This window comes from Falco biarmicus, chromosome 14 (genome assembly GCF_023638135.1).
Source record: "Falco biarmicus isolate bFalBia1 chromosome 14, bFalBia1.pri, whole genome shotgun sequence".
NCBI classification, from domain to species: domain Eukaryota; kingdom Metazoa; phylum Chordata; class Aves; order Falconiformes; family Falconidae; genus Falco; species Falco biarmicus.
In genome coordinates, this window is record NC_079301.1 from 10,044,963 (window position 1) to 10,117,051 (window position 72,089).

Here is a 72,089-nt window from a genome sequence, read left to right on the forward strand (position 1 = left end):
CTAGTTAACTGCGGAGCCAGTCTACAACCAGACAGTGCTCCTTGGCTGGGCTGCGTTTGTGAAATGCATGTTGGAACAGGCAGGCCCCTCGGCTGGTCAGGCCATCTGGCAACCCACAGCTGAGCTTTCTGGACCTATAGTGCCAGGTTCAGTCTGCAAAAGCTCCCTGACTTTGTGCTGCCTCACTTCTGGTCAATACGCGGTCCTTGGCAAGAAAGCAGTTTGCCAGCCAGATTTGTGGGATTACGGAAATTTTTTCCCTGTAAGAAGGTCTTGTGCCTTCCCAGCCACAGGTGAGCAAGAACAAAAACATTCTTCCCTGGCCTGGTATATAGGTATGTAAAATTATCACCTCCAGAGGTGGACTGTTTGTGTCTCTGTATATGTTCTTAGCAAAAGTCACACTATTGCTTGGAAACCACACACCCACTTGAGGATGATCATCTTCAGCGGAGCTGTCTATCCTCCAGCACTAGATACATAGGGGGAAAAAAACCTCTTTAGAGGGGAACAGAGTGGCAATATTCATCCCAGTGTGAAAGGGACAGGTAGGATCCCCACAGAAGCTATTTGAGTGCCTTTTTGTGTTTGACCTTGCAGGAGGTATCTACAGTTAAATACCTCCCCTGAGGTGAGCGCTCTGCTGCAGGAAGGGAGCTGGCTCCAGGTCTGGGGGCTGCTTCAAACTGCGTGGCAGAGCCCAACCCTTCCGTGCTGCACCCACCCTGGCAGCCCGGGGCACGGGACGTGGCACTGCCCTGCCGACACAGTGCCGGGGAGGGGGGTCTGGCCCCTCTCTGCTGCCATTTCCCATCCCTTGTGATGCTCCGGCCGTGGGTCACGGGCACTGCCTTTGCTCTCTATTACAGCTCAGAGGGATCTCTGCTTTCCAGGGCAGAAAATCTGCCGCCTTGGTTTTCCATTTCACAGCACGCTTCTTTGTGTGAGAGTTTAAAAAATGCGCAGCTCAGCCAATGTACTCACTCAGGCAGCACGTAAGTGTTACATACAGTAAGTCGATGTACCGCTGCCTTCAGGGTCCCATGGCCCTTGAGGTGCATTTTATTGACTCTGTATACATTTCAGTATCACTCAATAGGGTGAAAGCTTATCATCATTAATTATGAAGGTTTATGTTGGCAACCGCTTAGTTCCTATGGTTACATCTCTAAGAAATTGTGAAATAGACACTTCAAGGCTCTGGGCAGAGAAACAAATTGACTGTTACAGAATTCATGAATGATAATAACTCATTTACTTATAATGCTAATAAATAATTGGTGTAAAATCATCTAGTGCAGCCTTAGAATGCATAGAGTATTTAAAGGTCAGCGTTGCTCTTAACTCTCCATTAAAACCCTCATATTGCAGTAATGCATCCCAGGCAGCAATTACAGCGTTTCAGAGAATTCACTTAAGTGAATCTATAATCTGGTCCGTTCCATAGGCCTGCCCCGCATGCGTTCCCCTTGGCAGCGCAGCATGCTTGCTAGCCCGAGCTAGAGCAGTGTTAACCCCCACCCTGTTTCTGGGCACGCTAAAGCTGTGCAGTGGGAATGATATACGCTGCCTTATCGTCTCACGCGGCCCTTTGTCCAGGCTGTAGCAGGATCCTGAAAGAAATGGTGCTCTGCAGCAGATAAATACCCCACAATTTGTCTATAAGGACACCCCTGTTACCCTTACTCCTCAGGGGACCTGAATCCTTCTGGTCTTTGAGTTATTTTCTGGGCTGCTCTCATTGTCCCTGTCTTTCAATGTCACTGGGCCCTGGAGTATCTACTTTGCGTTGCTACTTTTCCAACTCCCTTCTCCCCATATTTGCTTCTGGCTTGCATGCTTTTCCTTGTTACCTGTCCTCTGCTTGTCTTGTGTGCAAGCAGGCATGCACCAGGCTTTGCACTATTTTAGGACGATCTACCGTGTCCTGTCCTATTTGTCTCATCAGTCTGTGTAACAGCTCAATTTTCGTCACTCTTTCCCTGTGCAGATCTTGCTTTGCCTACAATAAATTTTTTACTCTTTTTCTCTAACTTGCTTCTTTTTCTACCTTAGAGCTGCCTTTTCACAGTGAACCCTAGGTGAAGGAACATCATCCCTTTCTATAACTATGCTTTCATCTTTGCAGCACTGCTACCCCACAGCTGAGATATCCTCACGTTTTGCTTCTGTCCATCAGCAATATGTACAAAGCACAGGCTTTCCCCAGCTGCCCATAGCGATGCCCAGTGACTGCAGTTAGTTTAGAGCTTACCAATATGTTGAGTCGACTTTAAATTATTCCTTCGTGATTCCGGGCGTGGAATGAATCATGATGAATCACACTGTGATGGAGGTAATTCCTCCCATCAGCTGAACAATGAATCAGTTGCTATTTTTCTCATAGTGAAGATGCTATTTTGTATGTGGTGCTAAATAATGTTCTCTGCTAAAATCATGAGGCTGAATAAAGTGGTCAGTTTGTTACCAGCTTACAGATTAATAACAGAATGAATTTCAGCAATACAGCCCTCAGTGCAAGCAAATGGTGTTTAATAATTTGGAGGAGGAAGTCTGGCTCTGGATCAAGACATGTCTGAAAACACCATCATCTAGAAATGTATGAACAAGCTGTTGCTTTAGATGGGAAAACAGGCCCATCACAACCCAAATTTCCTGAAGTTTCTGTTCCTGAAAGCAAACCCAAAACTCAGTTCTGCAGTATGTGTCTGACAGTAGGTGTTGCTATGGGTTGATGAGGCAGTATATTAAAAAAAAAAAAAAAAAAAGAAAAAAAGAAGCAGAGAATGACATTTCTCCAGAAATATTCATAGAAATATGGTGATGCTACCTGTAGTCATCTTAGCTGTATTTGAAGTTTGTATGTTATATTCAATGCATTAGCTGTGATTCAACATTAGTGTTGAGGAAAAAAGTTACTTCTTATTGTACCTGGGCCAAAACCAAGACGTGGACTCTCTTGAGATAAAGATGTAAAGCCTGGAGATGCTCTGGGAAGGTGGTGGCTTATTTTCTGTCACTTCAGATTAGGAGGCTGGGACATGGAGGAAGGGGAGATACCGAAGTGATGGGAAGTTGTGCTGTTGGAAGTGTGGGGTAGGAGGAGGATAATCTTGGAGTAAAGCCAGGGAACAAAGCAGCAGAGCAGAGCTGGGAGCACTGAGCCCAGTAGCCCTGGGTCTCCTATAACCACTCCTAAATTTTATACGTTGCTGCTTTGCCACCTGTGAAACAGCAGCAGGCTGGCTGCACAGGCTTCCTGAGAGCTCTCCTGGCTGGGGGGCACTTGCCCCGTAATGCCAGTGGGCTTCAGCTGCTCCTTGCTTAGATGGAGGAGGAAAACAGAGGAGGAGAAGATGGGATAAGTCTCGAGGCTGTTTGGCTAATTGTCTGACCAGTTCCATCTCTATTATACAACCTTCCTCCTCTGGTTAAAAACAGTCACGCTAACTTATGACTTGACCTATTTGAAGGAAATACCTTCACCCTTTTCTAGGTTTGAGGCTGACACAAACAGGAGCTTGTGCCCTTTATTCATTATGTCATTTCCAGTGTTAGCTAAATAAAGAAAATCCTGGCTTCACTTAAATTTAAAATGACACCAAATCATGATTCAAACCTGCAGTGACATTTATCCAGTTAGCTGATGTTTGCTATAGGTTGAAGGGACTCATAAATCCAGTTGTCTTCATGTCTCAGGCACATTTCTTGGTGTCCCTTGACAGTTATTAAGTGCATTAATTCTTCTGATGCTAATTTCTGTGTAGTACTGATGAAAAATGCATTTTTCCCAGGGAGTCAGCACTTGGCAAATATCTTGATGGCAATAAATTAAAGTACAAACTAAGTTTCTGTTGCCATGGTTTTCTTCTCCACTGATACAAGCAGTTACTGTATCTTCATTCCAGCAAGGGTAGAGATGCAAAACCACAGCCCACATCACCTCGATGCACGAAATACTCTCCTGGCTCCCTTTTGCAGTGTGCCCTGCTGGGTCTCTCGTCCTTGCAAGTTACTGTACAAACAAAATATGCTTATGCAGTTGCCACACGCCCAGACTCAGGAGGGGTCCGGGCCCCTGAGAAGTGAGAAGAAGAAGAAAATGTATGTTGCTGAGGAGCGTGCCCATGCACTGGAGTGCCTCCCTATGCCTTTTGTGTGCCTCTCCCTGCTGTCACCCACTGCAAGGCAAACCTTGCCAACACCGCTTCTCTCTTCTTCGCCACACTGGGTTACGAGGCTAAAGACAAAGTGATTGAACTCAAAAAATAAAGGGACTAGGTTTGGTGTTCGGTGCCCTCACATTATTTAAGTTTCCTGAGGCTTCCCAGAGGCTTTTGAGGGGGTGCACAGAAAATTCAACGGCCCAGCTGAGCTGTGCCCTGCAGCAGAGGTTTAGCTGATGGGCCCCATTCTGCAGCAATACTGATCTGTTTCCCGAGGGGAGACAACGCAGGGTTGTAAACCAGTGCTGCTGTTTCCAAAAGAGCAAGGGCAAGCCATGGAGATAGCAGTGGTCCAAATACGTCCCGAGACTCTGGGTGAAAGTAAAATATTGGTTTGACAGGACCTTCTGCTGTGCCTGCAGTGCTTCGGCTGTAGCATCATGCCGGTCCCATATGCCGGGAGAGCTCTTCTCCAGCCGGTACGTGATGAGTAGCTCTGGCTGGAGGAGATGTAAGTCCTCAGGACTGCTGCTGAGGTCTTCCATCAAGCACTGACGCTGCTATTGGCTAAATTCAGACAGGATCGTGGGCAGCATATGGAAGTAAAACTTGCCAGCATCCTAACCGAATCTTGATATTTAAAGCAATGATGGAAGCTATCTTCATCCAAACTAAGCAAGACCCTTAAGATTGCCTACTGGCTTACAGAGCTGTGCAGGTTCCTCTCATCTATATTTTCTCTCTCATCTCATCGCTGTCTTCTACTGACCAGTGCAGGTGACCATCACGTATGTGCCACCGTTTTCCCTATTGATCTCTTGCATCTGAAGGGAAAGAAACCCCACAGTTACAGGCACAGAGGACGCTCTGGGAAATCGGCATGTACATCAGTTTTATGATAATCTCGTTACTAATGCAAAATCATTCACTGAGGAAAAAGTGGAACAAATACAGCTTCACAGAAGCTTGTTGCTTTCAGAAAAAAATAATAATGGAAATTGATTGCATGGCTGACCAGGTCTGTGCCGTGTTTCTCTCTTTGATGGACTGGTAATAGCTCTTTGCTCTACAGCTGGAGACAAAAAACTTTTTCTCCCTTAAAAGAAAAACTGCAAATAAGTTGGGTATTTTCTTTCTTTCAAATTCTGAATGTACTTTTGCTACTGCATAGAACCACAGTTCTGCCTGTTTTTCCATCAAAGTTGTCTTATTTTGTTGGGTTTACTAAGGAAGAGTTTTAAGCTATTTTTGTTTAAAATTATAAATCTAGACAAGAACTTCTAGCACCATTTTATCCCATTTGAACACAGTTGAATGTTTCTTTTAGAAAGGTACCAATACTGTTTTCTGAATCAAATAGAAGTCTCTTCTTTGCACTCGTTCAGAGATACGTCCTCTATCTGAAGCAAATAGATGGAGTTGCAAAGTTTCTACTCTTAAAATCTATAAAAATTTATAAAATAAAAATATAAATTTGTATACTTTCAGCAGCAAAAAATACTTCCGAGAGACAAAGCAGAGCTCAAGTAAGTCATAAATTTTTCCAAGTGGTATTTTTGGGTGACCGTGCTGGGCTCCGTGGCACTGGGTGAGCTCGGCGTAGCTGGAGCACAGTCTGTGCCTTGTCCTGCCACATGCCAGCTTGAGTGGGTGGCAATGCTGCTGCAGAGGGTGCTTCACCCATGTTCATGAGATGTTCATATTGACAACATTTGGTTTATGTCTTTACATTTTCAGAAAAGAGGTAAAAGGCTCTGCAGGAAACCTGGTCTCTGCGGCAAGTATTTGAGGTGCTGCTGACAACTCTCTCTCAGGGGTTCAATTCCGCCTGTAAATCCCCATCAATCCGGTGTCCTTCCAGACTTGGGCATTGTATTTGTTATTGTGTCTACAGCAAGTGCTGCGCTGGGAGAGCAGTGATTTCTGCTCTCTGACAGCCTGGGCTTGTGCTGCTGCAGCCTCCCACTCTGCTTAGAGAGATTTAGGGACGTGACAAACAATTCTTCCCTGAGATGCTCCTTTTATCCCTGGTTTAGTGCAGCCAGACCGCGTTCTGCACCGGGTACCCCATCGTCTCGCTGAGTGAAGAATTTGCAAGAGCAAGCCCTTGTAGGAAGGCTGATCATGTGTTCTCCCTGTGATACAGGGATACCTTCCCTGAAAAATAGCATGTAAAAATATCACCAGGAGAGATTAAAGAGGGCTAATCTACATTAGTTGAAGCAAACTGGAGTCTTGCTCTAGCCAGTGTTGAGCATGCTGGGTGCCAGGGTGCAATTGCTACCAGGCTACAATGCTTCTGATGGCAGCATCCTCAGAGTCCTGTCAGGATTACAGCACCAAGCTGCTATGTGATTTTATATTTATTAATACACATAGGACTTGATTTAAGCACAGCAGCTCAGCAGCAAAACTACCACTGATTTATGGTGCGGGCAAGAGGTCACAGTAAGATACACTCCATGACACATGGGTTTGCAGCCTAAACAGAAAGGAGAGGCAAGGGGAAATGATCTGTGTGGTTGCAGGTAACTGGCAGTTAATATATGATGTGATATCCAGTTATCTTATTCTGTTTAATGCATCTTTAAAAGTTTGATGATAGAGATCTGATCATAATTTTTTCAAAGTATGTTTGTTAATAGAGAGCACAAAGGCCTTTTACTTCCTTGCACATATTTGTCAGTGTAAAAATAAAAAAGTAGCATTCTAGCTCTTTTCTTTAAACAATGGCACATCTATCCTTCATACATTATTGACTGCATCTATTTTTTCCCAGTAAGCTTTTTTTAAAAAAAAATTCTAATGTCACTTGATCTTTGTGCAGTTAATTCCCTTGTCACCAAGCCATATAAGTAGTGACCTCAGAATTTCAGAATAGCTTTGGCATAAAAAAAAAATAATACGGTAACTTAATTTGTATCACCATTGCTGAGGGCTCTGCATATTTCCATTATAAAAACCAGTTTCAGCAGGCTGGACAATATGGATTAGTGCGGCTGCGTTCAGCTTTCAGGAAGGAATTTATTCTTAGAAATTGGGTCAAAGAATTTGGTTTGGCAGGACCGCCTGAGAGTGGCTCTGGTTCAAAAGAGGAAATCTGCAGGGCAGCTCATTAATTTAAACAATTAGGTTAAAACATTCTTTATTTTAAAAGTGAGGATAAACTTTCAACAGCTAAGTTACCTAAAGGTGAGCTGAGATGTACAGGTGGAATAAACAAGCAGGCACAGTCTACTAAGCCAGAAAGCAAAGCAAACTGATGTACAGATTTTTTAATATTCTTTTCCCATCTTGCTTCCTTAATCCTTCATAGTGTCAGTAAAATTGGGTCTTTCTCAATATTGTATGTCCTTTGTGCAGTTAGCTTTGACACTGAAGAAAAGGAGTTATAAATTACACGTCTGGCTGGTAGAGATGGGCTCCGAGCCTCTGTGGGCACAGACCTTCTCGGAAGAGCCGGTCAGAAGAACAGGGTCTAAAAATAAACACGCACGTTGAAATCCTGCTCTTCTTTGCTTCCTTTCATCCTGATCACAGAGATGTTCTGGGGAGCTGCGGGGAACATGGCAGTGTAGCGGCAGTGCCAGGGTGGCTTGTTCCCACATCATGATGAGGGCAATGTGATAGCAGGAGTCCCTGTTTGCTTGTTTGCCTTCCCCGTGCCTCCTTTAACATGCCAGAGGCTCTTAATGATCCCAAATCTGCTTGGTTGAGAGTATATTAATTGAGCAATTCCCCTGAGACTCTCAAGTACACAACATTTATGAACACTTGTCAATTAACTTTTTCCTTTCAAGGACTAATGACTCCAAACAACAGCTTGAGCGCTGCACCGCATGGTTGCCACCCCGGGGCGGGGGACCTCACGCTCATTGCAGCTCTCGATCTGGAAATGTACCTGCTAAGAAGATTAAGTCTGCAGTGCTGAGCATTAAACCCATCAATATTTATACAGTGGGCAAAATTCGTATCAAAGCTGTCAGGCAGAATCTGTTGCCGTGGTGTTTCTAAAAGGTTACCAGCTTTGAGATACCTGTTTTTCACTTATAAACAGGTTCTAAGATGAATCGTTTTGCAATTTGAGTCTTACTCTGCTGGTAAACTGCTGGATTCAGTATTGAATTGATACCTTTGCTTGGGTCCATCCGCAGGTGCTACTCTCCTGCACGTGATGAATAAGAATCCGAAGGATCAAGAGGATAAGCTAGAAATGTTTTCACTTCAGAGAAAATGTCTGATTTGTTCGACTGCCCTTTATCAGAGTTTCCATACAAAAGGCAAACTCTCACCGGGCAGTACTGGCCTCAGCAATGTGGTATCTCTTCTGTGCAGCCTGCCCTTGACAGCAGCTAATGCAGGGAGCCTGGAGAAGAGCACAGGTCCCTTTTTTAATGTACTGAAAATCTTAGTTGAGTATTACTTCGACAATTACTAAATTGCACCTCTGCCCCCAGAACTGGGCTAAGAAGCTGTTAGAGCCTTTGGGGGGTGGGGAGGTGGGGGTGGGAAGCAAGCAAGGAACAAGCCTTTACTCCTACCAAGTAGAAAGAGACGATTCATGGTGAAATGAGTGGCATGACAGAGCAAGACCTGGTATGCAGAGGGGTGTTGAATGCAACTCTTCTCTAAAGCATTAGTGTGCGATGGACACAAATCCAAGGAGGAGGTTACTGAAAGTTTATAGACAACTATGTGATCTGGATAGTGTCCTTTTAATTTCTTCCACCCCTGACAAGCACTTTCAGCTGACAGCTCAGCATCCCTGCCCCTGCAGGTACACCTGTCCTTTTTCTCTCACCCCAGGACATGCAAACCAGGAAAAGGAAACTTTTCGGATGTATCCATGATATTGTGAGCAGAGGAAAATCAGCATGTAAGGAACCCATCCAGGTAATGTATTTTGGGGAGCAAAGTCCCTCAGCCAGCCCATGCCCTCCCCCACGCTGCTGCAGCTCAGTGCTGCAGTGCAGGCAGTGTGCTGATGAGCAGGTGGTATGTGAGGGATGCAGGCGATGCTGATGCTGGCCATTTTCTGTTTTCTTTCCTTTGTCAGGCCGCAAGTCTGTACTTTTGCCTCAGCTTCTGTTTGTAACAAATGTTATTAACCAACTGTGTTACCAGAGCATTATCTTATTAGTGTGGCACTAGAGTTTCCAGCCTGATGACAATAATCTGCTGTAAAGGCGGAATCCTACCAAGCCACTGCATGATGAATACCCTCAGGTGGCTGAAAGTAATTGATACAAGCTGCAGCTGTGGCTGAGGGGAGTTCCTACAGGGGACTGTCAAGCTTCTCTGTATCTCCTACAGGATGTGGCTCCGAAACAACTGGTTTGGAAACCACGGGTAAGTGAGCTCCTAAGGTCCTAGAGCTGTTTTCTGCTCCAGAAGCTGGGTGAGGAGGGGGCCAGTGCCCAGTGGGCTCTGTGATGCCCAGGTACCATGTTTTCTCTGACAGTTGTAGCTAGGAGGGACATGTACGTGGGTCATGGTCCTGCTGCTGGTGCAAACACCAGGGTTGCTCTTTCCTCACTGTAAAATTTCTGTGTGAGTGGAAAATGAAGAAAATATTGAAAAACCAAACATGGTATTAGCACTTGATAGATCACCTAAGCGCTGCCTCTCCTTCGTAATCTATCTGCTCTGTTACATAAAATTTGTTCTGCTTTTTCCCCATGGCTTACAAAAAAACCTGTGCTTTTCTTTCTAATGGGAAATTAGTTGTACAGTAAAAATATTTACTGAGGCATGGAGACCTTGATCCATTTCCTGTCTGAATCAATAGAAAGGTTGCTATTGATTTTGGTGGGGTTTTTTTGAGACAAGGTCTATGTTTTATCCATTTTTCAGTAGATTAATTCCCCACCGACGTGTGCTTTGTCAAGGCTAGCCCTCATCATGTTTGTATGTCTTTTGGGAAGGAATAGGAGAATAACAGAGAGTAAAACTGGTCATTTTTACTATTTTTACATTTGTACATTTTTTACATATTTTTACTATTTTTACATTGTAATTTACATTTTTACATTCAAGCTAGAAATGAGCCATTAGAGTAAGAAAATGTGTGTTGCAGGGGGTGGTTAGCATTGCTTTATCCTGAAGGCCTACAGGTATGACGGTTAAACTTGATATTTTTCATCCCTGGTGTAAAAGCTGCCAAATCCTTTAAAATCTGACGCAACATGACATTTGTGTCACATTTTATCTGCTTACATGAGTTTACGTTATGTCAGCTGATGTGATGTAACCAGATAGAGCCTAATAGCTAGTGATGTGCAAAACAGGCACTTTTTTTTCTTCTTCCTATGTTTAGGGCTAGTGTAAGATATTACAAAAGGCAAAATAATCTTTGACTTGGTGAATGTGACATTGTCAGAGGGCAGCTGCCGTGGGGTTATACACTATGCTTGACCCCATAATGTTACCCATCTAAATAGACAACTCGGCTTCATCTTCAGAAATTATGATGAAGGATGTGAAATCCCCTTTAATATGCATTGGTGATGCCCTGTTTCCAGGTGTCAACTGCAGTTTTTACCAAGGTGTTGGTGCCTGGTAGTTTAGTTCAATGAATACGTGTTAGAGGGCTCTTTCAGGCTAGCACGTGTGGGAGGAGGGGAAGCATGCAAAGGGACCACATGGCAGCCCTGTGTTTGGGAAATCCTGGATGACGGAGTTGTAGCAAAATCTACAGGGAGATGAAGCCAGAATGTTCTGCTGGCCCTAGCCCATGTCATGCATCCTGAGGATCCTTCAAGCACAGTGCAACCTGGAGATGTTGTGTTTAAGTTTCAGTGAGAAAGGTATTGTTGAAAACTGAGCCAAGGTAGCATGATTGTTCTGAAACACTTGAATTTCTATGGGACTGCTTGTCCTGTAAGTCATGGGTTCCGATTAGCTGGCCACCACACCTTACCTCAAAGACCACATATTTTGGCAATGTTGCACTTTTTGCAAGATGAAATACTGCTGGTGGAAAGATCTCTAAGCAGGCTCTACATGTACAATACCAAGTGATGTGTTTACAGCTGTGCAATAAAAAAAGCTAGAAAAGGTGTTTGTCAGGGAAGCAGTGGGCTAGGTAATTTATAGTTGGTATGAAAGGCCACTTAGGAACATTTAAAGAAAATCAGCACGATACCTGCTTTTCTACAGTAAGCCAGTCCTTGTAGTTATACAAACTGACATCCAGCCCAACGCAGAGGCAAGAGTAAACTGTCTCAGGGCTGCCAAAAAAAGATGACTCTGCTCACTGAGCGGTGCACAGCAGGAGCCTGCTTGCACATACGCCAAAGCACCACCTGCTCCTCGCTGTCGGTGCACAGTGAGGGAGGTGGGCCCGCTGTCTGGGCTGGATAACCCTCAGCCTGGTGACAGGCTAAATTCATAGCTAAACGTGGCGGAGAGAAGGAGGATTAAAGGTGTCAGGAGGTGCAGTATTCAAACCTGAGCTGGGAGATTGGCACATCTGCTCCTTTGCTCAGCACCGTTATCATAAATGGATTGCACCTCAGTGCATCTGCAGTGCTGTCACCAGTGTTATCCTGGACAGCTTCATCTGCTGCACATCTGGCTTTCCTTCATAAATTAGAACAGTATTTCATTAGACTAGCAAAAGATACTTGCTAAAACCAGGAAAATAAAATAAAATAAAAACATCAGCTCTGCTGGGAATTTCACGCACAGGCAGTTTAAACCAGTGTGCATGGCTGGAGGGTGCCCAAGCAGGACTGGTCCAGCTCAGGGATGGTGGGGAAGGTGGGATCTGTCACACAGCCACTCCACTCCACCAAGGCCACGCTGAGGTTAGAGGTCTTCTGCACAAGTGCAGCTGGGCAGGGCCCTACAGCAGCTTCCTTCTGCATAGGCAGAGCTCAGCAAGGGTGGCTGAAACGGGGCTCAGCAGGGTGCTCACCCCATCCACCCCACCTCTGTGGATCTTGGTCAGGACTGGGACATCGATTTCCTAAAAATTGGTGTCATCCCTCTCCTGAAACATGTAAAGAGCAAAGTGGGGGCAACTCTTTCTGCCTCGAGCTGCACACACATTTGCAAGCTCAAACTCAGCTAGAGGGAAATAAGTTTTATTAGCGGTGCTGATCTGATTAGGCTGACAGCAGAACAGGGACAAGCAGAAACCCTTTCCACTAGTCATTACTACATCAAACACACCTCTGTGACATTGTAAAGGTCCTTTGTATTTTGGCCAGCTGCTTTCCCTGTACAAGCCAATGATTAATTTTGGTGTACTGGTCATTATTTTTTCAATTTAGAAACTTACAGGAATTGTTGTGATAACATTTAAACGGCAAGAGGTGGCTGAACTGTACCAGCACTGGTCTGAGAGCCCCCGCTCAGCCTGCTGACATTTCAGAAGGACTCTCATTATCCATGCTGCTTGGCTGTTTCCAACAAGATCACTTCTGTAATTTTTCCTAGGGACATATTTTCTTTGCTGACGCTATCTTGTGCTTCCTGTAACTCAAGCGACTCTGATGGGTAGATGCAATTTGATCGCAGCAAAGCTAGTAGCGCACTGGTGAATGAATTGGCATGTTCTGATTTCTCCTTACCCAGAAAATCCTGGCTGCTTCGAGGTGGCTGCTAAGCAGAGTGTGCAGGGTATAACCAGGATGGTGTTTTGAACTTATAAACAGTGATCAGACAGGTATGCTTGGTAACCAGTTTTTAACAACATTTTGCTAATCACAGCAAAAAGTTCTGACAAATGTGGCTTTCAGCTTTTTTTGGCCATTTACAGACTTACATACATCTCCCTCCATGATTTCTTCTTGTGATACTTGTAGCTGCTAATGCAGATAATGATGGTACAAATTTGCATGATTGCTTTGTTTGATATGTATGACTATTTTCCTATGGGGACAAAGTTCACTCCTCCAGAGAACAGTACAAAGCACCTTGGCTGGAGATACTGTCTCCCAGCGAGATAAGATATTGAAAGGCAGAAAAAGGCTTTGGAAATCTCCCCAAAAGGAGCAGGGGATTCAGACAGGGCTCCCCCACATCAATATTCACTGCTCCTCTATATTACATAAACATTTGTAAGGGCTGGTTCTCCGAATCCATGCGTTATGTGCACTAGGGAGAAGATCTAAACAACATCTGCAATGCCAAGAGAGCTTGCCAGTCTGTGACTAAGCTTGAAATATTGTATTAACCATGAAGAATCAATAGTGCATAGCAGTTGCCTCTTCCACTCACTGTTGGGAATAGTGCCTTTTCTGTGCTCCGAGCTCTACCAAAATGTTGCAAGAAAAAGAAATACGCTCTGCAGTCATCCATTTTCTCGTCTCCGAAAGCCTTGGTACAATAATGTAGTTATTCCTGATAATTTTGGTCTGCAGGTCCCTTGCACACAGTGCAACAGCAGTGGGGCAGTTATGCACCGGACACTGCACTTAACGTGGGGAAGAGGACTGCAGTAAAAACCCTGCAGTAAAAAAATCTGAGGACACACACACATGGGCAGACGGACCCCACTGCCAGGCATCACTGACCATAAGGATTTCTGGGTTCAGTGACCTTCTTATTCCAAGCCTCTTCAATTTGAACCTTGGATCCATCCATTCAGTTGTGGGACTAATCCAGCAGCTGAATCTGTCAATGCGTTCCTGTTGCAGATGGGGCTGAGGGCTCCCAAGACTCTGAGCAATTAAAACTCTTCTGATTTCACTTCAAATTTAATAATGTATTTTTATATTCAGTGAGGTGTCGAGAGTAATATATGAGAACTGAATATTTGGAGGGAGGGGAAAAGGTAGGAGCAGTTGGAAAAAGTCTTTAATAATGTTTGAGCCAGAATTCGTTAAAGGAAGGCATGTTCTACATGAAATGAGTAGGGTCAAAGCCGCTGGGACACTGTTTAAAGAAAAAACCTAGGGTCCTTGATATCTCTTGTGCTGCCCCAGAAGAACTGAGTGAGCTCAGGCTGGTCTCACTGTCCCCCCTTCTACACAGGCTGCATCTTGCACGTGTGTCCCCGGAGGGAGTTCCAGCAGGATAGATGCTCTCACTGCGCATGTTAACTCTCACTGAGCCAATGTTAACACGCAATTCTGAGGCTGTGGTTTCCAAATCCCGTTTTATTCTGAATACCTGGAGATCTATAGAAACCAGGCTCAGATTTCAGACTCCCAAGTCTGTAAATCCTTCCATTGTCAATGTTTGTTTAGAGATCCAAGTCTAACCGTCTGGGTAATGGAAGAGATGTATCTCTGTATCTGTAAGTCCCTTATGTTGTGTTGAAATCTCACTTGTGTGCTATATGCTCCTCCAAAATGCTCTTATTCTATCTGCTCATCGTAAGAGTTTTGTAAAAAAATTCTCTACCATTTTGTTTTGTGCTGAATCTGGTGATATCAGCTATTTCACTCTACAGCCCTGGTTAGAAAACAGGGCATATCTTTTCTTCTGTGATTTTCTCCACTGTGCTTTTCATCTCATCACTGAAATGGAAATATTTTACTAGTTAAATGGAGAAAAAAGCAGTTAAGGCAGATGCTTTTCCATCATCTGGCTATCGCAGAGCTCCTCAGCATTCAGAATGGTGGTTTACTGCAACAAATTAAGTGCACAAATTTTTCATGTGGAAGAAATGATTTCTGAATTCCCCCTGAAACCTCATTTCTTCTGTAGCAAAATGACTTAATGAAGAAATTTATGACTTAGTGTCTGTTAGCACTACAGAGAAGCTTATGCTGGGTCTCAAAAGTAGTTTTGTATTATTTTCCATTATTTTAAACTCCTTCAGCTGTGATTTGGAAACAGCAGCTGTGATCCTTCCTGCAGCTGAAACTTTTAGTTACCTACCTCTCTTTGCTCAAGCCGAACGATGTACTAAACTGACCACTGGGTCTTTTACCAGAGGCATGTCGTTTTAGGACTGGTCAAAAGCACCTACAAAAGAAAGAAGAAAAAAGCTGTGTAAAACCAGCACTTTTTTGGTGTCTGTCTGATGGCTCATCCCAGTTGCTTTGGTCCTGTCCCTCCTTGTTGTACTGATACAACAGATGAAGTCTGTTCCCAGCAGGGAAGAGATCCTCTCCATGTGCAGGCTGGTCTCAGCACAGGAGCGAGGTGAAAACATGACCCTCGACCTGCTGAGCCCATGCTGCACTGCTTTCAACATCTTATCTTGCTGGGAGACAGTATCTCCAGCCAAGGTGCTTTGTACTGTTCTCTGGAGGAGTGAACTTTGTCCCCATAGGAAAATAGTCATACGTATCAAACAAAGATGAATGCCTGTGTGGCATGAATTTGGGGTCTTCAAGTGTGGGGCAAGTCATCCACATCCATCTGTTTCAGTGCAGCACAGAGTCCAGCTTTTTCAGCTCCTTGGCAAGCCACTGCTGCTGGATTTTGATCTGGGAGAAGGAGCTGGTGCCGTTCTCCGTACAGACGTGGATGTATTTTTCTGGGTCTGTAATGCCTGTAGGAAATGATGCCACTGAGTCTGGCCTCTCCTGAAAGGCAGCAAGTACATCCTAGTGCTGAGCTTTTGCGCTTTCAGAAAGAGATGCACCCAGAGATTTTATTGAAAGCAAAAAGGCAGATGACATAGGGGGGAAAAGTTTTGATTCCACTTAAAAATAGAAATTTAATTTTATTTCTAGATTAATGCTTTGGAAGTTTTCTTTGTCTTGTTGATAGCGTTCTGTACTCCACTTCTGCAATGTCCTTTCTAATTGGGAAATAATTAGATTGCTAAACTGAATAGTTCAAAGATTATTCTGAACTGCAGTTTGACTTCCTCTGGCACAGATAATACATTACAGGCCTGTCTTGGGCACCACTAGCACCAGTAATCTTGTTATATTGGTGCAGCGCTGTGCCAAGAGGTACCAGGGTTGGCCTTTTCCCTTCCCCAGTGCTTGCAGGGCTCAGAAAAAAATCTCCAGATCTGGTGCAGATCTGGGAAGGAGAGCGGTTGCTCTTTGAAGCATAGATACAGCAGGTTTCCAAAGGCTAAAGAGAAACACTAAGTAAATTAACAAGGAGTAAAAAGGAGTAGAAAACAGAAACAGAAGGATGAAGTTAGAAGACATTAACCAGTTAGATGTACTAAACAGGAAAGCGCAGAGCTGTCTGTTTGCAGGGCAAAGGTGGTGTGCCATTTGAAAAGGGGTGCAAGAAACCTCAGAAATAAATTGAATCTCTTCTTTAGGCTTCAGAAGCAGATGCATTTGAGAGTGTATTTTCCAAAATGTAAAGTCATGAATTCCAGTTTGTGGTAAAACCAATTATTTAAAGCATACAACTGAATTGGAAAAGAAGAGCAACATTCAGGAAGAACTTTAAAAGATTTTAGAAATGCAGAACATGATGAGATTATGAAATTAACTCTATTAACAAATAGAAAAACACCACTCCCATAAAATACTAGACTCGGAGGAGACACCAGCTTGTACTTTGGCAGTGAGAAATAATAGATGCAGTCTAAAGCACCCAAATGTGTAGTCTTTAAATCAGCAGTGGCTCAGCACCCAAGGGCCCTGCTGTGCAGCAGGATGCTCTCCTGTCAAGCTGCAGTCTCTGCTTGCTCCCTGCATCGGGCTGGCTGCACGCAAGCTGGCAAACAGCGAGATGAGGTGCTCATTTCTTACTGTGTTTTTTATAGGAACTTTACTGATGATGTCAGATTATTATTTTTTTTAACCTACTCCTTTATTTACAAGCCTGATCTTGAGGCCTGAATTAATCTGAGAGTGTCCCTCTTCAACAGCAAGAGCATTTAGACAATCAGCCCAGTGCTGAGGGAGATCGAGGGATCATCATTATTGGCTCTAATAACAATCCTGTATTAAGCATGCTTTAGGAATAAGAAATCAATGAGGCAGCAGTTTAAAATGACCCAAGGACTTTCCAACCCAGTGATTTAATAACACAGTGAATAAAAAAATAAATCCTAGTAAATACTAGTGGCCTAGAACAGAATCTGCCCAAAGGAATTTTCTGATATTACTTTTATTTGCTTGTCATAAACATTTCATCTACATTTTCCCTTTTCTGTTCCATATATTATATTAAAGATGAAAAAAAGTTTTAGATTCAGCTTGAGTTTTTCATGAGCCTTTTTCCTCTCTAGTTAACTAGAAAGGCATTAAAATACAAATATTTAATTAACTGACAGAACAATTTAAGCCAAGTTTGAAAGCAGTTCTTCGAATCGTAGATGTATGCCTGGAGAAGCAACAAGGAGAAAATCCCTTACTTTGAGATGCGTTTAAGTTTTTCTTTCTTCTTCTGCACAGAGATGAACCTTTTTGATCTCACTTTTTTGTAAAGTAACTCTTCGTCAGATTAAATATGAAGATCCCTATCAGAAAGCACTTGGCTTTGACAAGCCTGACAGAGTGCTGTGTAGCCGGCAACATGGTAATGGCTGGCACTGAAATGAAAAGGATTTGGATAATGAATAAAGAATATTTTAGTAGCATGACTCATAAGTAATACAAAGGCAGCTCTAGCAACATCTGAACTAATTACAGACTAGTTGCTATGTTGTAACAATCATGGGTATTAAGTGTGTGGGATGCTGAAGTGTGTGGGCATCCTGCTAAGTTTGATCTCAGTTCTTGCAACTAAAATCCTGTCTGTCCCAGCTGGAAAGTGGGCCATGCATGTAGGTGCCTAAATATGGACTGAGGGTGACTAAATCTGTGCATGTACTTTTTTTTTTTGTTTTTTTTTGTTGTTGTTGTTGTTTGGCCCTCCTGCCCCCAAACTTTTGGAGCTGTCAGGAATCATGCAGACAATTACACGCTGCACGATTTAACTGCCAACTGTCCTGTTGCAGCCTGGTGCTTTGGGTCTGTTCCTCATCACCCAGTGCTGTCACAGTGCAGCATTTCCAGACCATCTCAGTGGGATCAAAGAGTGAGAACAACAGTGTTTCCAACCTCTGGTAGCTCGGTGCAGGCAGATGATGCTTGGTTTACCTTCAGGATTTCAGGGCATGAGGTAACATGGGCTGCTGTGGCTTTGAAAAGCAGAGTTGGGTTCAAAAGGTTGGTTGTAAATCCTGGATGGGCGGCTTAGAGCTGTTTGACAGGAATATCTGCAATGGGACAGCACTGCTGAGTGACTGCCTCTCTGGGGGACGGGCTTCCTAGTCTGGTTAGAGAGGGATGGGCTTAGGCAGTAAGATGTCAATGTGACCCAAACCTGCAATTAAATGAAGCCAGGTCCAGATGTGGAATTTGCTCCATTTCAGCAGTTAATGAATTGGAAAATTATCCAAGCTCAATTTTCTGTTTCCTTCAAGGTTCTTGCTTCCTCAGTTTGGGTGATGATTTCCCTGGGCATCATTTGCCCTTGCCCACTCCTTGTGTTTCTATCTTCCAGACTTACAGGAATTTTTAGAGGATTTTTTTCTTCCTTTTCTGAAAGGGCGAGACCCTTTGCTCATTTTTCAGATGCTTTAGGGATGTGAAGCAAGGTGCATGACTGCACAGAACAGAGCTCAAAAGCGGCTCTGTATTGACAGTACCATGGGACCGTCTTACAGCTGAAGATTTCTGTATTTAGGTGGTGCACAGTGAGGAAGACAGTCCCTGTGCTGGGAAACCTATGCACAGAAAACACATCCATGGGTATTAACTATCCATGGATGCCATCTGATGATGTTTTAGAAACCATCCAAAGCACGCCAGCAAGCTGAAGGCTTGCAGACTGCAGCAGGGAAGGAGAATGAAAGATGTGAGCAAGGTTTTGGGAAGGAGAGGTGCGTTTGGTTTTGGATTAATGTTTCCAGTAATGGAGAATGGAGAGAGGACAGCAAATTCCCTTTGCGCTGTGACCACGTTCACTAATCACACTAATGTGACTGTAATGAAAATAACACTTAACCTGTCATTATTCCCCGTGTGATGCTCCTCTAGATTCCCTGCCTTGTTGCCAGCATTCCGGTGAACAAAACCAGGGATATTTTTCAAACATCTCAGTTATAATAAAGAGAACAAGCTGCCAGTGGACTGTGCTAATGCATTTGCTTTGGCACCAGCTTTCCCTTGCTGTATGGCTCAGGGTGCCAGCAAAGGCTGAGCTGGAGCAGAGCCAGAGCTCTGTGGTGCCCAGCTTTGCTGCTGCCCAGGGACTGGTGAGCAATGAGGGGAGACCACAAAAGGCTCAGCACACCTCGCTTGGTCTCTGCTGAAGCTTTTCATCCCTTGGTGGCTCTTTATGCCAGCAAAACAGCACAGAGGATTTTCAGATCGTGCTGTGAATAAATCACGCTGAAGCCAAGGAGGTTTTGCCTGTTCTAATGTCTGATCTCCATTTGGGTAAAGGAGTCTCCTTCTTGTTTGGCAGTTTCACTATATCACTGCTTGCAATGAGCGTATGTTTTTTTTAAGTTAAACAGAACATACTGTCTTGCAAACTCTGCTGTTGAACACCAACATCTTGTTAGATCCTGCAGGTTCAGACTGGCCTGCATTTCCTCCACTATTTCCCCTTAAAAAGGAGGCAAGCTGAGACCAACCACCAGAACATTTTCCAGCTATTTCTACAAGCATATTTCAACTATGTAACCACATAATCCCCACAACTTTTGTTCTTATGTTTGGAAGAATGTAATTTCCTATATACATTGAAATGTATATTTGCAGCTACAGCAATGATGCAGGTTATTATTTAGCCCCCAAACCCACATATGAAGTATCCTAGAGAATGTCTGCTTTTGTCTGACACCTTGATCAGGAGGTGGATGTAAGAAAAGCCTAAGTTCATGTGAGTGAATATTCACAGGTTTGCACAACTTAAATGTTTATATCACTAATAACCTTGGGAGCGCTTTACTGTGTTTCTTTCATTCCGAAGACATAATGGGAGAGTCCCCAGATATAAATAGTGATAAAAAAGATATAAATTGTGAACAATACACAGGATTTTATTTAGAAGATGTTCTGAATCAACAGTGATGTTACAGCTGGAGCCTGTGGTAACCCAAGTGGCACACAAGGATGTCCCCATTCTCGGTGTGGCAGTCACCTGCAGGGGTCCTGGCTGCATCCCAGCCTGGCCCAAGGGCAGTGGCCGGGTGACTTTGCCTGCAGCTGAGGCTGCTGTGGTGGTGTTGCCCTGGCACTGCCAGAGGTATTGAAAACTCTCTAAATCTTCCAGCAGGCTGTGTAATTTGTGTAACAGGCAAAGCTACTTGCAGTGGTGTTTCCAGGGGATTCTAAGCAGGGAGAGATTTTCAAATGCAAGGAACACTCTCCAAGCAAGAATGATTGCAACAATTGAACCGAGGAAGCATGAGGAGATGGAGAGAGGCAGTTCCCTCAGTCACAAATGGCCCGGTGACACCCCAGTTTCCACTTGCAGAGAGTGAAAAGCAAGCCAGGCAGAAGGAGCATGGCTCCCACCTGACTTTGAGGTATAGTAAGAAAACACAGGTGGGAGGAAACTCATGCTTACGGTATTTTGCTTAAATGTTGTGATGTCTCTGGAATGCCTAAAACTGGAAGGACTTTGGAAAGCTGGTAGAACCTGCTCTGTTTCGCTGGCATGCGTCCTGGTGAAGGTGAGCTGTAAACTCAGGCCAGTGCCAAGGTGATGCTGGAGGACCAAGTGGATGCGAGGTGCAGAGGGGAGTTGGAGGGCATCCGGCATCCTTCTTGCTGCTCTTAGCAACACCCCGGGCAATCCTGTTCCCACTCAGCTCTGGCAGAGTCCCCATGGTCAAGGAGGGAGCAGAGCCACGGCTCAGCCCAGGGGACCTCGCAGTCCCATGGGAGGATTCAGGTAGAGCAGGTGGAGGGAGGGGGCATGTGGCAGGACAGTGTCCTGTGTGACAGCCTCACTGCCTCAAGCCTGTCCTTCTTTTGCAAGCTGAATTATTTCCAATGCCACACTCGGGGTGTGCGGAGGCAAGATGGAGATTGTTTTTGCATGGGTGGTGCTCTGCTAAAAAGCTGCAGAGGCAGGTGCTATTAATAACCCTGGTGCTCCTGCCCCTCCTGCATCATGTGCATCTCCCAGTAGCTCCGCAGCACAAATGCTGCAGGCACTGGGGACAGATTACTGTATTTTTGACAGCCCAATTGTAGGCCAGGAATATGTCCAAGGGATCACAATAAGAAGAACACACAACCACAGCTGTGCAGAATTTGCTTTATGTATATATTGGTTGAGAAGGTTTAACAGTGGCATACATGGCCCTGCAGGCAGCGAGGTGTCGCTTCACTAAACAAACAAATAACCTGGTGTTCCCATTCAGGAGTGGTTTGAAATGTCTTTCACTACCAACTCTGTCACGCAAGGTCAGCACGCTCGTGGAGGAATGAGCTCTGCTGTCACTGCTGGCTCGCACGGTTAGCTGTGCTGGCACGCCAGCAGCAGAGCTGCCCTCCTGGGGAAGCCCCCAGGGCTGAGGCAGGGCACGTGCTCATGCCCTGGGATGGTGAATCTCCCCCCATGGGCTGAGCCAGCCAGGTGCCCTTCACATTTGATGGCACCACCGCCACTCAACTCCTGCCCCATCAAACGTTCCTGTACTTAAATAAGGAAGAGCTCCGATAATCTGCATTCACTTCCCAGGCAAAGTTTCAAAGGCTTATTGGTGAGAGTTATACAGTCTGCACCCCAAAGCAGCCTCGCAAGTATTGCCCCTTTACAACTAAAGCGGTGCTGTACCCGGTCATTGCCAGCATTCATCACGTGTCAGCGCGCTCTGTGTTGAATTGCAAATACCCATCGTGTGCTGTAGTGTGCTTGTGTTTGATTCTGAACGAGAGATGAGAGCAGACATTACCTTAAATATTCACGAAGGAATGTCAGCACAGATGAGGGGGAAGGATGGCAGTGGGCTCAGCATAAATCATTGATGGCCATGAGGCATGAATAGCTATTCTGGCCACATCATTCTCAGTAATATCGGTTTAATAATGTGGTGCAAATGTACTCTTTAATGGTAACCTGTAAATAAAACAAGCACTTCTTATTGGAAACATATTGGCTTGGGAAACCTGGCTGGCAGCTTGCAGTTTTAAGAATTGTCATGGGATTTGCATTAAATAACCCTGTGAGGAGAGTCCTCCTCATTGCAAGCCAATACAAAACTTGTGTTCAGAGAGTAACCACCTTCACTGCTGGTAAGGGCAAGAGTCTGGCTGTCTGGGCATCTCATAATTTCAGATACACTTGAAAAAGAAAACTTGGCACCCAGAAGCACTGAACAGCCTTGAATAGGTGATACTTACCCAGCCAAAGGTGAACTTTGTATTCCTTTCATGCGCAGTGCAGCTATGCCGGTGGTGGTATTCAAGGACTTCAGGGCGACAGTTTTATTAGGTTAAGTTAAAACAACAAATCTTTTTAAAATGGTTTCTGAGGCCCTTGGTCTCTCTGTAAACTTAAGTTTGCCTTTGCTTTCTTCAGCCACCTTCAATTCTGAACTGCTGGCTCAGCTTTGCTTTACAACCGGTTTTGGCATAGAACAGATGCGACACAGCTTACATGGAACTTACTAACTCCCAGGTAAGTTACTCAGGCTCCTGCAGGTAACCTCCCTGGCTGCTTCTGAGCGAGCTGGCTCCTGGGGGCTGCGTGGGGCTGGTTCTTGCATCTGAAGATAGCTTAAGGTACACTGTTCTGCTGGTTTGCTGGGGTAGTGTTAAGATACTGGCACAGTCTCCTTGTCTGAATCATTGCTTACTTCACGTGCTGTGTGTTTTTTCTTGGTTTTTTCTTCATATCTTTTATGTACAAAGTCTGCTGGCTTTGATATAATGATTTCCTTGCTACAGCCATTGCGTATGACTTCACATATGAGACTTTTCCCTTACCGTGTTTTTTTGCCAATGTAGAAAAAAGGCTTCCTTTCCAGTTTGTCTCCTCTTCTATAGCCTTCCAGGTGCTGCATTGACTTTGTGAGGTGTTAACAGGCTTGTATTTTCAAGCTTTCCTTACGTTTCTTGGAAAAATCAAATTTTTGCCGCCTTCTAGATTCTGTATCCAGACATGAATTTTCCCTGTAATATATACCATGGTAGACCTGGCCTGGCTTCTTATGTTGCCCTTCTCACACCATTTCTAGGAAATTTCTTAATGACTCAAGGGATAGAGAAGGCAAAAAGCTGTCTGGTCCTAGCTGAGTGTAGAGTCATGCATACCAGAATTAATGGGATAACAGCATTCCCTGTCTCCTCTGCAGGAGATCATGACTGGACAGTCAACCAGGCAGCTATCAGAAGCAGAGTGCTCTTGCTGCTTAGACTGCTGGTTGTACATCATGGGTAGCAGAGAATATACTGAAATTGTTTAGGGAAATCTATGATGAAAGAGCAAAGGAGTCACATCAGTGTTTTACATGATGTTAGAGGAAGCAGCTTGGGTCGTGGGATAAAAAACACTGGAAGTGGGGCCAAAATTTGAGTCTGAGAACACAAGAATGGAAGTTAGCTCTTTTCTATTAAGAGCTGTTTTTTAAAAAGCCAGTTCTGTCTGTGATGTGCTGACATGGACGATCTAAGCTACCAGGTATCATCTTAAACTTCCTATTCCAGCTATCATTAAGGAAAAAAAAGTCTCCAACACACCAGGCTTATGTCTCAACTTGTGAGACATCTGAAAAAGACACACGTAGTTAAGAATAATGCTTTGAATTTTTGTAATACCCAGGATAATTTTATCAGAGAGGGATTTATGTGGTGATGCATTACATTAGCCTAGTGCTGTGTGAGACATATGGAAATTAGAGATGGACTAGATTTCAGAAAGCTTATAAAAAGAGTCTTCCAAGACCTTTAACCTTAAAATCATTCCTAGCTGAGCAATCCATTAAAATAAGTATTGAAGTAATCCTTGGCTGGCACAGTAGTAAGTAATGCTAGTGATTAATGGGGTTTGGTTATTTTCTTAAAAGTTTAATACATAGCTGTACAGAAAATATCTTTGATAATGACAGCCACAAGACCTCACTCTGTTGTGAGGGAAGTTGCGTGTAGAGCTGTGAAAGTTGTGTGTGGTTTTTGTTAAGAGCACCTAAATTTTGCTAAGAGTTGGATGCACTGCCAAGACCTTTGTCAGCCCCCCCCTCCCCCCCCCCCCCCCCAGTGCCCCCACCACAGCCTGCCACAGGCATGGCTGCTACCAGCAGCTTGGGACAACTTCTGTGAGGGGACCTAGACCACCAGGGATTTTGGGAATCTGCTTCATACAGGTGCAGCTCGTGCACAAATGTTGCTTTGGCTTTGCTTGGAGATGCACGGTGCTGGCCAAGTCCCTGGGCAGTGGTGGCCCATGTATGGCACACCCAGGGCTCCTCAGGTCTTGCAGCAGCAGCGCCGGTGCTTCACACTCACACGTGTCCCTGGCTGGGTCAGGGCTCTGTTTTACCTGTATAGTGGTTTCCTGAGTGCCAGAGCAGATTTTTCTGCCAAGGCAGCCGTCTGACAATCTTGTCTACACTGTTTTACAGAGCCTGGCTGCTGAACGTCACCCAGCATAATTTTCAGGGCTGGAAATAGAAGCTTAACGGTGGAAGTGCAGATCAGATTTTCCTGTCGGACACTCACAGCACTGGCAGCGTGTGAGGCTTTGCTGACTCCGCAGGGAACAAGATCACTGTGAAAAGATTCATCACCAGCAATGAGTGCTGGAATATATATGTCTGCATAAGAAAACCACATTGCCAACGGGCTGCATTTTGAGCTGCTGGTGAGAAGCTTAATGCTGCAAAAAAGGAGCTTCTGTTGTAATGCAAAGAAAATTCCCTTCCCCTGTGAACTTGCCTTGTTCTTGGTGGCTCCCTTTGCTACCGCTGTTAAATGCCAGGTACAAAGCAAGGCGAGCTGACAGCATCACTTTTTATCAGCAGTGCTGGATGCACACTGGTGAACTGCAGGCTGTTGAGGGTCACGGGAAGGATTGTGACCAAGCCACTGTGGGTGTCCCTAGCCTCGCTGGGCAACCCTTGCTGCTATCCCACGCTGAGGAGCTCCTGCAGGCAGCTACGGTGTGAAAACTGATCTGGCAGCATCACTGGCCTCCCCTAAAGGGAGAACAAGGATGAAGTGGTGGCTGTTCCTGTTCAGGTCGCAGCACCCAGCTGCTCTGTACCCATACCAGAGGAGAGCAGGTACATCTGTCTCCCTCTTTGCTGTGGGGCACCACACAGGGGCATGCTGCACTTTAGGCTCCGTGTCCGCACAGCTCCTGCAGAAGCAATGGCACCTGTGCAGTACCAGCCCGCCAAGGATCACCATCACGCAAGGGCTAGAGTTTATCCTTCGGTAGACGAGCTAGAAATTAATCCCTTTATAGTTCTGTTGGTAGAACTATCTTCCATTTAACAAACTGGAACAATTATTTCTGTTCTGATACGGGCCTTGAGCTTGGTGTACACTTGGTGCAGGCTTTCTGTTCTTTTTAAAATAATTCTCCAACTCGCCCACCCACTTCTGACACGTTACTTTAAAGTAAAGGACGTGCTGCCAATTCCAGTCACTGCCTATTCAGCACAACACATCATTTGATGGCATTTTCCGTCACTAATCACAAGAGCTATTTGTTTTATCTTTGCAAGAATTGCATTAGCTCTGCTGACCAACAAAGGCCATTACCCTTGGCTGCTGCAGCTGCTGGAACAAATGAGACTGTCAGTGTGCATCACACAGCAACTTTGAGAGCTTGCTTTGCCTCCCACCTTTCTCTTCCAGATGTCAGGTGCTAGTGAAATGTGCCAGGGATCCAGAGCAGTAATCACATCAATTTGAGCAGAGAACAAGCTGTCATAATTCACTGTACTAATGAAAATCATGATGACACCACAACAGAAATCCTTGCCAACTTAATCATCTTACCCCACCATAGCACAAAGTTCTTTAAAGACTAATGTTCTTAGCAGCATATACAAGCTTAGGAACAATTTCTGAAGGTGATAAAACACCAAAGTGAAGTTGCATGGAGAACTTACTTGTTTGGTGAGTACGAATTCCTCTAAGCATCAGCATTCTTCCTGCTGTATTAGAGAAAACAAGTTCAATAAAGAATAATCAAAGAAAAAGTGGGGAAAAGTAATTTTTGGCCAGAGAAGTGCTGGGGATTCACTGTTGCTGCCATGCAGCATTTCGCTAGGAAAGATGTAAATGGGGATGCATGCTCAATTTGCTACCACTGAATTTCCTCACTGTGGGTTGTAAAGTTAATTTAACTAGGGGGAAAAAGGATTAGAGAAAACTTAGGAAGGAAACATGATTCAGACTTTCTGTGGCGTGTTAATTTAGCACCCATGCAGATGGAAAAGGAAAGAAATTGTGGGTGCCCTCCATCCCCAGCATACAGTCATCACCACGTGCAATACATACATGTATTTACTTCATCAGCTTTTGGGTTGTGTGTGTGGAGGAAAGAATCCACAAAGGTTTATAAGGGGGAAAAAAGAGCATGAATTCAAATTAGTTTTATGGATCTGTAAGAACCAGCTTGTTGGGTTTTTTTATCTACTTCAAACTCTACCGTTCCCAGCAGTGACTCGTGAAACACGATATCAAACTATAGTAAATTCAAGGAATAGATACAGCATTACAAGACTGAAGGAAAGCCAAAATTAATGTGAAAGTAGGCAGTCAAACAGAAAAAGAACAAACAGGGAGGCTGGTGGGAGGATGGAGGGGGAACAAAGGGAATCTGAGGCAAGGAGGTGAACTGGGAACGTGACAATATGATGGATCCCACAGAAATCTTCTCATACTTCGTTATATATTCTCTACTACCTTATTTGGAGGTATTGTTCCTCAAAAGAAATTTGAAAAAGCATTTTGAAGGAGGAATGGGAGCCTCAGGTGAGCAAAGGGAGAAATCTGTTTGGATCAGTTCCTCCTTGGCTTGTAGTCAAGGCCAGGGGAACAAATACTTGGAAAGCGTGGTAATTCGCAACTTGCCATTCAACTAAACGTCTAATTCCTGTGATGGATAGAAATACAGTATCTCACATCAAATTCAAGGTAGTGGTGATACTTTTTTTCAGAGGAGAGGTAACCGACGGTCCTGCAGAGGGTGGCTGCCAGCCCATTGCCACCAGCCCCACAAGCACCCGGTTGGGTTTGTGCAAGCTCGGGGCTTGGTGCGTCCCTGGGATGAACTCACATGGGCAGGGGAAGAGGAGCCGGGCAGCCACAGCCATAATAGCCTCAAAGGAAGAGGTGATGACTAAAGACTGAAAAGAAAAACCATGGAAATCCACGAAATTCAAACTGGGCTGCTGATGAGGAAAGGTTCTACATCTTAGCAGCTCTCAGCATCCTGCTCTTGTTTGACTTTGCAGGCCATCATTCCCATCTCACATATACTTAGAGCTGCTTGCAACCAGCCTAAGTGTGCTGGGAAGATTTCTAGTCTGATTTCTGAAAGAAATGAGGCATTTGCAATCAGTCTAGCTTGTCCTGTCTAGTGCCTGTCCCTGGCCATCCTCTAATGGAGTGTGACAGCATGGATTTTCATCAGCCAGATTTCACTGGATTATAGGATTGCTTGGCTACAGAGCAAGGAAAGTCTGCAAACCCCGAAGGCACAGCTAGCTCAGTTAGGAGAATAACTCTGCAGATAACAGACCCCTCTCAGCTCTTCAGATAATTCTGCAGATCCTTCACACAAAGATGCTCCGACCATCACTCTACAGCCACATACCTTTGTTGCCGGTCCCTACGTCCAGGCATCCTGTGTGTCAGCAGCAGCGTAAGAGGGATTTCCGTGTTACCTAGAGTAACGAGAATGGCTGCTACCGGTTTTAAACACAAGCCAGATCCTCACACAGCCAGCATGGTTTCTCTGCCCTGCACCCAGGCTCAGGGCAACGACGATTGCTCTTCCCGGAGTCGTTCTCAGTCCAAGATAACTCCCAAAGCAGGAGAAACACGTACAAAGGCAGCTTCAGTGGCTTCAGAGCAGCTCAGCTGTGTGCCCTTCGAGCAGCCTGTGGATACTGGAGAACTGACTACATGCACATGATAAGCTAAGTGCCTGTATTTATAAGGCATGAGGGCTCTTTTTATTGCACAACATACTAAAGTGTTTACAGTATATCTCTCTCTATTAATCTAGAAGCACTGTATTTCCTTTCTTGGGATTTTAAGCCTCTCAATTCAGCTGAAGCAAAAAGAATGTATCTTTCCCGTGCAAAAAGGCATTAAATTGCCAGCAAAGTCCTTTTGCTCATGCTGGAATCTCCAGGAAATGCCCGTGTGTGCCTGGAGCCAGCACTCACAAGGCTGTTAAGGACACAGCGACAGCATGCAGCTGTGCTGCACTTTCCGTGGGTGAGGGTGAGCTCCAGCTTCTCCCCTGAAGTGCCACCTCTCTGATCTGAGACCCATTAGCTACAGGGAAAAACTTAACAACCTGTACAGTAATTTTTGGAAGAAGAGTTAGTTAAGTATCAATCCGTGCACTGTCTGAATTGCTGAATTCTCTTATGTGCTGGGAACCTCCCCTCCAGGAAAATCCTAGGATTTAACCAAGAAAGAGGTGAAGGATGTGTTTTGACTTTAAAGACGACAAGAAGGAAATGCAAATTGGAGAACTCTTTCAGAAGAGCATCAGATATATGATGGTGCTCTTCAAGCCCTGCCTTGCGTCTTAAATGTAGCTTGCAAGGTTAACAAAATCCACAGTCGGCCACACTGGGAGTGCTGAATCATTACATTTTACACAGTCCTTCGCACTATGAAACCTGGATGGTTCCCAAGAGTGAGTAATCTGGAAATAAAAATGTGTCAGATCAATAAAATTAAATGGCTTGAAGAAATCTGAGTTTAGTGCTCTGTAAGTCCTAATTGGCTTTGCAAGCATCAGAGGTGACCTTGCCCTTCACAGCTTAGCTATTATAGCGGTGTGCGAGGTTATTGCAAGATAACAACAGCACAGTTGTGATCCTAGCGCTCTTGACAGCCCAAAAAATACCAACCACAGGAGAAATCAACAGTGAGAAGAGCTGGCAAGAATGGCAAGATGATGTCCTAGTGGCACCTGATGAGCTGAGGTTTTCATGCCCTGCTTGGGTTAAGGGGCCGTAACATTAACTTTCTGTACGTCAGACATTGGTTAATACCTATTGTAGCCCTACATGACAGCTGCTTATTTTTTTCCAAAGACACAAGATACAGACATACAAGTCACTAACATGGGTGAGCTAATCAAAAAGCAAATATAAGTATTCAAACAACATGAGCTATTTAAATAGGGAAGTTAAACAAAATCCATCCCAACTGGCTTTCAACTCAGCCCCATGATCTAAAAATCGATTTTACTTACAGAATGCTAAAGCCTCCAGAGGAACTGCTCTTCTCTTCTCAGCAGCATGTGTGGACAGAATAAACTTCAGAGGTTTTACAGTGGTTAGCCAACACAGACAGCCCAGCAGAGCCCAGGCATCTCCTTCCACAAGTGCTCCTACCATACGGACCTGCCCTTTCATCAGTACTGTAAAAAAAAATAGGGAAATTTGCAGTGAAATGTATTGTGAGCCCTCACAGAGGGAACTGGAAACAGAGTAGGCTTTAACACACTGCTCGGCTTCAAAAACAGTCAGGTTTGAAATAGGATTTCCAGCAATGCCCAGAAGTATCCCCAAAGATAGGTTTTGAACCACTCTGCCACAAGATGAGCAGAAACTCCCAGGTTTCCCTCCCCTTGCCATGTGGACCTGAGCTGACAAGAGAGGTTTGCCTCCCTAGGAACAGCGCAGCCCTGCCAGGCGTTCACTGCCGTTGTTAAAAGTCGGCATATTTCATTACCTGCGTTTTGTAACCTAGCACCAAAAAACTCACTTTGAGCTAAAATGTCACATTTCTTTCTTGTAATGAGAAAAATCACACCCTTGTCCACTTAAAAATTCTAATAATACAAATCCAAAATGAGCTTTGCATACTTAAACGCTTTTAAATAAAACACTTGATGCTGGTGAGGAGCGAACGATAACAGTTCAGGAGAGAACAGTTTTGCTGTTTGCGCTCTCCACTGCTGCAGGAAAAAGCAGTTGGGATGCTGAGTGCTGCTGCAGGCAGCCCCGTAACCTGGGGGATCTGAATAATTATTATTTTTCCATCCAGCACTCTGTGTTTGAGCTACTGCTCTGACTAGCCACAGCAGGCATCGCTTTGCAGCAAGGGTGGCTGCGATGGGGTATCTGCCAACATCCATCCTTAACACAGCCACTGGACCCCGTCATGGACCGATCCTGGGGTATCCAGAGCTGGGAGTAGAATTGTTGCGTCTCGGGGCACCCCGTGGGGTTTCCTAAAAGGCATGCAGACATTTCATTGCCACATTGCCAGCCTCCCGGCTTTTTTTTTGATTTGACAACACAGTGGCCATAGCTACGCAATTTGCTAAGCCCTGGAAGCACAGAATTGTCAGCAAAGGGATGGAGATCTCTTATCTGAAGTCTCCCCTTCCCCCCTAAAGAAGCAATTCACATTTCTATAGCTCTAGCAATAAATCCATAGACCTCCAAGGACAAAAATGGTAACTAGTGACAAACAGTGGTGCCAGGGGTGATATGCTACTGTATACTCTTATGATGGCATGGTAGATAACTAGTGTCATTTTCTTGTAATGTACTTATTACTTTATCAGGATAAACATTCCAGAATACATCACATTTCTTTACATTTTTCACTTCCTATTAAACTCCTGGCTGCTTCAATGAGCCCTCTGTACACAGTCTGACTGCGGACTGGTGATCTGTAACTTTCTGCGATATGATATTATCATTTCTCAAGTCCTGTTCAACTCCAGATGTAACTTTTCATGGGCAAAGATGGATGCCATGAGCAAAACCCAGGCACAGGCAAAATTTATCTCAATTTATCCTGGACAGAAAAAGTAACTGAGGGTACCTTGCTGAAAGCAAAATATACTGCTTGAATGAATTTACAGTAAGTAATAAAATACAGCAGGGAGAGACCATTTACTACAGGGGAAGAAGGTAATATATGATGTCAGTAATTCACTTTTAAATGATACTATTAAGCAAGTATAAAGGTGATTATCACCTTTTTTAGGCATTAAAATTATATTTATAAGCCAGTTGGTGTGTGACATCTACCACTATAAAAAAGCCATCTTTAATTTCTTCCAGAAAAAGCTATATATGCTTTCTGCCACTTCCAGAACTGGCAGCTCTCAGAGCAATAGCGGAGGATGAAGGCAGGCCTGCAGCTGTCACCAAGGCAAAGTCCACTGTCCTGAGAACCAGGTTATAAACGCCAAAAAGCCAAATGCCATACCTAATCCACAGAGGAACCGCTGAGACCAGACCAGGTATTAAATCAGTTGTTCTGGCGTTAGTCCCCAGCCCGACACTCAGACTCATCTTCATCCCAGCGCTGCAAGAAGCTGAACGAGAAACACCAACGTGGGCACGGCGAGCCAGCACTGCCCAGCCAGCAGCATCGCACCACAGAACCAGATTATTTTAGCCGAGTTTCAAAAGGGAATAATTTTACATAATGAAGCATCTGTAGACGTTTCATAGACATTGGCTCTTTGCAGCTTTGGGCTGGTTTCAGAGAAGCCGCTTGGGTTGACTTTTGGCTTCTCAGCCCAAAATCACAGCCCAGCTCCCTCACCGCTTCATTTGCCCTCAGTACCAGTCCCCCTAGTCCTGGAGGTGCCCAAACAGGCCACTTGGGCCTCAGTTCTCCGCATTCCTGCCATGGATTTCTGGCTTCTTTTTCTGAACACACACATTGGGAATTATACAGAGTATTCTTGCACAACAGCAGTAACGCTTCCCTGTCATTGCAGTGAACACATTACCCACCACAGCCAGACAAGCCAGCCCCGAATCGCCGTGATTTTGCCAGCTCTGATACCTGGTACCGTCTGTGGAGCTGCAGCTCCCGGAGGCAGGTGATTACAGAGGATCTCGGTGTCTTCTTTGCTTCTCTGAAAGGCTCAGAATAAAGCCTGAATACGTGTTCTCTGAAGACTTAAATCCTAGAAGGCAAAAAAAAAAAAAGAACAACCAAAACCCACCAGCTAAATTACTTTCTAAATCTCATGGTTTGTAAGTCAATAGCATGATTTGAGGGTGTTTGGGCTTGGCAAGCAGTCTTAGGGTGGATGCCCCACCACAAACCCCAGACAGGGAGATTTTCCAACGCAGGCTTGACCCTTCTGTCTCTGCATAAGCAAATGCTGATGTGTTTCAGTGACCTGGTAGCTGTGGGATTGCATTTTGCAGTAACTACCCTCTAAAGCAATGATCCCTTAGTACAGGAGGGTTTAAGACTGGCTGTGCTGGTGCTGCAGGAGCAGCCTGTGGTCTCTGTTGGGAGGGATGCAGAGTTCAGTGCAAGGAAAGTCATTGGAAAGAAAGCAGCAGCTTCACTCCCTGCAGGTCCTTCAGGTTGTTCTGGCCTCATGACTTAATCTCCAGAAAGATACTTTAAGGAATAAAATCCCCCAAAACACAGATGAGCTGAAGGCAGCTCTCATCCCACTTACTATTTATCACTCTGTTGCTCCAATCCATATGCATGCATTTTAATGCTCTTTCAAACAATAGCCAGGCTAATTAAAGTTCATTCTGAATGGGTTTTTTTCCAAGGCACAGCTGAATCGTGGCAGTGCAGCCAGCACATGGGAGGGACACACCGCACAAGTCTCCTGCTCCACCTTAGCTCTTGCTCTTGTGAATATTTTACATTAGAGAGAGCTGAACCGCACAACTTCTCTGACACAGCTCCGTGCTCGGCTACAGTGTAGATCCACCCGAGCAACATCAAAATCAGCCATGTCACTAATAAAAAAAAGCAACCAAACAAAACCAGACTGTACCTCCGTAACATAGGTGGCCAGTGGGGATGCACCATCCCTGCTCCGCAGGGCATCCTGTCCCGTGGGCTGCACCGTGCCCCATGCGGCTGTAGTGGGATCAGATTGGCTGGGGAAGGTGTCAGCAGTGGGAAAGGAGAACTTTAAGCAAAGATTCTCTGAATCCCTTGATGAAATGACAACTGGCTCAATGGTCTCTGCATTTAAAGCTGTAGCTCCTTTTCCCATCAAGAAGCTGGACTCTGGCTATACTGGGTAGAGAGGACCTTTACTCTCCAGGCAAGGCATTCCTGTTGATCACAGTTTCTGTAAGTACATTATAAATATTGGTTTTACAGTTAAACTCCCCCCGTCAAAGCAGAAGCATTCTTATTAGATTATTTAGAAAAGCCCATAATTACCAGGGTTTAATTTATTAACAAGATGGGCAATTTAAACACTATCTTTGGAGCTAATGAAATTGTGCTAACTCTGAGACGGAAAAAGAGAACATGAACGCCATGGAAACTGTCACTGACAAGAGCCATAATATTGCACAGGGGTAGTTTGCCCGTCCGTTAAAAACACCCAGTATATTCTCTTTCTTAATATGGAAACAGGACAAATATTACTCAGGCTGCATGTGATGCTGACAGAGAACTAAAGACCAGTTTACAGATTGCAGCGGTGGTTTCCTACGGTCGATGCTCCAGCTGTACTCACGTCTGTGGCACCAACATCCTCCCGGAGAGCCCTGAGATAGGCGAGGCAGGATGCATTTGCTGGAAACTTCAGACCATGTTGACAATAATTTCTCTCTCCAGGCACTTCCCAGAAGTATGTTCACTTCTCCAGAGGCCTGTTAGAAAAATAGTGAAAAAGGAAAAAAAAAAATACAACGGTTGCTTCTGCCTTTCCTTCCAGTATAAGGCTGTTCGCTAGCAATGGTGCACACTGAGGTGCTGGGCCCTTTCCGTACAGCCCCAGGCACAGCGAGCACCCCGTCTCTGCTCCCCATAAAAAGTGTTTCTTTTCCAACAAGCGAGAAACACCAGGGCTGCCTGCAAGGGATGGGGCCAGGAAATTTCCTGCAGGAAATCCCTCTGGTCAGCTGCCCTGGGGACCCGGCTGAGCCTTCAACAGAGACCAACGCCAGCTGCCGTCAGCAGTGACCCTTCCATGGCAGAAAAGTTGCTGCTAGTGGAGTAAGCAGAGGGATGAAGAAGGTACATCTATATCAAGCTTTAGGGGCCCGGCAGCGAGATCTCAGGGGATGCTGCGAGACAGAGGTTTTGGAGGGTGCTGAATCACCCCAGCGTTGGTGCCGGAGCAGCCTCTCCTCGCAGCGCACAGGGAGACGTGCGGTCCCATAACACACCTCAACACTTGGAAAAAGCAGCACGAGAGATGAGGAAAGCCTTATTGTCTGGTGACAGAAATGCTTCCACCTCTTAGCTTAGGAGCAGAAACGCTCCCCTGTAATTATCCCTGATCCAGAGCACTAGACAAGCAGATACGTGCAAACAGGCTTCATGCTATTAGATACTTTAATGAGGAGGTCAGTGTATTTTGCATTGAGGGATTTGGGATTTGTACATTAACTGGAGTGGCATGTGCTGGAAGGACATGTGAATTAATGACACTATTTATAACCCATCTCATTATCACACACAGCTTGATGCCTCAGACAGCCACTAATTCTCTTAACCAATTTCTATTGCTGGAAATAAAACTGCTTTGCTTCAGCTGTGATCTGTTAGACAAATGCTGTTGTTGTTATTGTTTTTTTTTAATGTAAAAAGCGTTTTTCAAAGAAAGGCTCCATGATTGCATGATGTAACTCCCCTGAGTCCAAGTCTCAGATACAAAAATATTCGTGTTGAGTCTGATAAATGAACAATGAACAAATTACATGCTTGATTCCCCTGCTTTGCCTTACTTTTGATCTCTAATATTAGACTTCTATAATTGTTTTTCAGGTCCTTGTACGCACATTACCAACGTATATGTTGCAATAGAAATGTAAAATTCAACAATTAGATTTTGAAATAAATGTGCCCCTTCTTTAATTTCTGTCCTGTTCTTTGACACAAAAATAAGAAACCATTGTCTGACAAATATTAAAGCCTTGGATACGATTCCAGTCTTTTCCCTTAAGAGGATGTAGCATGGCACTGACTTTTCTGACCCTTTCAGCTGAAAGAGGAAACCAAGGCCTTATCCTGCTTATATACAAAACAAGTAAAAAGACACCTTTTTGTCCTATATATATTTATAAGGGTTTTAAGGACTTAGAAGCATAAGGAAGAGTTATAAAGAAACCAGACCATTTTCCTAAAGACAGACATCCAACAGCAAAATCCTTTCTCCTTCCTCCTGCCAAGAAAAATCACTATTTGCAACGTTGGCTGCCCAGGGGCAACGTCTCTGAGCTGCCTTTGGTCTCCCTCTCCCACATTTGGACGCAATGACTTTCTAGGCAAAGAATAGCAAGTGTCTGTGCATCTGCTATGGGCTAATTAATGCTCACCTACAAACCAGGGGGGGTGTGGGTTGCTCCTCCTGTATGCTTTGAGCTGGGACTGGCAACACTTGGAGGACCCTGCTGTTGGTACAGAAAAAACAGCACCTTTCCATGCCTCCTCCAGCCAGCCCCTCAGGGCTGTGCAGAGAGGGAGCTCAGGCTTGAGATGGAGGCACAGTGTCTTCACCCTTCCCTAACTGATGGGAAAAGAGAGGAGAGACCACACCGTGGTGGAGAAAGAGCAGGCATGAGGGTGGAGAAAGCTTCTGCTCGGCAATGAGTGATGCTTTTTCTGCTCCTGAGAAAATAAACACTGGGAAGCAATTAACTCTGAAGATAAGTGAAAATAATGTGACTTACCAGGCACCAACATTGTTTTAGTGATGGGAATGGAAATGAATTCATTATGGCTGACAATAATGTTAATAAAGATCCATTTCCAGAGGTCTGGAGGAGTGGAAAGGGCCATAATCACAGCAGGGCTCTTTACTCCTGTTTTTCAATGGGATGAAACAGAACTGCTCACTTGCTACAACTGCTAAGGTGGAGTGGAAGAGAGGACCGGGAGGATGGACGCCAACACCACTCCACGCCAGGGTGGTGCCAAGCTACCAGTGATGGGGGCCTGGCCTCCCCCTGTCCCTCTACACTCCTCAATCTGCTCAGAGCCAGACTCAACCCAAAGGGGAGGACAGGAGACAGCTCCTGTCTCGCAGGTAGGGAAACCTTTTTTGGAAGGTATTTTCGGAAGCCTCTTCCAGCAGCGTGTATATGCAGATGCTGTGCTTAATTATAGCCTCCATCAGCTGGCAAAGCTACTGCCTTGTAGCAAATTCTCCATCCCTGCCACACCACTGGTAATCATCTCAGCACAGAGCTCTGCCCCAAACCCAGTACTGCTCGCTTACATCTCAGAAACATCATTTCCTTTACACACACCTCTTTCCAGACTGCTCAGGGGCTTATCAGGCAAAGGGATAAGCATATTATACATTGAGACAGGGTGACAGTGGATTTACATCTCTTCTCTCACCATGAGACTACCAGGATGGAGCATGGAGGAGGAGAATTCAACTACGTGTGACATCTTTAGGCTAAAATGTCATGGACAAAGAGCATCCCCACTCAAAACTGGTCAAAGGATGGCCTTTTACTGGTCAAAGGATAGCTTCTGCAGGATTTTCAGAGAACTTTGCTCTCAGTGAGTTGTTCCAGACATCTTCCCCCACAATGATCCATCGCTGTGAGCTAATCTGTCACGTTAATTCAATGCAGCAGAATGTGAATGGATTGCACTTTGCTCTTGCTAAAAAAACCCAAGTGTTTGCTGGTGACTGTTTGCATGGGAAGCGTTTCGAGATGCACCCCTCCTCCTCCTCCTCTTCCCGACTGGCCAGGCAGCGTGCTTGCGGATGGCTCAGTGTGCAGTCCTGTGGCTGACTCCAGGCGTGTGGCTGCAGGCAGGGCTGTGATGACACCATGGGTTCTGCTGGCTCTGACTGCAGAAGAGCTATCTGTGCTTTTCTCAGGCCCCTGTGAGGCACTGCTGACACCTTTCACAGGGTGGCTTATCTAACAGGACTGGAGCAAGTCAGAGTCCTGCTCTTAGTCCTTGGTGGAGGAGCTACCTTTCCCTCCTGTCCTACGGGGAGCCCAGCTCCCCTGGCGAACCTGCCTAACAGGTTGCAAAGTAAAATCAAGTCGTCTTCATATCTCCCGACCAGAAGTAATGTGTGCCATCAGCCCTGCTAACTCCTCTAAGATACGGAGCAGGCGATGGCCAGTACTAAAGCCACAAGAAAATACCCTCTGCAGAGAACTACACTGATATTTTGGAAGTATGACCCCTCTTGAGTGAGCTGAGTCACAGCTTCTTTCATCCAGGTGCATGCCCATGCCTGATACCATTTAAAAAATTCTTTTTTCCCCATCTTTTTTTCCACCTCCACCAAAGCCCATTTCCCAGTTTTCTGGCTTTCTCTCCTTGGGTTTTCTCTGTGGTTTAGTTTCCTGCTAAACACACACTGGAGAGATCAGGTCTACCTGAGCTTCAAAGCCCTCCAAAAGACATACTTCTCACCCTTTTTGAGGCAGCAATTACCAATAGAGACACTAATTGGCATGCTGCTATCTCTATGAGAGCAGAGATAATCCGAAGGAGAGTGGTAATGTTACATGATGTAAAGGGCAGGTTGTTAGCAATAATTAAGGCACAAGCAAAAACATAACAATACACCTAACAGTCTGATGCTGGTGTATTAGCTGAGTAAAGCAAAGTGAATCTTGAAGGCAAAACTCCCATTTTCCTCCAAATCAGGGGTCAAAATTCTGCTGTGGCAACTAAATGCAATGCCACTGAAGCTGGAACATTTGTCACTTGGATCTAATTTAACCTCAATTAGCTGCTCTGACCCCCAACGTCCCCAAACACATAAAGATGAAATCTCATCCCAAAGACTGTTCCCAAGCAAGAGCCAGGGTCTGGAAAACTGCACTTCTCCCCTGATCTTCCCCTGAAATTACTTTGAAAATTAAGCCTTAAAGCCAGACTTGCCTGTCCTGGGTGCTGTACCTGCTCCAGGCACACACCACAACCCCACCTGCCAAACTTGGGGCCTGGAGGGATCTCACTTGGCTCTGGGTAGCCCAAAAATAGGGGGGGATGCCAACTTGCCCTCCAGGCACTCCCACATTACACCTACCCAAGACAACATGGGGCTGTGAGGCACCCACTGCCCATGAAGACGATGCTGTAATCAAAACGTGTGACCCCAAATAATCCCAGCACTGACAGGGGAACAGACCCTTCTCAGGGACCACATGGGTGCAAAGGAGCATCAGGAAAACATTCTCCTTTCTGTTGAAGCTTTTGCTTCTTCTTAACGTAATTTCTGTCTAAAGAAACTTTTGCCATGCCACATCACTGTGCCTAAACACGTTGCTTTAAACATAAACAGGGAAACGCAGAAGAGAGTGAAATACCCACTTGGATGGATGTTTTCATAGATTCAGAAAGAGCCGAGCTGGAGTGGACCGCTGTGATGATCCCTCCCAACACAGTGCCTTGGCCGCCGCGCTGTCCCGCATTAATTCCTGCTGCACGTCCAGTCTCTGTGGGAACCAGAGTGTAGATTTCAGAGAGAAAAATCTGGTTGTGTTTCTGTAATAACGACTTGACCACAACTCTTTTGCAAATTGTTCCCAGAGTTAATTTTCCTCACTCCAGAAAATGCACTACCTTTTTTTTTCAGTTTGCACTAGCTTCTGTTTCCACTGAATCTTATTATACTTGGTCTACTACACTGCAACACCTGCTGTTACCAAATTGCCTTCCATCATGAAGGCAAGTAAAGCTGTCTTGGCAGTGTAGCCCATCCAGAATTAATTGTAGCCAGGTAAATCACTCATTTTCAATTCTTAAAAACTTACCTTCTCTCTTTCCCCATCACGAGAAGGTCTAATACAGATTTCTCCCGTGCCAAACACAACAATTTTGGGGTTAGGAGACTGCCAACTATAAGTATGAAATATTTCAAGGACATTTTAGCACTGACAGCCTGAGACCTCCGTATGACAGTCAGATTGAAGTCCCTAGTGATAACCCAGCTTTCCTCCCCAGAGATTACCAGGTGGTGCAATGCAAGAGGAGCCCATCACTTGCTTTGCTGTGGGACGAGGTGGCATGCAGCAGCAGCCAGTGTCCAGTTTGTGGGCCATCTCCCAACATGCATGTCCCCACGTAGCCACGGTCATTTGCTTCTGCGCTGTCAGACGATATCTTGCCACCCCTGGCAAGACCTGCCTGCTCCTCCTTGCTGTTTTCGAGATAAAGAGATTGTAGTCTAAGAGGTTAATCACAGGCAACAGTGACATCTTTACCTTGATATATGCTGTCTTTAGTTTGATGCACTTACAACAGTGAAGGCATCACCTAGAGGTTGAAAAAAACATTCTGTATTAATTGCAACAGAAAAAGTAGCAGTGGAAAATATTTCTACAGATTTAATTATCGTTGTACTGAGATGCTTATGAAAACACTTGCAAACAATCACCAAAATACTTGGCACCTATTTTTCATTAATACTATCTAGTTTCTTGTAAATATAAAATATCCTAGAATTTGAGTAACAGATTTTTTTCTAGAACCTTTAGTAAAAAGTATCATGAATATTGCTGTTTGATCGGTGAAAGCTTCGCTCTTCCTGAGAAGCTAACTGTGTAAAAACAAAAGTAGAAACTGGAAACAACTAAATTTTCTGGCAAGGTGTCCCAGGGTTACCTGAGAGAGATGCAAATCCTGCACAGATAAAGATGTCATCTAAAAATAATGGCTTCTGATGCAGCTCAGCAACCACGGGTGCCTTTTCTCCACAGGCGGGTTTTTGTTCTCCTACACTTGCCCTGCCACCACGCCAGGGAAGCGTGGGGAAAAGACTAATAAAATACCAGGTGAAATAACTGTATGTGGCTAACGCTACATACTACAGAAAGGCAATAAGCAGTGCTTGGGCTCTCCTTTCCTCTGACTTGAACTGAGATTTTCTAGTTTGTACATGAAGTTGCAGCAGAGGTTTGAACAAATAATTATCTCTCTTGATCTCCTGCTCTTCCTCTGCATTATAAGCGAATTTAAAGGGCACTTAGAAAAAGCTGTCACAACCTAAATTAACATGTAACAAGTAAAGAAAATGTTTGATGGGCTGTATGGGAAATTGATATAGTATAAAGGTGGCCTTTTCATCCCCTGGGATTTACTCCTGGGCTTCTGCACTTGCTCGGTTTTATAGTTCCAAAGCTTTTCTCTGTTGCTGTGGCAGGAACAGTGCTGTGGGCATGGTGGGGTTATTGCACATGATGCAGGGGAGCTGCCACCATCCCAGATATGTGCAGGAGGTGACAGCCCATTGCTGGTGAGCCCATTGCTACCTCCCCACTGCCCTGGGACTTGGGGCTGCCTCCCAGGCCCCCCCAGCCCCACCAAGCAACCTGTGCCTTTCCCCCAGCATCCGCTTCAGCGCGTCTCCCTGGCAGGAGGAAAATGCCTGATCTCTTATGCCTCAGCTCAAAACTTCTCAATCTCAGTGACTGATAAAATACCACAAGACAGTCTGTAGAACAGCTGAGGAAAAGAAAATACAAAAAACACACCGATACATCCCACTCAGACACAGAAAAAAGCGCCGTGTGGAAGCAACCACAAGCACTTGAGACCAGCACAACTTTGATTTGGTGATAAACTAAACCTATTTATTGTTGAAACATTAGAAACAACAAGCTAAACGCAAACCATGGAGGATGGGAGAGGGTGAATTGGTAGGTGGGAGCTGGCAGGTCATGGGAAAACTGCCACATAAAACATAGGTGTTACCTCCCAAGAGGGGCCAAAGCTAACAAGAAACACACCAACTACCGTGAAATTAGCTTTAATAATTAAGCCTGCCAAAAGTGAAGATTAAAAATTTAATCTGAACTAATGAAGCTATTGGCAGAACAGTTTTCCCCCATTATACATTTATGATATATAATACACTAATACAGACACCTTCGTTTGAAACACTAAAAGCCATTGCTCAGCCTCACGAGCACCTCAAGAGCTGTGCTGCCTCTCACACTTTTGGTGCTTGCTGCCTGGACTCTTGCTTTATCACTGGAGGAGCAATGAAAACACTTCATTTTGTTAATTCTTTAAAGTATAACTTCACATTTCTAAATAAAAACTAATTTTGCCTCCCTAACTGGAAAAGTGTGAGAAAATTTTGGAAGTGGATGTTTCAGGGATTTCAAACTTCTTTTTTCTTTCTGCAACTTTTTCATAGAACTTCCAAAGCATAAAATTCCTTGAAAACATCTGTTATACAATATACAATATACTAAACTCAGGTTTAGTATAACCTGAGGTTATACTAAAAAATCTCATGCAGTAAAACAACCATCAATCATTACTTTTAAAGGAATCCAGAAAGAACTGGGCATCTATATGGCTGAGGAGGCAATACTGAGTTAGAGTAACAAGTAAATAAAAGAGGAAAACAGAATTATTTATGTCCTAATAAATCCAGATGCCCTATGATGTGCCTAATTAGCGTTAACAGGCTTCTGCTGGTCAGGAGGGGCTCTGATCCTCCTGTGGACACCCAGGGCTTGGCTTCTTCACCCCTGGAAGAACCCAATGACCCTCTTTGCAGGATGCTTGCCCCTCCTTGCGCACCAGGTCATGGCTTACCGAGTGACTTCTGGTCCCCGTGTACCTCAGCTTACTAAGTCACACGATCACAGCGAGATCAACCTCACATGTAAGGTCCTCGGTGGCATCACTGAGTAACAACTGGCACCAAATGGAGCCCCCAGGTTTTAAACACAGTGAGAAGTTGAACTTCTGGCCACTCACATGGGCTGTGAATGGCTTGTAGCCCCCTGCCCCTCCAGTCCCTCTGCAACCCTCAGTATTTTGAGTGTGATGCTGTGGCCATCTGGACCAGATAGATTTTTTTATTTCTCCCTTTTTATGACAAATTCTAGTAACCATACTCCTGGCTTTATTTGACACTGTGAGTAGTTCTACTGAAGATGAAAGTAGCTTTAAGTTTTAAAATGTTTAAAAAACATAGTTTTTATGCTTTCCTCCAGTTAAGGTGCTTGCCAGTACATATAAATTCAGGACAGAGTCTGCTTCCCTATAAAAGTTTGATGTTGTTCTCGTCTGGAAGGCTGACAAGACATTGAATTCCAAATTCAGGAAATGTTCGACTCTATGATGTGTTTATAATTAAATTTATTTCCCTTGAATGCAGCCGAGCATGTCCCTGGCTTATTGTGTGAGGCAGCTGCATGTTAAGGATTATGCCTGTGGAATCAAATAGATTGATGACATGATTTAGGACCTATCTGGAAAGATTAATTGAATTAAATATAACTTACACAATTTTCCTTAATCCTCTGAGGAGAGCCTGACCGACTTCACACCTTTGCTTTGCTCTGGAAACCTTATTAAAAGGGAGAGGGAGGGAGACAGAGTGATTGGTTTATATACTTAATTAGGAGCTTTAAATGTTCAATAAATTACTACTCTTTGGAGGGGAAAATCTGAAACATTGTCTCATTCCTTGTTTTGCCTAATTCATTATTTTTTTGCCTCTTTATCAATCAGCAAGATGGCTACAGACCTCGTGGTGGGGCTTCCAGGTCCCCACAATTTAAATTACCAGATCCTCATCGCAACGTCTGCACCACATGCAAGCAAAAAAGCAAAAAAACATTAGCTTTGCATTTCTGGGAATTTTACACTGCTCTACCTAGCAAATTCCATAGATTTGCCTAGACAATGAAAGACGAGATGCAAGTCCTGCCTTGAACTCAAGGAACATGACAGCATCATTCCTTACAGGTTTCCCCATGTGGGTGATACCTGGTCCATGGATGGAGCTGGAGGAGTTCCGAGCTGCTGATATAACACTCGCAGTCATGACACTGCTATTTCTTACATCACCATTTTGTCTTCCAGCTCAAAATTGCTCAGACAATTAATAAATGTAATTTAAAATGGGACAAAGGTTTTCTTTCAGTAACACTGAAGGGGCTTCCCCTGCAACGTGCATTATCCAGCAGTTCTTACAGAGCTTTTCCAAAGGATCCTGACATTTGTAGAACAATACAGAGGCTCACAGCTGGCCCCTAGCTGCATCCCACCTTTACACATCAGGTTCACTTTGGCTCCCACTGACCATAAATGTGGGATAATGGCCTGGTGGAGTTCGGAGACCCTCAGGGCACCAGCCTGCACCGACTAGGGATTTCTGGCAGAGTCTCCACCCAACTGGCAAAATGTCACTCACCGTATTGCTTAGGTACGCTGTCATATCACCTGCCTGGGGAGCAGAGCGCAAAAGCAATATTACATATTTTTCGGTGCAAACCATCGAGAGGTATATTCAGCTGTAGCAGCAGGGGCACGTTGGTGTGCAGAAATTCACTCTTTGGCTTGGATTTGGGCCAGGAAACAATATCTAACATCCCTACCGGGGTGTGAAATGGGATTCTAAATCGCAGAATCTTCAGCGAAGTAATTAGATGGACAATAAAATTCACACACCCATCTCCCAACAGGTAGCCAAGGGCTTTTCAGTGGTAGATACCTGATTTTCCCCTTGTAATATCTTTAATAAAAGTAACATTGAAATGTAGTATCTTATGTCATTTGAATGCATCTTTACATTGCATAAGGCTTTATTAATTATATATTTATTTACTGTGACCTTGTAGATACGTTATGGTCACATTTATAGCTATCCAGAGAAATGGCAAACTTGCCATACAAAAACAATGAGGTGTAAAGACTTACAAGGGCAGCATCTTTAAAAATAACAGCATGTTGCACAGTTGTTCCAGCACAAATGCCTGCAAGTTTAGTGCCACAGTAACTCTGCTATACAGTCTATTCATCACATAAATATTTGTGTGTGTAGAAAGAGTGATGTTCTGCAAGGACACAATTTGTGCAGCATTTATATATAATTTGGCAACAAAATAAACAGCCCGCTTTTGCTTTCAGTTCAGACCTGGCATACAGCCACTAAATCTGCTCCAGATTTGTACTGCAGGCAGAACTCTGCCCATTGCTTCTGTAAGGCAGCTAAGTTTCCAGTATTGTATTTTTGTTCTGTGCCAACTAATTTGGATACAACAGATTGAATTTAAAGGTCAAAAAGTCAAGAAAATTGACTGGCTGAAGAAGGTAAAATATTTTTTCAAAACTGATTTCAGAAAATTGAAAAGGCTCAGAGAAGTCATGGAGCATTTTATGAAACCTATATTTCATAGGAGGTGAAATTAAATCTAGGTGCCAGCGACAAGCCTATCATTGGTCTTAACACACTTGCCTCAAATCAGTGATTTCATCAAAAGCTTTTTTACTTCTGGCAATGCTGATGACCAAGAAAAAAAAATTACATCTGCACCTTAAAGTCCACGAAAGCAAACACCAGAAAAAGAGCATTCCTGACCCAAGCCATGGATCTGACTGGTTGGAAACTATCTGGAACCAGATTTCAGTTTCCACACAGGCCTTTGTTCCAGGATGACAATGATGGATCAAAGTCCTGGATCCAAGCAGCCTGGAAAGAGCAGGGTTTTTTTTTATTACAGCCCAACCACATACGCAGCATTTCTCAATAACCCAATGCAACTTCTCTCTCCGCCATAGTGAGCAGAGTGAACATTCGTATTTCTATTGCAACAAAAGTTATGAAGACAAGCAAAAAGGCTTTCTAACCTGGGGTGATAGAAAGAGAATTACTACCTCCATGTTGCAGGCAACAACAGCAGAGTTTGGAGTAAATCTCCATTTCGATGGGGCTGCCACAGCATGCTAAATGCCCTGTCTAGGAGTCCCAGCGACACGAAGAGGATTCCTAAGGGACAAAAGAAACTGGCCTTGGAGTCTGACTAAAGCCACTGTGCAGGAACTGGGCTGATCAGTGCTTATTGATGCTTTGTGGCACATAAAGTTGTATGCTTAAGTGGGAGTAAATCAGCTATTCCGTTCGCAAGATGGCAAGCCACTCTGAGGATAAAAAGCTGCCTCCTAAGTAGGGGTTTTTGTCCTGGTGTCTGAGCATAAAGAGTGGCAGCCAGCCTGCAGCTCCTGCCGCTTTTCTTCCAAAAACAAGCTGCTGCATCTCACTGTGCCTGTTGTGCTCTTCTTGCCCCTCACAGGTGCTCTCTAGGTGTAGGATAAGAAACATGCTGTCCCACCTGCCATGCTCAAACACTGTCATTTAGGTGAGCTGGAGACTGCCAGCACCCGTGTAGTTCAGTGCAGTGATAATCCCCCCAGCTTGTCCCACTGCACAAGCACTTCAAGGCCAGGTATTCACCCTTGTGAATACCGACACGCTGAGGGACACGGTGCCACCAGTTCGCTCAGTTTTGGACATGTTATTTGTATGAAAAATTCCTCCTGCATCTACTCTACAAGGTACCTCTGACCCGAGAAGACCCCTCAGGCTGAGCACGCCACATAGCACTCGGTGCTCAGATGCGCTGGTGCTGAGCACGGTGCAGGGCCCACGGGGGCTGGGAGCCAGCGGAGCACGCTGGGCAGTGCTGTGTGACTCAAAGTGGCAGATTTGCAGAATCACAGAAAACAGGGCTGGAAGGCACCTTGCAGGTCCTGCTCATACATTTTCTTGCCTGAGGCCGGATCAGCTGAGCCTCTGCCTATGACATACATCTCAGCTGTCCTTAACCACCTCCTCAGACTATTTAAGTACTTCGCTACGCTGCCCACTAGGAAATTTTTCCAGCTATCTGATGATGCTCTTCCCCGCTGCAGTGCAAACCCAGCATTTCATAGCTGACCTGTAGGCTCTTGCCTTCCCTTCCCTGCTGGTGCCGAAAGCCTCCTGCGCCACATTTTGTATATATACTGCTGGGAAGGACTGAACATACCAGGGAACAGGAATCAGCCCCTGTTGCCAGCATCCCCCTGCCAAGCCCATGACTGCAAGTGGCAGCTGAGCTGGGATGGGGGGAAGATGAGGGACTCTGCCACTGGAGAAGCAACATCCGAGCGAAGGACCTCAGTGAGGGTTATTTCTGATCTCAGGACAGGGAAACAGAAAGGTAATTGTTAATCACTTCATGCTTTTGTACTTATTTAACATAGATCCAAGGAAGGCCTGTCTATATGGTCATTTGTGCTAATACAATCTAAACCCACTGGTCTACCAGCACTGCTGGCAGGAGCCACGCAACGCCAGGGCTGCACACTCATGCATCAGATGCTAGTGCATCATTCCTCCATTTCATCACCCACACAAGCATCCACGCCAGGCAGGATTGCCAGCCCAGAATAATGCCAGAGACTGTGCTGGCCATCTGCTAACCTGTTACATGGTCCCACAGTTAATCTGTTTTGTATGAATCTCACATATACCCAAGTGTTGCAGCCAAAGGTTTTTCAGCAGTTCAGTAGTATACACACATCTGCTCCGGTTCAATCACCCATACGCACGGGGAGATTAAAGACATTTTACACCTAACAGCAAAAACCGTCTTCTGTCTCTAGTGGGAGCTCAATAAATGTTATTTAGGAGATGATGACCTAGGCTTTTCAGGATGGCAGAGTGCTGTGATGGACAATTCTCTTACCAAGAAAGCAAATATACATGGGATTCTTTGTTACATATATGAAATCATAGAATCATTTAGACTGGAAAAGACCTTTAAGATTGTTGAGTCCAACTGTGACCCTAACAGTGCCAAGTCCACCACTAAACCAAGTCCCTGAGCCCCACTATATATCACACGTTGGGGACACATTCAAACCTGTTATATATGAATGAAAGCATCCTGAACGTCTTTGGACACGTTAACATCTATAATGAGCTTTTTTGCTTGAAGGGACCCTTTTGCAAACTTTGCTAATAAAGGCAGGTGGGTTTTGGTAAATCAGAGAAGGGCTTGAACACAGCTCCTACAGCTGCTGAATATCAGTGTGTGCTGCTGAGACACACCATTGAACAGGAGCACATCTGTCAAAAAGTTTCAGAATAAACGCTCCATCCCGGAGTATTTTTAGTGCAATTAAAACCGTGTTCCTTTGAAAGCCATGTCTCAAATGATGGACTCTAGGGCATGTCACAAGCCAGCCCCACATGCATCCCCACAATGAGCCTACAGACATACCAATCCTCCCAGTACTATCAAAGAAAACAGGTCTTATTGCTGCATGATTTTTTTTAAATGATCCCTTCCCACAGCGTCCTTTGCTCCTGCACTGATTTACAACCTTTCTAATGCAATATCTTCAGTCCAACAGCCAACCTCATCACCTGAAGCTAGGATCTGGCCCCAAGGTCTGCAAATCACGAACTTCGTGGGTTTGGTGCTGGAGCACAGATGTGGGGCCATTGGCATCTCTCCCCTGTAGAAGTGATAGTTGGCCTCGAGTGGTGACAGCACCATCAGACTGCGGCAGCAGCTCTGGGAAGGTCCCAGGTCCTGAGAGGGCTGAATCCAGACACACAGCTAGCTGAAACACTGCATTATAGCCATCCTGCCCCAAAACCCCATCCTGGCAGCACTCAGCACAGCATCCACTAGGAAACTCCAGGCTTCCAGGTCACCAGCTGCTGAATGGCACCGTGGATCTGAATTCAAGGCGGGAATTTCCATCTCATCTCCATCATTAGCATCCTACAAGAACTACTTTCAGCTTTGTCCTTGGGGGGAAGCATGCATTATGCATAGCAAGAATTTCTCCATCCATCTTCCAGAATGCATTATCACTCTCGATCAGGGCTTTCCAAGTCACCAGTCTCATTTGAAAGGAAGGTGAGCTGACCCATGAATACCGCATGCTGCAGCTTCAAATGCTCCTCGCTGGAAAAATCACTGGAGGAGGACAAGGGGCAGGAAAGCTGTGTACAGACCCTATAGACCCTACAGCTGGGTGATGTGCACTGGACTGTGCCTGACCCTATCCCTCAGGCTGCCTGCCCCATGCCTACTACAGCTGCATGCAACAAGCATCTACATGGAGCTGCAGAAACAAGGGAAATGGGGGCTATGTGGGAGTATCAGGGAAAAGGTCAAGATCCAAGGGCTCTCCAAAGGTCTCTTGGGATTTCCCGGATCCATCATGGTGACAGTAAGATTGAATTTAGCATATTACATAGTTTCTTTGTAATGGGTAGCAGGATAGCTGGATATTTAGAGGTTAGCAGTATTCACACAGAGAGAAAACCAATTAAAGCTTCGCAGGGCATGCTATGTAAGTGTATACAAATATATTAAATCAAAAAGTGCTACCCTACTTTACCTTCCATACTGTCATAGCAAAAAAAAAACAAACAACAGGAAATAGCAAAATTTCCTAATGGAATGTGCAAATGCAGCAAGAAGTCTGAACCCAGACTCATGGGGGCTATTTTTACAGGTTGTAGAATCAGAGAAAAATCCCTCCCAGAGACACAAAGCAATGCAATCAACTACGTCCAGCAGTTGGCTGCTCCCTTAATGAGTGGGCATCACATCGATGTTTCCAAAAAGGCCACTCCAAGTACGGCTCCGTTCTGATTGTGTTCTAACCCCTTCCACATCAAATGCCAAAAATATTTATGCCTGCTGTACTACATTATAAATTTATATTTCTGAAAAGTAATGAGTTATGACATTATACCAGGCATGATAATTGAACCTCAGGGCCCAGCCCTGTTGAAGCTGCTCTAGAGCTGTCTTACCACAAGAGTCTTACTTTTGGGGGTTAGAGTAACCTCCAGATGGCATTGGGGATGTTAAAAATAAAAAAGACATCCAAGCTTGTAGGCTGACTTTCCATCAAGGGAGATGTCTAATTATACATCCACTTTGCTTTCCCCAGCAATGTATTGGAAGCAATTATTTTAAATAGATAAAGGGTGTCAGTGAGGTTCAATTTTCCTCTCTATCAGCTGGTGCAGTATGAGCATGCACAGAGTAAAGTCTTAGTCAACCATGGATGTGGATGCATCCTGAAGTTGCATTCTGACATTTGTGAGTCTCATTAAATGTCTTTCCTTTATTGATTTGGTTTTCGTAATTGCAGCATATGAACATTTTTAATTTTTCATTTCCGCTCCTGGCATTTAATTTGAAGTGATCCCGAATTTAATGCCAAGGCACGTATCAGAAATGACCTTCAAGCTTGAGAGAAAATAATTTCATTTTAGAATTCGTCAATAAGCAATAGGCAGAAGCCTTGTACATTTAATAGCATCTATCAAACATTTTCGCTTAAGAACTTGCTGACCTTCTTGGCAGAGGCCGTTCAGCAACACACCACTTCTACTCTCTGCCTTTATCCAAGAGATGGGATTGCTACTAAGTCATTTCTGCACTCCGAAATTAGGTCAGCTATCAACAGCAACAGATTACATACAGAACTCAAATGATCTGTTCTCTCTGCTTGATGAAAGCGTAACAGTAGCCTTTCAGTACCTTATTGTCAGGGCATCCTCATCTCGGCTCCGCTCCTGCATTACATGACTCTCCTTCTTAGGAGCACAACAATTTCAAGAAGGGGCTATTCAGCTGCCTGTAAATCCACCCAACTTATGTTACATTCTGGTTTTGCTAACAGGAGACTGGCTAACAGCTGATCAGATAATTTGCAGTGAATATTCAAAGGAGTTTCTCATGCTTTATAGCTGTGAAAGTAGGATCAGATCTGGAAAAGAATTGGCCCCTGTGAATTCCACAAGCACATTTGACAGAGAACTCATTTTCCAATATGCATATCACAAGAGGGAAGGAGGAAATTTTCAGTGACAGCCTCTTCAATAATAGGTTTTTGATTGCAAAGTAGAAAAATTACAAATTAAGATTTTTGGAAAGCAGGTGATAAATTAAGAGAACTAAGTGCTTTTAAATGATCTGAAGCTCTAAAAACACATCCTATGCATGAATTACTGTTTCAGCAGAATGAAATGATCATGTTTCCAGAATTAATTCAGTAGCAACAAGCTTAGCAGAAGGTAAACAGTTGCAAGTATGCTCCTGTATTTTATTTCATAGCGCACATTCATTTTGTGCTAAAATCCCTTTTGCATTCTCACCAGTAGTTGGCTTTGAAATGTTTCGGCTAGTTAGGGATGCTAAAGACGCACAGCGCTCAGATATCCTTGTCACAGAGAGGTAACTTGCAGATGTCCACAGGCCCTGAGCAGATGGTGCACTGGAGAATTTCTGCATACTGAAGGGCTGTGCAGAGTTAAAAGGAATTTTTATGAGCCCACCAAGAAGTAGCTGCAAAGCACCGTTAATTTCTAACTATCAGCCATCAGCATAAATAGGAGAAGCCCTCTGTGTTGTGCTTCAGCACACTGGGGCAGAGAAAAGGGTTCAAACCAAAGTAACACCACCACCAGAACAGAATCAAACTGGCGTGGCTTTCCCCGACCCCAGACCCTCGCTCCCGTCTTCCCCAGTTCCCTGCTGGAAAAGGGTGGATCTGTCCTCCCAGGGAATCCTTTCTGTGAGGTATGGTGATACTTTCTTTTATGGTTTGCAAATCTACACGGTGAATCTATGAAGATGGTGTTTTACCCAAAATTACTCTCAGAAAAGACATTATTAATAAAAGTATCTTTATTTCCTTACCGGAATTTACTTTTGCATATTTATAAACTATAAGAATAGCGAAAGGAGGAAATCTATGCTATTAATTCCTCCTGCAAAGTAATATTTCATGTAGAATAAGGATTTACGGGCACTGAAAACGTATCAAACAAAAATCAATCTATTTTTCATTTTAAAAAAAAAATCAAAACTTTTGGGGAAATAATTAGAGCCAAGCCAGATTTCCTCCAAACTTTGAAATTAGTAATTTCACTTGCACAAAGAAATAAATTTTCTAGCTTTCTAGTCTAGCATTTTTTATGATTCTCAGCAGTGCTGCTAAGTGGAATTTGATAAGTTAAAACTGACAGGTGGAAAGCTTGTAAGGAACGCACTGCAAACATGCAGACACACCGAGAGAATTCAGGGGTTTATACAGGACCAATTTTGGAGTGGAGATACTTAAATCTGGAAGCATAATGCCTCTAGAAGAGCAAGAACATACACTTTATTTTGTGAGTTCATATAGATACATTGCTCTCAGGTTTGTTCCATCCCACAAAAGATATTTTTAAAGATTATTCTGTTTAAAGCTGAAAGTAAAAACATAATTACATAAAATGTAAATAAAGTAATCACTTGCAGCTCTCTGTTCTGCTACCCTGTGCCTTATCTTTGGCAAATAAACAGACTATTCACAAATAATAGCAATTACAATGTTTTTTGGTTGGTTTGTGGGGTTTTTTTATGTTAGACATGATTTGCACTCAGTGTGAAAATAGCTATTTTCAAGTGTTCTTTGGCAATAGTTTTCCTTAAAATAGGAGGACATTTTGGAATATTCTTCATAAAAATCCTCAGGGTTTTCCTACCAGCTGTAGCCTGAGAGATTCCCTCCCCCCCCCCCCCCCCCCTAATTCTAACTGCTAAATAAGACTGACAAAACAATATTTTTTTTTTTTTTTTTTCCAAAAAGCACGATATACATTTTAGCCCTTAGCTAAAAAGGTACCGGCCTCCTTCACACCCCCACTTGCTGTCAGCCGCTGCCACCCCAGGTCAGCCTGCACCACCCCTTCTCCTTCGGTGCCTCTCAAAAACACCCACCTAAGCTGAAGCATTTTAAAGAAAAGGCCCTGATCCCAGGGGAAAAAAAAAAAACCAACTTTTCCCTCTGTATTTCTCTATGAGACATCGGGCTGGGTGCGCATTAGAATTGCTAGTGCAAAGCTAGCTGCAAAATAGCTGCAGTGGAGACCAGACTCTCCCTTTTGAGGTTAGCGTAACAGCAATGAAACCAACATACCTTCCTTGTTTGCCTGTTCATTTCCTATTTGTTTATTTTCCTATTGCAAAAATACAGGGTTTGTTATTAAAACATTCAATCATATTTATAAACAATAAAGCGAAACCCAAACATCGTCTTTCTCTGGTCAGTTCAGAGCCTTAGATATATCAAGTGCAGATATTCCCTGAAAAACTTCCAGTTTTTAATTAATTATGTTGTTAATCAAGAGCATGACTGCATTTTGATTGCATTCAGTTATCTCTCATCTCTTTCTTCTCAAAACAGTACAAAAAAAGATCCAGAACAAAAGGTTCACATCTCTTGCAGCTGCTCTTTATGCACATCTAATTAATCTTGGGACTATTAAAATTCAATACAATGAGAAAATGGTCAATACCATAATTAGATAAACGAGCTCACACAGCAGTGAAACAATCAAATCAAACAAGCTTCATCAAATATTCCTCATAAGTGACAGAACAAATATATTTCAATGCCTGTTTTAAAATTCCCCGATGATGTTAAGATAGCCCTGTCTAATCTTTCAGAAAACAACAGTGGTGTCTCCTACTGCATGTGATGTATTATCTATACCCTTTGAAACTCAGGGAATTTATCTCTAATACCTTTCTGGATCAAACAGTTTTTGAAATTCTGAGGCAACTAGAAATGGCTATTCCCACTCTAAGACAACCCGGCATCTGCAGATCAAAGGAGCTAAACAAACATTTCCTGGCTGCAAACCTAACAAGAAAATCTTTCCAGTAGCAAAGTGATTCTCTACATAATCGCCACGTGTTCCTTATCTCTCAGCAGCTTTAGATTTTTACATTCAGGAATGAAACGGACATTATTTGAAATAGGACATTATTCCTGTCTTGATAATCATGTTATGTTTGGAGCCTGTCATGAGAGATTATTGAAATCCTCCCGAAATGCAGTCATGAGAGAGTAACCGGGGAGGTTATTTTTGTTAGTTACTTAAAAGTATTTGTGGACAGCTTCTCAAGAGCACAAATATCTGCTCCTCAGCAAGAGAACTGTCTCCTACAGATCTTCCAATAGTTTAACTGCAGTTTTGAAGACAGAAAAAAATAAAAATCCACCCTCTTGAATAGCAAGGCTCTGGGTTCCTGCAGAACAGTGGCTGATTAATGATGCTGTTATTCTTCCCACGATACACATCGGTGACACAGAGAAAGGCTCAGTGATTAATACCGTGTGAGCTCATGCACTGAAATCATGTGAAGTCCTCATAGGACATCGACTGTATTAATTTATTAGTAGTGGAGGAAAATGAATACGTCTTTACTGCCTCCTGTGCTTTACCTCACCCACTTACCACCTTTATCTGCCTCTATCAGAGGCAGCTCTCTGGTGTTGCTTTACCAGCAAACCCTCCCAACAGAGATGCAGTTTGCACAGAGCGCAATCAATAAATTCAGACCCCTAAAATGCACCTCAAAAGCTCCAGAATGAAACAAGACACTTACTAGCAAAATCACTTCTGGGTGACCATATTTAGACTAGAATTCTTGCCAGCATCACATAAATTGATTGGTTTCGTATGCCTTATCCACAAAACCCTGGCAGCAAAATCGTTACATGCAAGTTATAGATTATAGGCAGTGAGCAGCGTGCTCCCCAGAGCAACAGTCCAGCTACCTGCCCGATGCCACTCACATTCAGGTCATTAGTATTTTTGCCAGTCTCTCCAGCAGATGAGATTTAGGTTCCACATCTGTGTAGGTAGCTACTTTTATGAGCCCATTCATCAAAAACTTGGGAGAATTTGTCAAGATGACTGACAAATACGAAAACACTCAAAATGAGTTCCCTTTCCCATGTTTTGTGATCCACATTGGGTATCAGAGAATTCTCGGTGGAAATGAAATCTAAAGAGCATGTTTTAATTCAAATTAAACCTAAGTATAAACCAGAGTTTTTAACTTGGAGCCCACTACAGCCCAGTGCAGCACTCTGGGTGAAGGACTGGAGCTGTTTAAGGCTACATCATGCAAACCTTTTGTCTTGCTCTGAAGTTTTTTCTGCTGCTCGAGCACAACAGGACTGCAAGGTGGCCCAGACTGATGCTCCGTTTGGCTTCACGCTGGTTGCACTGGGGGTGTGGTAACCTCTTGTGCTATGCAACTCAGTGCATAAGTATCTGAATCATTCCCATGTTAAATCAACTTGATGTCTATGTTCTTCCCCCCCCCCCCCCCCCCCCCCCCCCCCCTTCCTTGCTGCTCAGAGTTGTGCTGGGATTGAAGACATCCCAGTTTTATCCCGCTTTCTGCTGCAATGCCCCTGTGCGACCTTGCAATTTGCCTGCTCACATTATATACTATAACCCAGAGAAATTTGCCCTCCTCTTCATACAAGACAAACCTTCAATCCCAACCTGAAGCCTTGACTAGGGAGACCAAGTACAGCAATGCACCTACAGACATCAGAAAACGTAGCCTAGCACATGCTGCATGTCTCCTGCTCTGCCTGCCTGGGGACCTTCTACACCCTGTTTTACTTCTTCCTCACATGTCGGCGCAGCTTCAGAATGGCAGTTGCTGCCTCTACTGAACTGCTTTCAATATCCAAGCACTCAGAGATCCTTGCCTCGCTCCAGTGCTCTTCCAAGGAGGGAAGGGTGGCAGCATAAATTGGTTTTTCTCAAGGGTGCTTCTGGCTTGCAGATCTTTTAGAAGCACTCACAGATTTCAGTTTGTCAAGTTTTAGGATAGTTATCTGCCTGTCAATTCATATTAGTCACACGTTAATCATTTGCTGTTTGTTATAGTTTGCTGGCTACAAGACCTACGTTTAAAGATTTTACCATCTTGCCACCAAATATTACTAAATATTTAGAGCGATTGAAAATTACAATCAAGTATCGTTTAACCCATCTCAGCCTTGGGAAAGGCACTTTCCCTACCCTCACATCATCACTGAACGAAGTTGTTTCCAGAAAAGCCAAGGAGAACTGGAGGGTTTTTCCACCTGGTTATGACCACTTTGTGTGCTCTCAGCTCTGCTTCTTCAGCAGGAATTCAGTGCCAGGAAATAACAGGCTCATTACCTGCTTCCCCTCTTTCCTTAAGCTGTATTCCCCATTGCTTTGCACTCAGCAAGGGCTTTGCTTTCTCACCCCATAGCCCAATTTCCTGAATTCACACTGCACTGCCTGAATAAGCATCCTGAACTGCTTTTTGCTGGCTGTGTGCATGTACACACACACACTCCTCACAGCAAACAAACAAGATTATAGCACAAAAGGAGAGAAGGAACAAGTTGCAGCCCTATAGCCCACAGAAATAGCAGCCCATTGCGAAGCTGGGCATCTGCCAGTAAAGTTTTCTCCATGATTTTGGATCTTTCTGAGGGCAGGGAGAGGCTCTTGTAATAGAACCAAGGGGCTGGGAATTGCCCTGCCATGCTGACCATTAAACCTGCATCATTGCAGGCTTGGATCGTCCCCAGAGCGGCTGCAAATGTGCCTTTCATGCCCTTTGCTTGGAAACGTGCAGACAGGTCTTGAGTGACTGAGCCTGCAGAAAGTGAAGGAGGGCTGGAGCCACAGGGTCAGCGTTATCTCCTCTGCAGCAGGGCCAATCTCCACTGATGAGGTGGAAGTTTTATGCTACAGGGTTCCTGCCAAAGTCACTGATTTGCAAAGTTCAGCACAAAGGCAATGCAGGATCTTTGCTGTACCTCTATCCCTTCAATCACGCCAATTCTTTACATGTGTCTGACTTCTCATCAGCAGGGGCCTTAGCATGGGACCACCTGCTGACTCACCCAATGCTGGAAGTTTCCAGTCCCCAAATGCCAGATAAACCCAGGGCTTAACCCTGACCCAGCATGAAAGCAATTGGAGAAACCTTACTGTGCCTCCAGACTGAACCCCCCATCAGTCTAGGAAGCAAATAAATCCCACAAAACAACCCATTAATACCTCACATTTTGTGCTTCCCTGCATTTTCCCTTTAATTACAAAACTGCATTAACATTTAAAAAACAAGGGGACCAGATACGTCACCGGTTGCCAGCAAACCTTCCAGCACAAAGGCTCATTTCAGCTGGCAGCAGCCTGGTTGCTGCCCTGGGCGCAGGGCTGCTGTGTCACAGGTAGCCTGGTATTTCACTGCGTGCTGCAGTATCATAAAATAAAAAAAATCATGGGAGGGTGGTATCACAAATACTCGGTGCCTCCAGCACTTCAACAGTGCCCATAAGTATTTCACTCCTCCATGGAGACAGTTACACAGCATTCAGAGTGGCTTTGCTAAAAAGATCGCAGTGTTTGTCCGCTCCCCTGCAGTCCTGGAACCCACGAGAGCTGCTGCAAACCCAAACACACCAACACAGACTGGCAGAAAGGAAGGAAGAGCCAAGCTACCTCGCATGCACCCTCATCGTTCTCCCTCACACAGCCCTTTTAGCCTTCTCCTGGCTGAGCAAGCAACAGGATTCGGAGACAGCAGCCATACCCAGCAGCTAGCGCTTCCCAAGAGCAGGAAAGCAAGCCTGCAGCACCTTCTGCACTGGAGAAAATCAGCCAGGGAGGCATTTTTTTTTTTTGCTGGCTCTGCACAAGCAGGACCACCACGGAGCTTCCCAAAAAAGAGCTGGGACTGTTTCTGAAGGAACCAGCGCTCTCAGTCCTTGGAAGCACCAAAACAGATCCCACGGTGTCTGAATTTTTTTGTTGCCACGTTGTTTCTGTCTGAAAATAGGATTTTCTAGTGACTTAAGCTCCCAGCAACAGCCTAGGGAGTTGAATCTATTCATACACATATGCATATAAATGGCTCTGCAGAAATGTGGACAGTCAAAATGGCACGGTTGTGGTGAAATCATAACATATGGGTTTAAGGCAACTGTAGCCCCTTGCTGAGGCAGCAGGGGCTAGCTCCCATAGGAGATACATATTCAGTATCCCTGGAAGTGATTTTAAATCCCCTGCACTCTGCTCAGTCTTGGGAAAGGCAGCACAGCCATGTTTCCCAGCACGTCCTCAGCTCTGGGATCAGCTCCAGCCCTGCAGACAAGAAGTATCACAACTTAAGAACATCATATAAAAGGTCAGCGTCACCTGGGCAGGGAGCTGCAAAGCCAGCCTACTGCAGAGCCAGCCCTCCTCCTGGAAGACCTGGCGTCTGCCTACGTGTTTCCACTCCTGCTCCAGACCCCGAGGGAGACGTGCTTTCTGACAGCACAGTCTTAGATGGTACGCCAAGAAAATCCATGTCCCAATTATCCAGTGTCCCTAGCACAGTAAACAATACCCAAAAAAAGGAGAGATTTCTCCTTTTTTTATTATTTTTTTCCCCATTCTCCCCAGCTAGGCACTCTCACTAACTTTATCTAGCAGTTGCATCTCATTTGTTTAATAATGATAGGGAATATTTGTGGGTGGTAATGACATACAGTGCTTTGATGTATATTTGAGAACAAAAATTGAAAACAAAACATGCTCAGAGGGAGAAGGCAGTAATCAGAGGGAGGAGAGTTCTGGAGAGAAAATACAGTCCACGGTGTCTTCTTCCAATTTCCAGCTCCATGTGCGTTACGGCCCAAGTGCCAGAGAAACCCCTTATAAATCAGTGTCAGAGTAGTGGGAAGTGCAGTGATGCTCTTACAGCTGCACCAGTAAAGCCCGTTCCATTTCCGAGCTGTCACTGACATTACACGTTCATCCTTGATGGATGATGTTCTGACAAAGCTGTTTCCTCACTGCAGTGACCTAAAGAGGAGAGCTCACCAGAGAGTATACAATTGAGTCGCTCGGACAAGGAGACTGCAGCTGCTTGGAGTTTGCGAGGAGGATGTCTCAAAGAGGAGTAGCAAAAAATGCCATTTGTCACTGCACTTTCCAGGAACTCGCTTGATGTCTCCATTTGGGAAGGGGGTTTTAAGTCCAGATGGATGCACAGGCCATGAAAGCAAGCTACCCATGAAAGCCCATGCCCTTGCAGGAGGCCCTGTGCAAGCCAGGGTGGACGAGCTTGCAGACCACAAGTGCCCCATCACAGTTTGGCTGTGAACAGCACATCTTCCCTCCTACTGCCTTTGGGGACAGGGACCATCTGTCATTCCTGATGTTTTGTAAACCATGTTAAAAATACATCTGGAGGCACTGCTCCACACACAAACACCCACTTAACTCATATAGCCACAAAATAAATTAGGTGGGAAGGTGCCTTCTGGCCCTTCGCTTTGTACCTTTTAGGTAAGCCTAGCTCCTTTTTCCCTACAGCCCCCACTTTGGGTAGGTAAAGATGGCAATTAATTCCTGCTTCATCTCCTTGTCTCCAGGCTGCACGGCTCCCTCAACCCTCTGCATGCATCCAACACTTCAGCCCCTGCCAGCTCAGGAGATACATTTCAATAAAAAAAAATAACAAACAAAAAAGCAACCCACAAGCCAACCACGTAGGAAATTCGGAATAAAAATCCCTGCTAATTATCACATCTCCAACTTATATCATTAAAGTTTTGGCTTCCTAAATATATTCCATGCTCTTGGCCTTTGACTCTGTTTATATGCTTGGTTATAGCTTGGGGAAAAACCTTTAAGGGTGAACAAGCCAAGAAAAAATTTTAACACTCTTAGTCTGGCTCTGACTCCCAGCGTTTACAGAAATTGCAAATTTTCCCGTGTTAATCCTGCTCATTCATATTAATGCATGGGAGATCAGTGTTGGTCTGATCAAAATGCATACTCATGTTGTGAGCTTATTTATTGAAAATAAGGTTTATCATCAGAATGCAACATTAAGAGAACATTAATACTATGAAGGCAGCAAGGCTTGCTAAATTGCTTTGACGACACTTAACCAGAGTTAGGACAACATTATCCAGAATACCTCAGCAGTTAATCAGGTACTTTGTGGGAATTATAGACCAGGGAATTAGGAGTCATACTGGACACAAGGTATAAGTGATAATCATTGAGTGATTTGGTAAAGTAGAACGAATCCGGGAAGGGACAAAACAATGCCCAAAATGCCCAGTGAGAGAACATAAATGTCACGAGATACCTCAGCCTGAAGTTTCTTAGTGTCACTTCATCTGAAGCTAAGAAACAAAGCCAGTTAGCTCATGATAGTCTTCAAAGTCTATCATGAAAGACAACTGACAAATAGTCACTAAAGGATACAGTTAAATTAATTTCTGCACAGATAAAAATGTATTTTTGGAAAAGCGATGCCAATATTTTAGCTCGGAGAAGATGCAGGAGATAAGGGCAGACTGAATCCCCCCTTACACAATAGCTCACGCGAACAAAAGCAGCCTGGCAGCCTTGCGCATTTGAAATGGATATTGTTCTTATTCTCCTGGATTACATGGTGCTTGAAACCTAATGTTAAGAAGCTAAGAGAGATGAAAATAGTTTGATGGGTACTACCGTTTCTTCCCTCCAGAAAGGATTTAAAGCTTGAAAAGTTGATTACATTCTTTACATTGGGATGCTAGTTTGTCAGTTATTTCTATTTTCACTGCTAGTGGGGAGATCTCTCCCTCACGCATAAAGCCAAATCCAGCTGTTTATTATATAGAGTTGGAAAGGAGAACTGCAAAATTCTGGCTGCTGGAAAGGGCAGCCAAGACAGACACAGTTCAGATGATATTAGTGGGAATCACACAGTCCATCTTCAGGCTTTGTATCTCTTTTTATGTCCATCACCTTAGCTGATTTTGCTGTAATTTTCAGAACCATCCTAGAAAATGCACACTTCTTTAAACAAGGATATTTCAGTATTTCTCATTGATAAATCTGATCTTTTGAAGCTCTGAGGATCTTGGCTACCATCTGAATGAAGCTTCACACTCATTATTCCAGCTCGTTGCTGCAATGTTCTCAAGTAATGAAGCACAGCACATAATCTGGCTGATCATTTAGCTCCAAAGGACAGAAAGGCAGAATTAAATAATAGTAGAAATTGAACTCCCGTCAAAAGATATTTTTTATGAGCCATTCTGAAGAGTGGATTTTTACAGAGTTTAATTTCCCATCCCTCAAGGATCTAAACATGCTCCAAATCTGGACGATCATGAGAACAAAAGCTACTGAATTCAATGAGCCAAAGTTTTGTGGTTTTTTTTTCTTCTACCTCCCCTGCAGGATAGGTGGTACTTCATGCTCCACCTGGAGCTCACTTTGGCTAGTCTGCAAAGGCAGTCACAGCAAGGCTTCCTCCTCCTTGGGCACATGGGTCCCTGCTTAAATCAAGATCATGCTTCGTTAAAGTGTGTTTATAGCAGCGCTGCACAACCAGGCGTTGGCCAAGGCCAGGAAAGGCGCCTCGAGAGTAGAAACCAAGAGTTCCCTGGAGAACCCCAAAGCAGGCAGATGTCAGGCAGTCAGCCAGCAGAAAGACCCCCACTGGTTTCACTGGGCTGGAATTAGGGCTTTAATTATTTCAGTTAGCCAGAGGCACCCTCTGTGGGGCGGGGTGGAAGGCAGGGAAGGAGGACCCTGGCTTTCCTTGGGCACCCACCACTTGTAAGACAGCGCAATTGCCAACAGGAGAGCAATGTGGCCAAGCCGTGCACAGGAACCCAGAAGCACGGTGTCTGCAGAAGGCTCATTTGGGGGGCAGTCTTTGCAATGGCTCACACTGCCCAAGAGCGATGCTGTCCCACGCCAGGAGCAGGGACAGCACTGGAGGAATGTACTGTCTAATCCTACCTCACCTCCCGGACCTCAATCCCGAAACAAACTTGATACACGTGCAAACTTTTGCAAAAACAACAACAAAAAGGTATTCTGTGAAAGTGATCTACAACAGGGAAACATCTTTGTCCTCTGTTGCCCTTTATGAAAGTTGCACAGCTCCTTTCATAACCGGTAATTTGGGAGTTTCAATTCCACCGGTTGGGCTCCTTCCCAAATTTCTGAGTTGTGCCCAGGTGCTCATTTTCAGGCTGCCCCACTTTGGGGTTTAACCACTCTGCCTAGGGGAGGTCAGCTCTCCAGTAAATGTCACGAGAGGTTTCAGTGCACATGCACCTGACTTCTGCTTCTCTTCTGGCAATATGAAATGTTTGCTCAGGTGGGATCAGAGAGATGGGCAGACGTTGCAGGCAGTTCTGCACTGCTGCAGCAACACCCATGCTGCAGATCAGCTACAGGGCCATGGCCTCACTGGGAGCATGGGGTGAGCTCAGATGAACCTGCCAGTAGTGCAAACACACACAACGTCCCCTGTGGTCCCCTCCACCACCACCATGCAATATTCCCTGTGGGAAGGCAGGTGGGATTATCCCAAGGGAAGGGCCTGTTTAGCAAACATATTTATATGTAATGCCTCCCTAAATAAGGAGTTCCTTGCCGTTGGCTCCCATAGACATTCCCACCCACTTTGTGCCTAGGAATTGCTGTCTTTACCATTTTCAGTCAGTTTTTCTGTTGCTTAGAGTTTTAAGACAGGTTGCAAAAACCTCAGTGCAGCTTTCCACAGCACAGGAAACCTGTTGAGTTGGGGCTTTCTTGAACTGCAAATGTTCAAGAGGAAATGCTATGGTTTATAAATCCAGGGGTATGGGGGTAAGAAAGAGTTGTGTAAATACATCTGGCTGTTATCCTACCACTGGATAAGAATAGCCATGCAATTGTCTGTGTGTAACCTAAGCCACCCTGTATGCCATCTCTTCATGCCAAACAGGAAAGTGTTTGACCAAACCGACCCCTAAAAAACCTGGAGAACCATTTCACAGCCCACAGCCATTGCCATCGCTCAGAACAAGACACAGCCTTTGCAGAGCCACCCTTCTTTCAAGCACGGTCACTGGAGAAGAGTCTGAAATAGCAGCTCATTAGAGGAATCATTACAGCCAACCTACAGACATTTTTATGACCTGCTTAGCATCTGATGGCCAACATCAGCAAATGCAGCTGTCTGTGTGGGAGAACCTCTGCAATGCTCATCTTTACACGCTGCTGAGCGCTTGCTGGACCCGTCAGCAGGACTCTCTTCTTGCGACCAGGCTGTTTTTAAACAGCCTGCCTGGTTTTAAAAACACAGACAGAAGCCTTGTGGCTGCAGCAGGAGGAAAGATGAGGCAGGACTAGCTCCTTTCGATCTCCTGATTCACCAGAAAAAACCTCTCTCAATTTGGTAAGTTAATGGTACAAGAAGGTCTTCAGAAAAGGTAGGCTGGAGCTGAGCAGCACCCAAACACACAGCCTGGCTCTGCCCCTCATCTGGAGCACTCAGCTGCTGGCACCAGGGCTCCGTGTCAGCCAACATCTGTAAAGTAGCTGTCAACAAGTGTCAAGGTTATTTATCCCTCCTGCTCTGCACCACAGCAAGTGTGAAGCTGCTGGGATGTGTGAGCAGCAACTCCTGCCACGCAAGAGGCTCAGCAAGTGAAGTCCACACCCCGGCAAGCTTGGGAGCAAGGGGCTGTCAGGTTTGAAAAGTTAGGATCCCAACCCAGCTTCACACAGGGCACTCAGTGCCACAGCTCAGGAGCTTTTGTCTGCAGCCACTTCTGTGCATCACTGACCTGAGATCAAACAAGCACCGATGTGGAAGCAGCAGAGACAGGCAGCAGGATCGTCACAGGCTCCCACATGCCGTGCCAGCCAGGGAGGCAGAAAGCTGCCGGTCCTGTCCCTGCTGCCCTACAAACCCACACAGACACATAGCCTGCTCCATCCTTAAGTTCATCAAATACGCAGGGCATTCACCTACATCGGTTCCTCTTTTCCCTCCCTACAGAAAACCCTTCACATTTCTCCTTCAGGATCCTCTTCCCCACACCAGCATAATAGAAATATTGAGCAGGGAGAAGGGCTACTAGTGCTACAAACTGTTCTTTGGTGTCACATGAAGTAGTGTTACTGCCCAGTATCTGCTGCATGCAATAAAAAACAGCCCCTGCTGTTGCTCACGTGAGGAGTGATGGGCAGGAGCTGGACCATCAACCCTAAGGAACCATAAGAGGGATTCACCATTCCTGATCCATGCAAACAAACTCTTTTCCCAATATTTGCATGGTTCTGTCCTGCTTCTCCCCCTCATATGTACAGAGCCCCAAAGAAAACACAGTCCTGTCGGTGTGCAGTTAAATAACAACCCCCAAGGCCCAGACGTGACCCTGACACTGTGGGCTGACAAACAGCACCATTCACTGCACAGAACATCCCCAACAAGCACGCTGCTCCCAGAGGGGACATGGCATCGCTCTTGGGTGTTCCCCTGAAGCACCTCGACGCCTCGGGAACACCTTGTTTAGAGAAGGCAGCTCACAAATTTCCAGCTCTGTAAGAAAGTCTATCAACCTTTGCAAAAGGCACATTTGGTGCCCAGGAGTGCTACTGAAAAGTAGCCAGGCACACACACACACGGCTGTGGGGTCCTGGAGGCACAGTTCTCCTGTGCTAAGATACCATGGGCATGTCTGATGTGCCCAGGGCTTGTCTGAGCAAGAACAAGAATGGTTCCCACCCAGGGAGTTAGGAAGGGCAACACAACCCTTACAAAGCATTGCAAAACATCACTCTGCAGCTTGGTAGAGCACTAGGAAACCTGGGGCAGGCACTCCAAACGCTGGTGTCAGCGAGGGCACCAACACAGCCAGCCAAAGCCTCTCAAGCACCACTGCTGACTCACTGCGATCATCATCATTGCACCAGTGACCACCCAGCTCGGAGAGAGCAGAGACCAGACCAGGGCTGTTTTAACACAACCTAAGGCACTGGCCAACCCAAAGCCAAGTCAGCTCTTCAAGGAACCCACCCAAAAGATGAAAGATAAGTGCTTTGCACCTTGACCTTGGCTAAGTCTGTCGGGGCATCCCCAGCTGCAGCCATGAATCAGCTCTGCTATTCGCCCTGCTTTCTGGGAGGAGAAAATCCATAACTGTTGTGACCAAGAATCAGCTTTTAAAGGCTTCACAAATTAGTTGGCAGATTTAGGTATTAACAATTGGCAGCTATGCTCCGGAGGCAGCACAGCCCTGGCTGAAGTTTTGAAGTTGCAATGACCTGGATTTTCCAGCTCCCACATTTATTGTCATGTATTAGGATATCTGGAATTAAACTGAATGAAAACGTGGGGGAAAATAGGAATTTCCCCCATACCCTCCTGTGACTCGCAGGCTTTGAGGTCTCCTTGCGGTAGGGGGAGAGCAGAACTCAGGGGTCCAGAGACTGTCCCGCTCTGTCCCACACCCTCAGTGCCCCAGGGCCTTCAGCACTAGCAGGAAGAAAGCTTTGCAAAAGTTACTTCAGCAAAACAGGCTCTTTCTTATTTAAAAAAAAAAAAAAAAAAAAAAAAAAGGGTTTGACATATAGGTATTTTCTTACAGGATTTTACTGAAAAATTTCTGACAAGGTCTCATTCATTTATGGAGGAATTCTGATGCACTTGGGAGGTGGGTATTTTGGGTTGGGTTTTTTCTGTTTTTTTTCGGGGGGGGGGGGGGTGTTGATTGGGTTTTTTTAAGGGAGCAGCTGAAAGATACGCACAGAAAAATTCCAGGGGTCATAATATAGATTGCAAAACTGCCATCTTCTAAAATTAACCACAAACTCAGTGAGTCTTCCCACCTCATGGGAGTGGAGGGGCTTTTCAGGCTGGATTTTTTAATTTAATCTGTTCAATCTTGTTTGTTTGGTTTTTTTGCATGGCTTAATCCAAACAGACTTTACTGGACAGAAATACCAAGACTCTCTTGTCTTTTCTGACCAGAGGGCATTTATCTCTGTAGTAACACAAATGAAGATTATTTTTAAAACTGTAATTAGAAGTTTATTTGGTGCAATACAATTTCTGGTGGCGATCCAGAGCAAAAAGAAGATGTCACAACCCAAAATAAAACCCCCACCCCCTATAACTAAGTACCAAACTAGTGACGTAGAGTTGCATAATTAGGAGATATGTATGTATATATGCACGCATAGAAGCTCCCTGCTTAGAAGGGCTATGGCTGCAGGAACTTTCAGTTAAATTAGTATTCTCATAGGAAAACATTCAAAATGTTATCTATACATTCAATAACATGGCAGCATATCAAAGGAGCAGATGTGACTGTGCCTTACCTACAATGATCTCAGGTACAAAAAGCAAGCGTGATTGACTAGTTAATTACAGCTTTCCTATTCAATAACAAAAAAGATCCTACTCTGCTTTAATTTTAGTGTCAAAAAGAGGAGGCAGAGAATGAGAAGAGACCTGGGTAAGCAGCATACAATTCTGCTGAATATTATCAGCAGCTCTACCAACCCCCAGCTGGCACACATAGAAAAGAAGATATTTCATGTCAATGAGAAGCCCAGTAATTATTCCAGCAGTTGATACCTAGTTCATTCCATGGGGCTATTACCTGCCTTTTACAGGTCGCCGTGCAAATGTTGTGTTTCACCTCCTCCTGTACGGCTGCAATGCCCAGCCTGCTCCCTTTGGCAGCGAAAGGGCTTTTGCTCCAAGGTGTGCAGGCATCTTTGTGCGCTGTGCCTACAGGTATGGATCAGAAATTCAGTAGACATAGAGATCAAGCAGAATTGCTCTAATGGATTACATTTTTGCCTACCCTACTGCTGTCAAGGAGTCTCAAGAAAAGGCTCACGGCTTTTCCCCAAAACACCACCTTCTGTATGTTGATATATACATTGAGGGCAGCATAACAGCAGTGGAGAGCACAGCTCAACCAAGAAGATGCAGAATTAAGCCTCCTTTTTGCTTTCAGAGTAGCCATCTCTCCTTGTTTTATATTTCAGCTGAGCTAACTCAGTGCACTTTTCAGCTTGCAGCACCACTGTCATTGTCAGTGCAACTCAGGGCCCTGTTATGAAGGATATGCGAGATGCTGCCCTCAGCCCCCTAAGAGCTTATGAAAACATTCTCACAGAATGTTTTGTTTGCCTGCGCTTGATTTGGCTTCCACCCTTCAAGCTTCTTTTCAACGAGATGAAAGCAGAACAGAGCAGCCCTGAATTTCATTTTCTATTGCCTCAACAGCACAAGAGACTGCTTGATTCAGAGCTGCACAGGACTATGTTGCTGTCAAAGCACAACCCCAGAGCTCTGCCGCACATGCCTGGTGCATGTGGTGACCTCCTGCGCCTGCTCAGCCAGCGTCTCCAGCCCTCAGGGAGCGAGCAGCCTTGCTCCCATGTATTTCTTGGCTGCCACGAAGCCTGGGTGCAAGGTGAGCCCTCGGCACAGCAGGGTGAAGGCGGGCTGCTCCGGTGAGGAATGAGGATGATCACAGCCTGCGCCGTCTCAGGGGACACAGATGCTGTCACGAGAGCATGCAGTGCTCTTTTTAGCTGATTGCAAATGCTCTTAGGGCTCAAAAGCACTCAGTTGTGGCATGAGTTCTGCTGGGAACCACTCTGCATCCTATTTATAGCTGCCAGCACTGCCTGGAAATGGTTTTCTATAGGTGGGAGCATCCAAGTTTCATGTTCTGTCAAATATATCAGCAACACTGCTAAACTCTTGCAGGTCAGTCTATCACCAAACTCTACAAAAAGGAAAACACTCTTGCTTTTTGGGAGGTGGGGATGCTTTCTGGGAAAGACAGGACTGCTAGTAGGTCACCGCTTGATGCTGAAAACCCTGCAGCTTATAAGGGACAATTAATTAATTGCTTACTAATTAACTAAATGCCTTAAGGACATTTAATAATACATAAATAATTATTATTATCTCTTCAGAACCTTCCCTGAAAGCTTGAGTTTTGTCCTTAGCTTTAAGCACCCAGAAATCTTTAGCGTAGCTCATAGCAAGAGCCTCCAGAAAGGGGAGCACAGCATACGGGAGGTTGTGCCTTTAGGAGGAGAAGGTAAGTGCTGTACAGCATTAGCGCACTCATTTTTTAATACTGCATGGGTTTTCTGAATGGTCTTCATATCTGGAGGACCTTAAACCAAGTAGACAAAATAACACAACAGAATGCATGTATTTTACAGTAAAATTCAAGGGAATAGGAAGATTCATTTGGACTATGGAGTTTACATCTTCCGATATTTTCTTTTTCCTCTCACCCTGCTCCTGGCCATTCCCAAGTCTCTTTGTAGTTCAGTATAACATAACCCAGTGTGACCATCTGAAATTGGCTGTTTTGTCTAAGGCTTGTGCTGCTTAGAAATACAGGTAAAAGGTTAAATATATATATATATTTAATCAGGAACTTTCTTCTCAACTACTCAGCTTTAGATCCAAACCTGCAAGAAGTGGTACCACCCTGACCTCACAACACTGTGCAGCCTCATCTTGGCTGAGGCCAAGCCTTACGAATAGAAGAAACATCCAGGTGAAAAAACAAACAAACCAAAAAAAAATAGAATTGAAGCTCTTAAGACCTGAGAAAATGAGGAAGAAAGCAGAAGCTCTGATAGTCAACAAAAAAAAAGCACAGGGGGCAGTCTGAGTGCTTTGTAAATACAGAGGGGTTTCTAATAGATCTTTCACAACCATGCTGCCCTTCCTTGGGGAAAAACATGATCTGGCTGGATCCCATTGAACAGGGAGTGATAATATCAGAAGGTGCCTTAGAGAGGCTTAGAAAGGTGTATGTCAGCATCAGAGGAGACCTGCAAGTTGCTGCGAGGGGACAGTGGCTCTCAGCTCCATTCCCACATTTCAGCACCTCCAGCTGCAGCTGGGGGAAGAGCCAGGCAGGGCAGCACAGCACAGCAGCCCCTGGTTTCCAGCTTAGATGTTGAGCTAAGTACAGCAAGCACGCTCGGAAAAAAAATACAAAATAATATCTCCCCTACCAGCAACCTAATAAACAGTTCTCATTACGTTGCAGGCGTCAAAGGCAGTCTTTTCTGGACATGGCATGAACCCTGTCCTTTGACAGTCAGTACCTGCAGCCACTCCAGTTCTGACAGTCAGTTAGGAAACTGCATAACGGAGCATTGAGGAGCATCTAAAAATAGAGGGACAAGGTCGTCTTGGATGGCAGGTCAGGGACAGGCAGAACAAGACAGCCTCTGCAGACAACAGGTCCTGTGTCCCACCCTCACCTCATCCAAACATTCATTAAAATTAGTGTTTTGAAAAACAGTCTTTGCAATTAAGCCTCTAGAATAGGGTCAATTGACCTTGGGTGGCTGCTGCCATGCAGGACGGTCAGCAGCAGAGAAAAGGAAAAGCAGCACATCCCACTTCACCCCAAGCAGAAGCACCCTGCTTCGGAGCTGCCAACAACTGATGTTTATTTTGGGTGCAAGTCTCACCCACCGGCCTTTTGGCCGTTACGGAGTCAGTCAGCCTCTCTCCCCCACTCTCCAAAATGTCGATGTGTTTCTCATTGTGTTCCAGCATGGGACAGAAGTGGCTTTTAAGGCTCTGTGCCCGCAGAGCGGAGCCTTGCTGCCTGCCAGCCCTTGCCGCTCCGGTGCAGAGCTCCACGCACAGCTCTGCTCTGCCGCCCTGCGCTGCGAGGAGGCGGATGGCGAGAGGAATATGGGGAGAAATATGGGGAGGTGGATGGTGAGAGGCAGCCTCCCTCAGCTGGGCTTTGCAACTGAGAGAAAGACATGACGTAGTAAGATTTTGCTAAGTTTTGCAGAGTACCCAGTGACGTTTAACACCAAAGGGCCAGGGAGCAGATCGGCAGGGGACATATGAAGCAAGCACATTTGTTTTGCTTCATGCACTGTCTATGCAACAGTGATTTCAAACAATTCAAAGCTTCCCACCCTCTTGTTATTCAAAATCCAGCACTGGGCTGACTGGAACTAAACCTTGCACAAAACCCCACTGGCTTTATTAAGACTCTCGGAACTCTCATGTGCGTGTTAGTGGGTCACAATCTAGAACCAGGATTTTTGTGCTGGCTCCCAGGAAGCAAGCTTATTTCCATTAGAAATTCTCCAGCTGTACATTCAAGAAAAATTAACCTGTGTTTACTGGGGCAGAGGACATAGGACAGACGAATGGATGTCTAGAGGTCACAGGATGGCATGTACCAACAAAGGCTGCAAATCCAGAGCCAGATGAAACATTTTTTATTTTATATGTCTATTATGTAAGTTTATTGCTCAGCTTCTTACCATAGAAGCATTTAACATGTACATTTGCTACAGTCAGAGCAAAGGGATTCCTGAGTGATCCAGTTTCACGCTAGACAAAGAATCAGCAAATGGTAAATTCTCGATCTGTAAATCTGGGCAATTCCCAAAAGCAGCAGAAGAGAGGACACGTCAGAGCAGGCTGGTGATCTGGTAGATCACCTTCCATGTGGTATTGAAACTACTCCATGGTTTTGGATATGGACCTGCTTAGCTTTAACCATATGGGGTCTTAGATTCCACATAGCTAGAACAGGACTTACAATACATGGGGAACCCTGCTGACTCCGTAACAAAAGAGGATCTACCTATGGAACAAACAAACAGACCCCATGAAAGATCACCAGGGGATCCACAGTACCAGAAGTCAGGATACTCACTGCCAACACCCTTACAGTTCCTGTGAAGGAGTTGAACTGGTTTCTCCCAGCTGAGTCTGTCTTTCTCTTGAAAATGCATCATGAACCTTCCTGGGAAATCAGCCTTTACCTCATAAAATTTTTTAATCAAGATTTCCCATGCAGCTGGCTTGAGCTCACCCTTCCTATTGCATTAATATATGCAAACGAATGGCATTATTGATGCAAGCAAAGGAATAAAAGGTCACTGAAGCAAGTTTAATTAAAGAGAAAGTCTGAACTTGAGCAACAGTTAGCTAAACTAAGACATATCGATTAGCTGAGCTGGTTTTAATTATTACAAGACAACCACAAGTTTACCTTGATATTGAACAGAGACAATCCTTCAGATCACACTCTCTGACATTTCTAATCACTTGGGAGATTGGTTAGGCTAAAATCAACAAAGAATAACTACAAGTGAGCAGAGGTCTCAGCCTGACACAGGCAAAGCTTTCTGTCCTTGATGAAACATCAAAGCAGATGCTGCTGCGCAGCACCCTTGAGTGGCAAAGAAGTCATAGCCATCTCTAACAACTGGCCTCTCAGAATAGGGCAGGAATGGCAGAGTGGCTTAAATCATATAATTATACAGCTAATACATAATTAAAAGAAAAAAGAAGAAAAAAAAAAAAAAGAAAAACAAGAGCATCACACATCAGCCTAGATATTTAAACAAATAAAGGAAGGAAAGAAGGAAGACAAAGAGAAGGGGTGCAGCCATCCCAGAGCTGTATTTTGTTTCCCTTTCCCACACCATCTACAGTAATTTATTTTTTATTTTACCCTTAGTACAAACCAGGGGATGGGGGGGGTCAGCAGACCCATTCCTGAACAGAGAACAGATCCACAGGATCCTTCTGGGACTGCTCAAAGAAGGCTACTTCTCCCATCATTTGCACAAAACAAAACTTCTGGTGACATTTTTATCCGTCTTACCCCAGGAGAACAAGTCACTTCCACCAAAGCTCACAGAGATAATTTTCTCAACTTAACCTTCTTCCTTTTCAGAGCAAACTTTTTTTCCTCCAAATAAAGAGATATTGCCTGCACATTAGCTCCATCACACGTGTGACATGACAGGGATGCAGTTGCTAAGTGACTACCACAGGGGGAGGGTGCGATGGGACTTTATAAGAACGTTTGTAATCATCTGAGAGGCTGTGCCTGGCTGAGAGTTGATTCTGACGCGATAAGAGAGGCAGAGAAATGAGCCCAACCTCCACACCACAGATGAGGTTTAATCAAAAAGCAACTGCCTCCAGTAAGTTGTTTCAATATCCTGACCAATCTGATTAACAAGGGGACACAGAGTGTAAATACAAAGCACCTAGAAAACAGGCAAGGCTTTTAATCATTTTAAGATTTAAGAGCAAAAAAAAAAAAAAAAAAATCAGGGCAAATACTGCCTAAGAAAAACAGGAGAGATAGCATCAGATGTGAAGAGCTAATTGAAATTATCCCAGTGTAGCTAAAATAATTAAGTTGAAGTTTAGTTCTAATAGGAGCTAATTCTCCTCCAAAGGAGGCTGCCCTCCAGCACCAGCTGGGCAGCGTCCCCCTCGCACCCTGCCAGCCTCCATCGCTGCACCACACCCACCCGTTTCACCATGGAACGTCTTCATTGCCACAAGACTGGACACTGCCCTTCTGGGAAGGGCTTCAGGTCCCTGCTCACCTCTGAAACCCGAGGGCTCAGGGGTTCAAGTGCAGCAAGCTGCTGCATAGCCCAGAGCTGGGGAAAAGGGGGCCCAGAAGCAGAGGTTTGCCCCCCCTCCCTGAGCTGGCACCAGAATGTAGTGAAGGGCAAGGTCATGCTTGGGGGCTAGGGAGTTTTTCCTTTGCTTCTTCAAGGAAAGGTTCTCCTCCCTAAATGCAGGTGCTTCAAGTTCACCCTGAAACTAAAGACACGGAGAAAACACAGCAGCACCTCAGGCAGCTGCTGATTCATGCACAGTGAGTAACCTCAGAAAGAGCTGGATCCCTTCACCTCACCAGGAGAGGGGCTCCTGTTACACCCCTCTCTTTTCACCCTTGTTTCTCACTTACCTTTTCACCCCCAGTCCTCTTCTAGCCCACCAGCATCAGCCATTATTTCTCTCTGTGCCTGAGGCTCATATTAATTAGTTCCTTGCTGCCCTTCCCCTAGTCCATCAGCTGCTGCTTGTACGTTCCCACCAACCTGCCTAAGCCAGAGGGCCAAAGCCACCTGGTGCTCATCTCCAGGAGGCTCTAGCACCTGCCCTGTGGTCAGCTTTGGCCGCTGGCTAACAGAAGCACCACAAGTCAATCACCCGCAGGCTGCAGTGATTAGGAGGGATTGCACTTCAATCAGCAGCCAGCCCTGCAGAGTTCAGCAGCTTTGATTTTGCTTGATAGAAGAAATGGGCCTTAGAAATATTCTAGCCTTGATCCCAGCTGGTGATGAAACGGAGCAAAGATTATGTTATCAGGGGAAGAGATTTTTATTCCACTCCCCCCCTCCTCCAAGACTGAACAGAGTACTCACTGATGCTGTAAATAATAAGCTGAAGACACCTGAACTGGGGTTCATAACCACAACAGGGGGAAATTCAAGTGATGCTCTGAACTGTACAGAGCACAAGGGAAAACTCCACACAGTCAAGGAGCTTTTGCAATGAGAAATTGCACTTTAAAGAACATCGTTATTGTCACTGCACGAAGATGAGAGGCTTGATCCATATTTAGTTACATCCCTAAACAAGAACTAACAAAGTGCTTCTAGATGATTAGTGAGACCAGAGATGAAATGAGGGTACAATTGGTGTCCTCA

At 44.8% G+C, this 72,089-nt stretch overlaps 1 long non-coding RNA gene across 13 annotated transcripts; it reads right to left on the bottom strand.

Moving 5' to 3' along the window:
* Window positions 1–17,192: 17,192 nt before the first annotated feature.
* On the bottom strand, window positions 17,193–41,236 carry LOC130158870 (uncharacterized). Of its 13 annotated transcripts, none has more exons than XR_008825525.1 (4): window positions 38,462–41,236; window positions 32,643–33,810; window positions 32,009–32,132; window positions 21,296–29,612 (listed from the first exon to the last, which is right to left on the bottom strand). It is a non-coding gene; the product is annotated as an uncharacterized LOC130158870 (long non-coding RNA). The 13 variants fall into 13 exon arrangements; XR_008825522.1 differs by adding an exon at window positions 31,421–31,529 and having other exon boundaries at window positions 32,009–33,810; XR_008825524.1 differs by adding an exon at window positions 17,193–17,577 and having other exon boundaries at window positions 21,946–33,810.
* Between the last annotated feature and the right edge of the window lie 30,853 nt (window positions 41,237–72,089).